This window comes from Sceloporus occidentalis, unplaced genomic scaffold, assembly GCF_023333645.1.
Source record: "Sceloporus occidentalis isolate IW3139 unplaced genomic scaffold, rSceOcc1.0.p SCAF_24, whole genome shotgun sequence".
Lineage (NCBI taxonomy): Eukaryota > Metazoa > Chordata > Lepidosauria > Squamata > Phrynosomatidae > Sceloporus > Sceloporus occidentalis.
Genome location: NW_028317004.1, coordinates 7,449,963 through 7,522,051, shown reverse-complemented (window position 1 = coordinate 7,522,051; position 72,089 = coordinate 7,449,963). Strand labels below are relative to the sequence as shown.

Genomic DNA, 72,089 nt, shown 5'->3' with positions numbered 1-72,089 from the left:
CCAAGTATGGGACGTGGGCACAGAGTGACCAGATGTCTAAATGGCAAAAAATACACACCTCACAAAGGAAAGGTGGTCTTTTACCTCCCAAATAACCCAACAAACCCATGCATGTACTCAGAAGATGTTGTGGAACACATATTGGGGTGTTGTTTGGCAGTGACATATACCTGGAGGGGTAAATTTATACCTGAAGTACAACGTGTATAAAAAATGCAAAAAAAAGATTTACTACCATAAAGTTTGACAAAGGCTGGTGGTAAAATTAAGGCATGGAAAGGGTTAAAATGCCAGCTTCTGAAATACTTTGGGGTGTCCAGTTTCCAAAAATATATGGTTTGATGGGGTAAATAGTATTTGCCGGCTTCAAAGATACCCGAAATAGGATATGTAGGAATTGCAATTCCAATTTGAAAAATGCATACCTCTGAAAAAGGGCCTTTTAGTCCCCGAACAACCTAACAAACCCATGCATGTGGGGTATCACTGCGCTCAGGAGATGTTGCTGAATACATATTGGGGTATTGTCCTGGCATATACCAGGAGCGGAGAATTTATACTTGGAGTACAACGTGTGTGAAAAAAATTTAAAATTTGTTTACTACCATAAAGTTTGACAAAGGCTGGTGGTAGAATTAGTGCATGGAAAGGGTTAAAATACCAGCATTTGAAATACCTTGGGGTGTCTAGTTGTTAAAAATATATGGGTTGATGGGGTAAATTTAATTGGCCAGGTTTAAAGGTACCCGAAATAGCACATGGCGCTGAATGACCAGCTTTGGGGAAAAAATGGTTTTGAAATAGCAAAACGCTACTGCTACTTATTGCCCCATAACGTGCAGAAAAAAGCAAAACAACATAAATACATTGGGTATTTCTAAACTCAGGACAAATAGTAGAATCTATTTAGCAGGATTTTTCATTAGTTTTTGCAGATGAGTAAAAGATTTTTTCTTAAAAAGTGAGAAAAAGTCATTTTTTAACAAAAAATCACCATATTTTATCATTTTTTAATAGTAAATTAGATTATATAAATAATAAAAATAATAAAATAAGCTAAAAATAATGGTATCTAAAGAAAGCCCTGTTTGTCCTGAAAAATAAATATATAATATGTGTGGGTGCACAAAATGAGAAAGAAGAAAATTACAGCTAAACAGCAACACTGAAAAATGTTAAAAGAGCCATTGTCCCAGAGTGTACTACGAGTAAGAAAAGGTCTTGTCATTAAGGGGTTAAGGGAACAGCAAATTTAAACTGTTATACAGGCTGTACACTCACCACTTTACATTGTAGCAGAGTGTCATTTCTTCAGTGTTGTCACATGAAAAGATATAATAAAATATTAGCAAAAATGCGAGCGGTGTACTCACTTTTGTGAGATACTGTACATATATACATATAGTATATTTGGGGTAGATGTCAGAAGTGACGCCTAAAATAACATGCCATAATGAAGGAATATAGAAGATTCTGACCCAAACTATTTTTGTTTTATTTTATATGTTTTGACCATTCTTGTATAAGTACAGTAGGACCTCAAGCTTATTAATCTAGCATTGAATTCCTTGAATCTAGCAAGGTGGCAATTGTAGGTACTGTATAGGTGTTTAAAAGTAAACTTAAATCTAATGTAAAGTACCGTATTTGATTATAAGACGACCCCCCCAAAATCTGATTATTATTTAGAAGGAAAACAAAGAAAAAGCCTGAATATAAGACGACCCTATAGGAAAAAAAGTTTTACCAGTAAATGTTAATTCATGTAAACTATGTAAACTATTTTTTTTTTTAATAAAAGCTATGATTGAGAAAAATATTTTGTTTTTATTTCCTTTTATTTTCCAACCCCGCCCCCCAGTTATGCACATCTGCCCCCAGGCTTGCCTTATACCTCTATATGCCACTCTGGCATTTAGGGGGTTAAAAGGCATATTATGGAGCAGAGTGACATATAGGGAGGTATAAGGCATTTCAGGAGGCAGAGTGGCATTAAGGGGGTTAAAAGGCATTTCATAGAGCACTCTGCCTACAGAAATGCCTTATGCCCCCCATTTAACACCCCCCTCCCCCAAACTTACCGGTGCTTCTGAATCCCCGGTGTGTTGTCCGGGCAGCGGGTAGACGTCTACACGATTCGCGTAGGCAACTTCTGCTGCAGCCGGAAGTTGGAACTCTGATCTCTGACAGCCGGGGAAGGTCTGCGTGATGGACGCAGACAACTCCCGCTGCTAACCGCACCTCCTTCCGGCTGCAGCGGAAGTTGTCTATGCAAATCGCGTAGACATCTCCACGCTGCCCAGGCTACACACCAGGGACTCAGATGCACCGGTAAGTGGGTGTCACGTTCTGCCCAGGCTGCGGGCTGCATATCTGTCTTGCTTCAGTTTCCCTGTTTTGCTTCGATCCATTCCTGGATTTCCTTTTGCTCTGTTCTGATCTTTCATTCGTTGCTTCTGCTTCAGCTCTTTGCTTCAGCTCTGTTTCCTTTATAAGGTGTGCCCCACCTGTGTGTTCTGTTTCTCTCCGTCTGCAGTCTAAGGTATGTCTCAGTGCTATGTGTTTTGATTACATGTTTGGTTTGTTTCGTACCACTGTCAGCAGGGATTAGCGTTAGGACCCACCGTCATTGGAGTACTTTGGCGTAGTGGTGGGCTAAGCATACTATGGCCATATGATGTGACGGAATCTCCAATTGTTATCATATAGTTCTAGGCTAGTTCCTGTATTCATGTTTGTTTGTCTCTTATGTACCTTTGCCCTTCTTCCTTGTATCATCTGAGGATTCTGGTTCCTCTCTCCTTTCCCTTTGTCCTAGTCAATATGGCCTATCCTTGCTTAAAGGAGAAGCGTCCGAGGATTCCGGCTCCTCACTCCTTCCCCTGTGTTCCTTGCCTTGTTCCCTGTCCTTTGTTGTGCCCTGTATCATGTATATCTTGTCTAGTAATGTTTATTCCTTGTCTGGTTCACTGTAGTGCCCTGTAACATGTATATCTTGTCTGGTTATGTTTCGTGCCTGGTCTCCCTGTCCCTTGCTTGTTATGTTTCTGCTATATCCTTTGCTTAGCTTCCATACTCCCAGCCTGCAGCATCCTGCACGTGATTCCAGTGATATGTTTCATGCCTGCTCCAGGGTGCCTACAGGATATCACTTCGTTTCATTCTGGACTTTATCCGCTGCTATATCAGGGCGCTGGTGTTTGGCTGCACAACCCTAGGTGCTCAACACCTGGGTGAGTGTGGTCGCCCTGCAACTAGGCCCTGTCTAACTCCACTACTGCACTGTGACTCCTGCACACAATCTTTGGGCGCGTTGGGTCCTTTCAGTCATCTGTTTGGACCAAGTCCATGACAGTGGGAGGGGGGCATAAGACAGGAGGAACCAGGTCCCCTGCAGCGCTGCGGGGAATCTGGATCTTAGTCTCATAGTCAGACCTATTTGAGGTCTGGTTATAAGATGACCCCGATTATAAGACGAGGGGTATTTTTCAGAGCATTTGCTCTGGGAAAAAAACCTTGTCTTATAATCGAATAAATACGGTACTTTGCATTATAAAAAAGTAACATAGAAAAGTATATGGAAAAAAGTACGTGAACTCCTAGGCTAATCACTTCAACAAAAGCTAATTAGAGTCAGGAGTTTTGGAAACTTGTCAATGTAAATGTTTGGTGTTTTAGCTGTTTTAGAGCTACTTTGACATTTTGAGTTTCCTATTCTCAATCTGCTGATTTGAACCATGCCTCACAAACATTTTTGTAGAAGACCTACAATCAAGAACTGTTAATTTGTATAAAGATGGAAAGGTAAGTAATCCCAACCTCTTTACATATTCATTAGTCCACAGTTAGACAAATTGTTTATAAATTGAGACAATTTAGTACTATACTCCTAGCAGTGGGCACCAAACCAAGATGACTCCTAGGGCACAAAGCAGAATGCTCAGTGAGGCAATAAACTAGAGTAACAGCTAAAGGCTTGAAGGTATCCTTGGTACTAATTAACATCTCTGTTCATGAGCCTACCATATGCAAAACATTGAACAAGGATGGAGTCCATGGCAGGGCACCATGGAGAAAGTTACTGCTCTCCAATTTAACATCGCTTTTCACCTGAAGGTTACTAAAGAACACCTTGACACTCCACAACGCTACTAGTGAAATGTTTTATGGACTAATGCGTCTAAGGTTAAATTATTTAGCAGGAACATGCAGCACTACATATGGAATAAAAAGGGCACCGCATACCCACATTAAAACTTAATCCCAATGGTTAAGTATGGTGGAGGGAGCATCATGATTTAAGGCTGCTTTTCTGCCTCAGGGCCTGGACAGCTTTCCATCATCAAGGCAACCATTAATCCCTAGGTTTATCAAAGATGTGGCTCAGTAGAAGTTGAGTAATGCAGCAGGACAATGACCTAAACATCAAAGTAACTATACTACATTATAACCCATTAGAGAAGCTGTGGGATGACCTCAAGAGTGCTATTAACACCAGACATCCTAGGAATATGGCTGAGCTTAAACAGTTCTATAAGGGAGAATGGTCTAAAATTCCTCCTGAATGTTGATCTGCAGCTACCAGTTATTAAATCCAAGGGTTCACTTTTCCCAAGGATTCACTTTTCCCACCAGCACTTTGAATGTTTTATGGGCGTGTTCAATAAAGACATGAAGGATTATTATTGTTAGTGCATTATTAGTTTAAATGCATTGTGTTTGTCTATACGCGTGACTTAGATGTAGATCTGATCACATTTTATGAACAATTATTGCAGAAAACCAGCTAATTCCAAAGAGTTTGATTACTTTCTCTTGCCACTGTATGTAACAATATCTCCATCTGCTTAATGAAAGCAGCACGCCTAGGTGTCATACTAGCAAGATCTGATCACTTGATTTTACCTGGTTTCATGAAAATATTTCAGTATATCAGGACTAATTGCAAAAATAAGAATTGATTTCATGTACATACTTGCAAACAATGCATTGATCACCTGGTACATTAAAAATTACAATATCAAAACAATGTTTATGCATCTGATTTTACTTTAAACATTTTATTCTTTTGATAATCACTTAAAGTATAAAACTAAAACAATTACAGAAGAAAGGAGCTGAAAAAACATGTTGTAGTCTAGGACTTTGATAACACAATAGACATTATTTATTAAGCAAATATAACCATGTATATTTGTAAATATCAAATACGCACTCAACAGCTGTTTCTTTTAATAGGTATCCATGAGCTCATCTATTCAGAAAGAAGTTATTTATTTGAATAAGATCTATTACACAAATGTTAATCTGGTGTTTAAGCACTATCTAGATAAGGGCATCCAATATCTAATACAATCTAAGGAAATAAAGAGAATACTGAACACTTGTTTAAAATACACCTGGGAATGTTTGGTGACAAACCTGGAAAGATAAAAGAGCCAACAAAGGGAACATTATGACGTAAGCTTTTATTTATACTTTGTTGTACTGGTGATGGCTGACCCAGGCATGAACTCTTTCACAAAAAACCTTTGAAAGAAGCTGGCAAATGCCTTTTAATTACTGTTTATTCCACCTTAGAACTGCACATGGTAACCAAGTACCGTCTATACTTTAAACTAATATTTGGAAGACTTTTGATACCCAGAGAAAAAAATATTGTACTTTCACATATAAAACAAATAATAAGAAAGGTAAACAGGTAATGGATAAATAACAAAGGTAATCAGTTTAAAAAAATGAAACGATTTTTCTAGATACATTTTTCTCATTTGCTGTACATTTTATCCAATGTATTTGGAAACAATTAATGTTAAAGTGATACATTTTAGGTTTCTTGTGTGTCAAATATCTATATCCCATTCTGATTCAGAAATATTTTCAAATGCATTTACAGATGGTCTGCTTGTTCAGAGAATACTGTATATAAATTAAAACACATTCCTTCATTTCCTCTTTTAACATATTATATTTTACTCATTCTATTAGCTAGAAATACTGACAAGGCCTTTTCGACAATTAGATTATATCCTAATGTAATACATTTGCATTAATGGACTTGACAAATGTGAAGATGAGCTTGAAATGGTGAAAATTGAAAGAAGTTTGATCAACATTCAAGGAGTATGATTACATCTGGAGAATGAGCCTCTTTAAAGCTTATGTGACACAATATATTACTCTGTGAATGCTTGTCCACTAAAAGGTATAAAATGCTTCTTTGGACTATTTTCTCTGGGACCAATGTAGCAAAGTCCATTTTATGTTATTAACTGATGTAGCATTTATCTTCAGCTCTTCTCTAGGCCTAACCCAGATCACCTCCGCCAACTGCCCCTCTGCAATGCTGTCCTTAACACCTTTTTAAGGGTATGCGGCACTGGGCAGAAGTAATCTATGGAGACTACGCTGACACAAGACATTCCTCCACAGCATTATTGGGCCAGTTTAGGAGATCAGTGATCTCTCTTTTAGCCAGCCCATTGAGCAGTGGTGCTACAGGTTACCTGGACATCTAATAGTACAACTACCACCCCTGGACCTGTATCCATAGGCCTATTTGGCATATGCATAAACCCTGTGAATACCAGTAAGTAAAATTAACAACTACAACAAGGGCGTATTATTTTAAGGGCTTCTGTACACTAGTTTGATGTATATGTTTCCACCAAAACTATTTAGTTGCCACTCTGGTTTATTTTAGATTTGTTATAGTTGGTACTTGCCTTCTGTACACGTCATTACATCAAAGGTTTATTTTTCTTTGTGTGTGTTACTTTTTTTTTTCTTCATACAGCCACCAAAGTGTCAAAAAACAATTATTATATAATATATATATATATATATATACTCGAGAGAACTCATAATTATGTGCCCATGCATAAAACTTGTCAGGTGTCATGCTGTATCTGATGTGTAACTTTCAGTAAAATTTTATTGCTCCAGGATTGTGTTGCTGTGGTGCTTCCTTTGGGTCTCCTAGAGAGGTGTCGTCTTTTCCACTCTTGTTGGTACAGAGGTATAATTTACGACTGATTCACAAACAAACTGGTCAATTACTCTAAACCAAATAAAGCAGACACATTTCTAAGCCCTCCATCATGCTGCTACACAATCTGTTGATCCAGTGAACAAATATATGTTGAAAGATTAGGCAGGAGTTAACTGCCTAATTTTATAAATAAAAGCTACCTTTCAGTCTAATAAATGTAACACAGATCCATTTTATGCAGACTCGTTTGTTTTAACCCTTTCACCAACAATAGACAGTGCCACTTTGCATACTGATGCCTACTTGGTTGGAGATTCCTGGCTGATGGTGCTTGGAACCTCGGGTATGGGGTTGGGCATCCAGGTATGTCCTTCCCTAAGTTTTTAAAATGTATTAATGTTATTTATTTATTTTATTTATATTATTTATTGTGTTCAGTTTTTGGTAGTCATTGCCCTGTTAACGCACCTAGTTTTGGTTTAGGTTGCGTGGCAATGGCTAGATAAATAAATAAATATATGTATCATATATTATAATGCCACATTGGCAACATTCTTAATTTAAAGTAAAAACCAAAGTAATGATAATAATATAGGTTAATTACAAATAAGACCAATTCATTGTAGCAGAGTACCCAGTATGTCAACTATATTTAACATGAAATGGAAAGATTAACTTGCTGAGCTAAAGTGAGCTATATCTCGGGGAGCGTGGTTAGCCATCGAGGAAGATTGACGCTTAAGTTGAGAGCTCCGTCGCTGACCCAGCCTTACAAGCTATCTTTCATCATTCTGCATCATGGGCAGAAATAAAAAAGCCTCAAGACAACTCTGAGACCCCTAGAGGCAAGGGAAAACATGCTTCCGCCTCATTGCGGGAATATTTTCAGACGCCAAGACATCTCACCTCACAGCCATCTGACAACCTTGAGGCCTCCTGTTAGTACAGTAAGTATGGATGACAGGAGACCAGGTGGAAGTGATAACCTCTTCACGGAGCTCCCATGCCAGGAGACTATGCAACGCTTGTTCTCCTCGGCTCCGTGGAGAGATGACTTCAGCACCCTCATCACGTAGCTCAAGCACGCGGTGAAAGAGGAGATGGTGACCCTGAGGGACGAACTATTGGGCTTAGAGAAGCGGCTTAACACTCAGGCACAAGAGTCGACCCGACTTAAACATTCTATTTCACAAGTGGCAAAACTCTCCACACAGCACACCCTATATCTGGCGGATGATCAAAGACGTCTGGAAGATCTTGATAACAGAGGGAGGAGGCACAACATCAGAGTTCGAGGCCTACCTGAAGCGCGGCTCCAGGAGGAAGAAGACATGTTTCGAGTACTTACCAAGTTATTTAATTTGCTCCTAAACAGGCCCAGGGATGCGGTAGTTTGCAGGGATCATGCTCACAGGGCTCTACAGCTACGTGGTCCCCGACGGCCTCTCCACAAAATATAATCTGCCATATAGTAGATTATCAGATGAAAGAAAACATTATGAAACAGGCAAAGAAAAGCCAGACCTTGGCCCTACGAAGACTTTTTTTATCACAATATTTCTGATTTGACCCTGCAAACACATCGGATGCTGCGCCCATTAACAAGAGAATTACAACGGAGAGAGCTGAGATATAACTGGGGTTATCCCTTCAGCCTTAATGTTTGGATCAATAATACCATTAGATTTCTGAGGTATCACCATGAGCAACTGGAGTTCTTGGAGGAACAAGGTTTTACAGATCTACACATTGCAGACTGGGGATTACTGGAGCTGTTCCAGACTGGAGATCTGGCTGATCGCCCACTGCGTTGGCGCCGCCGCGAGACATCTCGACCAAGGGGACCGCCGAGACAGATGGATTTGATTCCTGTTCTGCGCCGTGATGCTGAGCCCCGAAGAGAGAATGCAAGGGAGTAGTAGTCCCTTCGGGGACACCCCCATAGGGCATTTTCCGCATGGCATTTAGCTTTTATATCAACTTCTGTTACAGGCACAGAATTACATTCCACTGCGCTTTCAAGGCTACTCAGAACAGACATTAGACCACTCAAGACCCAAAAGACTGGGAACAGATTTTTATTCTCACTCACAAAGGTTCCCATAGCACGAAAGTACAAGAAACCTCGTATAAGCTCCATACGTGTTGGAGATGCAAAGCAGCGGTGGGAAGACTTCTACATCTGTGGTGGGAGTGCCCAAAGATAGCTCCATTCTGGAAACAAACGATACCATTTCTACCTGAAACATTTTTGCTACGCCATACTACCCAATCAATCTCGAGCTACAAGAAATCAATAATACCCCATCTACTGAATGCTGCAAAAGCTTTAATACCGCTACATTGGAAGGATCCCTCACCACCTTCATTCAGAGAGCGGATTTTAAAAGTGGAGCACATAAGAACATTGGAAGAACTAGCTATGACCTCTGAAGACCAAGATGAGAAGTACGGGAGAATATGGTTCTATTGGTTGGCTTATATTGGGAGCCCGGATATACAGTCCCTGTTACAACATTAATAATGTGAAGTGCCATGAGGGGTGTTGTGCTGAGAGATGTGCTTTTTTTCTCTTTCTTTCTTTCTTCTCTCTCTCTCTCTCTCTCTCTCCTCTTCTCTTTCTTACTACTTCCCCTACCCTGCTTGTCCTTCGATTTCTACAATGGGTGGATTTATACTTTTATACGCTCAACAGTGGTAACAGACTTGAGATATGCTCTGGTTCTAAAGCATGCGTACTCTTATATGTTTATTTATACCTTGTTGTGCCCTGTATTGGAGGATTATTGACCCGCTATAACCCGCTGCGGCGGGTTTTTCGTTTTCTTTTCTTTTGGAATTTGTATTCCCTACCCCTACCCCTTTCTTCCATCCCCGCACAGACCTTTATTTTCCTTTTGAAAATCAATAAAAATATATTTACAAAAAATAAATAGTGAGCTATATCTCAATACCTGGCTCCACCTGGATTCTTCTTTATTTAAACACTGTTCTAAAATGAATTTGCATTTGAATATAAACTCAACTTTGCAAAGAAACAAGACACATTTATGAATCAAAATCATAGGTTTGGTGCCAGGACGGAGACCCCTGTACTTAGTTTATGTGTAAAGTTTACTTGTTCTATAAAATAAACACTTCCTTGACACACTCCGTAGCTTTGGACTGACTTTGAAAGCACAGACTTAGGGCAATTAACCTTAAATAATTCCATCACATTTTTCAAACTCATGAATATAATAATAAAGAAATATGTGTTCTGCTAAGTGTAAATGTTCCTTGTAATATATAGGCCATAAAAGGTAATAATGTTGCTTTGTAGGCATAGTACACAAAGACTCTTCAAACCCAGAAATGAACAGTAAAGCTCAAAAAGAGACTAGTATATGAAATCATAGAATTGCAAAGATTATTTACTAAACTGCTGCATTCTTCTCTTCTCCTACTTAATGTTAAGCATTTCATGTGTGTTGTGTTGAGAGGCAATGTGTAACTGCAATGTGCAGTAGGTCTGGCAAATGGGGGCAAGTACTCCTGGGCCAGTGTCATATCATGGCCTACATCGACAAGGCCTAGGGTGGCAGGTTTAGGGGGCAACGAACCCTCTGCTGCATAACAGGAAGCCAGCTACTTTAATGGGTGATCAGGCTCTCTGTAGCATCACTGCTCAATGGGCCGCTTAAAAGGGAGATCACAGATCTTCCCAACCGGACCATTGACACTGTGGAGGAGTGGGCACAGATTCCATAGTTACTTCTGCCCAGAGACACACATCCTTAAAAGGCAGAGTGCTGGGATATGACATCTTATTCCTGCGCTCAGCTTTATTGACACGCGAAGGTGGGTGACTGGTGGTGCTGTCATAGCATAGATCTAGGGCAGTGATGAAGATTATTATGGAATTGCCCTGAACTGCCACGATTTGTAGATTTTGGGAAAGCATTTTCTACACCTCACCCTATCACAGTTCCTTAAAAAAGGAGTCACTGACTGTTGACGTTACAGTGAACTCCCACTGCTAACATCGTATTAAATGATGGAAGACATAAGTAGTAACTAGTGCCACCAATGTGTGTGTATTATATTTAGAAAGTTATAAAATGTTGTGCTCTTAGAATCCACCCTCTTAAAAAATGGGTGTACATGCTGTGTATTGTTTTCTATATATGCTACCCTCTTCATTATATAAATCATGTGGGGAATACATTTTCATGTAAATTAATACAGTGGTCATATCACTGGAAATGATGCCTCTTTATTATATGACTCTTAACAAGACTTAAATCTTTTAAGAACCAACCCTATTGTACACCTACAGGATCAAAGCAATTTTTATTTTGCAAAATTTTTCTTCATCCCTAATTTCCCTCATTCTTACGAGGTGTACACACACACATGATATTTTTTTTTTCAAGACAAGTAGGGCTTTACTTTGAAATCATACATATAACACAATATTTAATTTTCATAATATTACAAATTGCTATTGAAAAAAACACATTATGTAATTCCACTTTGCATGTTTAAGTGCCACTGATTTATGTTCAGCAACATCTCCAAGTAAAATCCCACATGCATAGTTTTTTAGGTTTATGAGGACTAACACAGTGCCTTACGCATTACACAATTTCTATTCATTTTTTCATATGTTATGGTTACAGGGCAGCAAAAGTAATTTCTTTATTTTAGAATTCTACTGGTGAGGTTAGAGTTGTACTGTGTAAGCCATAGAAAGAGAGAAAGTACATTTGGTAAAGCTGATACCTTTATTGGCTAACTGACGTATAATGAATTGCAAGCATTTGAGATCATCTAGGTCTCTTCTTATGCCAATAAAGGTATCATGTTTACCAAATTTACTTTTACTCTTTTTTATGAATAGTAAACAGTTAGATATGATCAGAGTCCCTTTTGGGAATTTTGTAGACCACAGAGGTCCTCAGTAAAATAGTCTCTATTAAACCAAAAATTGATCATAACAATTAACAATTAAATTTCCCAATGTATATATATAGCTAGAACATGTGTTATGTGTTTAATCAAATCACTCTGTATATCAAACTGCTTTCAGCGGTACCTTTATTTGAAAATGCATCATTAAATCCAGGCTTAATGAGCATACACAAAAAATGAACACCAATATGTAGTTTTGATTCTCATAACTTAAACAGGAAAAACATGTTTTCCTTTTGAAGAGTAGGTATTTTAGGTTTGACAGTACACAGACAATTTTGTAACTGTAATCGTAACAGAACGTTAAGCTGAACCATATGAGCTTATTGTGTTTTCATGTTTTCATTATCGTTTTGCCTGGCATGTACTTTATTATTTTTTTTACTTCTCACTAGTCATAAAATAAATCACAAGAAAAAATCTATTTATTTAGCTTAGTCTAATCTGCATGAAATAATGGCTTGATAATAGTCTGAAAAAAGCAAGCAATGCATTAACCCAAGAACTGCTTGCATCTTGCAAGTGTGAGTTGGAACTTAGTTATGTTATATGCCAACCCTTTAACATCATATAAAAAAATGGGGATACCTAATACCTTCTATTCACCAAGAAGGACTGATGATCCCCCCACGCTTAACCTTACTCATGTGCAGTGGTTTGAGGACAATAAATCAGTACCCCCTCACATTCCCATACCCTGCTCTATGGGATAGAGAAATATTCCAGGTGGAAAATGGGGGTGAGCACAGAGCTCACCCCCATTTTCCACCTGGTGAGATCATGAGATCAAAAAAAAAATCATGAAAGGCATCATACAAACCACCTATGCCCCCCCTCAACCATTGGTATGGGGATTAAAGTTCCTTATTAAGAACGTTACAAATGTGCCTTTAGAAAAGCGCAACCATTCCCCTTGGCCAAAGATGAGGACTTGAGGGAATAACTTGACAATGCTAGATTGTCCATAAAATTTATTTTTTGCCCTACAGGCTGCATTTTAGGGATGGACAGAGATTTACACTAAGGTGATGGAGGTTAGGAGGAGGCACAGGATGAGCTATGTGACCCCCTTAGGGTATATCAACTGAGCAAGAGGTGGGGGTGCAGGCAAGTATAGGTGGGCTTTATTACAGCTATAAAAACAATGCAATGAAAAGGGCATTCAAAGGGAATGGTGCTAAACCCAAACACTTTTTTTCTGCAGAAGCTAAACCTTAAATACTGGTAATTGTCAACCAAAGGAAATGTACACAAAGGAATTGAAACAAAAAAATGATTTAATCTCAATAAGCAAAAGTAAAAGGTAACAGTGCCTCAACCAATTTCATTTTTTAGTTTTTATAAATAAAAATTAATTTAGGGTAATTCTATATATCAGCTGTGAAAGCACATCTAATATACCCAACCTTCAAAATGTTTTTATATTTAAAGAGGGCAGGTGAATTCTCTCAGCTATCATCAACCCATCAACACCCTGAGGATGTATTATTAAACAACCGGGGATCTCCCCTGTCAGCAGTAGCCAGAATCTCTGGTTTCCTGTTGGCCATTCCACGCCCAAAATTCCGTTTATGCATTCTCTGCTGGAGGTGTCATTGCTGATGATGCTAAATGCAAAAGAGTTCCCAGAGCTTGTGTCCAGACCCTCCTGGTACCTCTGCTGACCCTCCAATTCAGATCACAAGGATGTTTCTAAAAATCTTTTTAAAAAGTTAAAATATAGAAAAAACAATAATTAAATGGATCCCAGTAATGTCACCAAAATATTATGAGGGGCACTGTCTGGTTCCAAGACAGATCTCTGAGCCCCTCTCAAAAGAAAAAAGTAAGAATTACAAATAAGAAATGAAAAACAATGGGTACAAAATGAGAGCCCAAACACGCTGTACCCCTAGAAATAGAAAAAAACAACTTTACCTGCTCCCCAAGCCAAATACTCAAAAATAAGAAAAAATTGTGTAATTTGAATCACAAAAACTCTGCATGCTTATTATTATTATGCATTATTATATTTCAGGAATTCTGCTGAACATAACTCAAGGTTTTTTCCTCATTAGCGGCACCTAACTTGAGGAAGAAATCACAAACACTGCCGAAATAGGGCCAAAAATTTTACAAATTGCATGGGTTCACTAAAAATAAACACATCTTTCAATCAAAATTAATATTTGAAATGTTCACTTTCCCTTCAAGTAATATATCTAATACCTTTACAATACAATTAAGAAAGAGCTCAGTTTTGCTGTGGATATTGAATATTACATGGAGAGGTCCAATGGCTTTAAGATGATATATAATGTAGCTATGTAGTAGAAACTAACAGTCTATATAGTGCCCAAGATAAATGTTTACGTGTCAGCTATCCAGCCTTTCCATACTCCATAAAATACCACCATTCTTCAGTCAATTATTCTTAATTATAATGCTATTGTTCGAAGGTAGAACTGTGAACCACCTGGTTTTCTTTCTGCCAATGTTGCTGTATGTAGGACGTGAATTATTACCCAGCAAAAAGTCCCAGAGCTTGTAAGATTTAGAATCAGCAGAATACAGGAAGAAGTTGGAATGCTGGATTTATTATGTCTTGAGAATACACTGCAGGACACTTCTTCTGTGTGTTTACGTTGCACTGACCCATGAAGCTCCAGAAGCAGTTTGTTCAGCTGTAATCTACAACCATGATTGGGATTACATTGCTTGTTTGCCTATTTTTCATTGTTTGTATACGGATTTTTACATGCCACGTACTATACATTACATTTCAACAAACATCAATGTTGGCGCTGTATTTGATTCTACAAAGAGATATGTTTTATATTTTAACATACTTAATCCAATGTTTGGGTTGAATACCTGGATTTGATGAACAATGAAAAGATTAAACAATAATGCATTTGAATCATCTATTCAGACTGTTAGAACAGTTGCAGAAGGCTACAAGTCACAAATATACTTGCATTCACCATTAATGAATAAAGCGTCTCATACATATACTTTCTGCCTTATTGCCCTAGATTTCAGTGCTAAATTTACTTTTTATGTTACTACATTTACCACTAATTTTAATTTTCACCAATACAAGTTGGTTAAATAATTAGTTTAATGGAAGGTTGTCTTTTCTCTTGTTCATGATTTCTTTTTTCTATCTTTTTCAACCACAATGGTTAATTGATAAACCCAGCATGCTGTATCAAAAAAAGAAACTTTTTCTTACAGGAAAATGTTTGGTGGTCCTGGTATCATTCATTGTAAATAAATGATCTTATCCAATAGTAATTACAGAGCAGAGAGCTTATTTTATGAGTGATTTGTGTTTTTTTGTGGAATAAGAAAGCCTTTCTGGTCCGTATGACTAAGATCTGTCCTGGAATAACATAAATCCTGAACTATTGCCCAATATGTATTTAAGCCATCACATGTAGCCTTCAAACGTGTTATAGCTGTGATGCTGATAGGAAAAAACCTCAAGGGATACATATAGGAATAATCACGTAACATGTTGGAAAGATAATATTAAAATGAATCACCAGTTTAACTTAAATAAGCTGTTCTGATAAACAAAAATGGAAATTAAAGATTTTTAAGCATACCAGCAAAATACTTCAGTTCTGTTTTAAGCCACATGCAATATTGTTGAAAGATTTTTGACACCAAGCCAAAGGTGAGAATTTTTTTTTCACGCTATATTAATAGCTACACTGGGAGGGTTAGTGTCGTGTTACTGTTATTGTACATATTTTCGAAGCCTGGAGATGCAATTTCCTTCAATCTGTGGGCAATTTCCCACCAATTTTCTTAGTAAGTTAATAGGCTGTGACAGGAGATAGAGCTTGCGAACAGCAAGCAGTCTCTGACAAAGAAAATTGCATTTCAGCTCCCTAACTGGGCAATCTAGTTCAGTCAAGTTTTGTAAAACCTACTGGGCACAGTATTGACATCAAGTTATTCATACTGACATAAAGAGCAATATCTTTAACTTATTTGATTGTTTATAAAAACAATCATATCCGTAAAACACTGCATTGAGCAATTTTAATATCTGCTCAATTAAAAATTAATAATTCAGCATATTGTATCACAAAAAACATTTGAGGCATTTAATGATAATTATTTGCTTTTATGTGAAAGCTTTTATTTTGAATGTATTTATGCACTTTTTGTTATTGTTGATATGATTTTTTTTATTATTATTTTATACCCAAACTCTGTTTCTTTGGGTCAACTGCGTGAGGAACGTCAGTGTATGCCTGGTACAGTTATGGTGAAACCAGTTCCGCATGATATAGGTTCTCCAGCTTTGATTCTTGACTATAGAACTTGGGTTCGTCATGTATGGTATTTCTCTAAATTTCTTACTTTCAGAATGACAAACCACAAAGTCAATAGACTTGAATTTGGACCTTCTCTTCTTGATTCTATATCTATCCAGCGAATTTGTTTTTCTTTGTATTAAAAGGCTTTGTGGCCAGCGTGGTGCTTCTCAAAATATGGCGCATAAGTACATTTTATACAGCTGTACCGCATTATAAAAACATAAAAATAAAAAGAAACATTTGTGAAACCCACTGATAACCAGGTAAACAACATAGTTTTGACATGAACACGTTTGTGTGTCAAAGCCAGTCCTTATGTCACAGAATTCTCATCACAATCCATGTTTTCAAACAAAACAGTGTATATATATTTAGCAAACAATGAGTGTGGTCAGAAGTGGTTCCATCTGTCCATTTAGAGGTGTAATTAGAATCATGTGTTTAAATAATTAGAAGCATCTAAGCAGAGGGTGAGTGTGGTGCATCTAGCCCTTAAAAGGGTCAGAACCTGTTTTATCTTTGGCTTTCTTGTATACATGCTTGAAATTACAATTGTTTGGGAAAACATCTGCAGTATAGAACCCATCAAAATATTGTGGTAGAAGCTGAAGCAAGCTGTCCATGCGAGGGTGTGTTCAGATGCTGAGTGATGCATTTTTCAAGGAAAAGACCAAAATGTATCAAAACCAATGGTTTACATAGGGTGTCACCAGGTGGTAAACCTAACTTTTAGTAAACCTTTTCCTGTACAAATATTGAATGTTGAATTGGTTTTGGAGAGATGCATATCAGCAAAACATCATGTGTACACACATTTGTTGAACGAAGTTGTCAAGGTTTTTTTCACTTATTATGGATTATGAGCTGATAACAAAGTAAGTGAGAAATAAGTGGTGATGTTTTTTTTTTCCTTTCAAACTTTTAACCAAAAAAATCATAAATGAAAATACATTTATTACACTAAGCTACATGCTATAAAATACAATAATAATGTGTGCCCAGCATAGGTGATTATTTTTCCTTTTGCTTTTTAGATATTAAACAAGATGAAACAAAGCATGAAGGAACATAAACGTATCATCAGAATTCTGAATAATGGACAGAGGAGATGGGTGCACTTTACACTTAATGATACCATTATTCTCCTGAAATGTATTATTTAAATTAAAATCTAAATGATTTTAAAAAAGCAACAATGCAACATTTGTGCTCTGTTGATTGAAGTAAATCTTCTTCAGTGACAGAACTCAATAAGGTTTTCATGGTTGCCACATGTGTCTGTGTACTAGAGCTTCTGAAGCGTCAGTACTTAGCAAGGCAACAAGATGTGTTGTGCCCTTTTCTTTATAGTAAGCGGCTGGATCAGGTGCAAAAGTGCCACCTATTAATCAGTGCTAGTGGCCTTACATTCCCTGTCCTTTATCTGTGATATTGAGAAATGCAATTGGATACAAAGGGAGAAAACTTCTTCCTGTCAGTAAACTAAACTCAAACTAACTGTTATGACATTACAAGACTGCCAGAAGGGTTGTATCTATATTAGCTGCCCATGAAAGAGATTAAAAAAAATAATTCATGTAGGGAACCTTGGAAATTTTCCCAATGTAGGTTAGTCTTTTTGATATACTTATACCCTATTTGATCCTTCCTAGTTAAAGCAGAATGACTGAAAAGAAGTCATTTTCTTACACTTTCAGAATTTTTGAGTGGTTATATATATTGTATGCCTTTTCCTTAGTCTGTCGTTTAATGTTAGGTACCAATACAAAGACTATTTTTATTATGGAAAATATTGTTGGACGATAAAGACATTATTAATGTTAATACTATTAAGGTTTATTGTGGAACAAGCTTCATTTAACCAGCCTCCACAAATACAACCTATACATATTATTTACTAGGATCGTTAAAGAATTCACATCTTATTCAAGGTTAGCAGTTTAGACTCCCTAGAACAAAGTTCAAGAATATGACAAGGAAGATTGTATGGTTGATACAGAAAATAAGTGAGTAACTAATGAGCTAAACTGTAAAATAATAATAGTTTATGGTATAAAAAATAAAAATAGAGGTTTGTTTCACATTCTAAAAATAGAGCATATGGAAAGAACTGAGCCTGAACAAAGGTTGTGGTTGGTGGACTGATTGATAAGCACCTTTCCCAAAAAACAAAGTGGTGCCTTGTCGACATCAAGACCAAAGAGATCAACGTCTTCTTGTGCATCCCAAAAAGAAGAAAACATATAGCCAGGACAGTTAGTTTATTGATAACACAACACTGAAAGCAAGTGGATTTTTCAAATATAAACAACACAATACTTTGCCGAACACATGGGAAACACAAACAACTCTAAAATCTCAGATATTCAGAATACTTTTTTCAGTATTCATAATGCATAATAACATACCTCTAATTATGTTTCCTATGGTGTGCATAAAGATGGCTTTTAGAAAGAAGATTCTCCAGGGCCTTGTAATTTGTTTTGTATAATTCCTGTTTTGCTGACCATTCATCAATTCCTTATTATAAGGCTTTCCTGGCCAATCTTAAAAAACTGATCTTGGGATATCTTGTCATTTCTTGTGATCTCACACTGTTCAGAAGTGTTAATATATATCCGTATGTGAATAAGCACACTCCTGCGTGCTGAGGGTGATAATAAACTCAAGCATGAAGTAATTGCAGCCATGATGTTCCTTATATCATTATAGCTCTTGTGCTTGGCCTCCGTTTAACTTAGTGACAGCTGTGTCCCAGTATGCTATTGACTGTTACTGTGTCACCAATCATTGTCTTAACTACATTATTTCAAATTTCTTGCCCTGGGCCAAGAGCACTGAAGGGACTGACAACAGATGTTAATGCTATATAAAGGCAATACACTACACCTAAGGAAAGGAAGAGAGAGTTAGTTAATTATCAAACCAAGAGAGGAAGTAAATGACACAAGGAAAATTGTACACCAAGACTTAATTACCTAACAATGTAGCAATTTAAAGTGTTTTTTTTTTCTTTATTTACCAATTACCTGTATTGTCCACATAAACTGCAAAGTTCCCACAGCTAAAGACCTGCATTACTTATGGGAAATGGAAGGAACACAGTCAGAAGATTCCTTAAGTATGAAATGCAATTACACAAAACATTCAGATACTTGTGGCAGCTCAGCTGTGATTACTCACTAATCGTATTTTCTTTGTCACTAAACAACTTGTCAGTGCCCCCAAACAGTCTGCTTGTGCCATATTTGCCCCCAAACTGCTTGCCTGTACCCTCTTTGTTTCCAAACATGTCAGTGCCCCAGACAGCTTGTCTGTACCATATTTGTTCCAAACAACTGGTCAGTGCCCCCAAACAGCTTGTCTCTGACAAACAGCTTGTCAGTGCCCAAAATAGATTGTCTAAGCCACTTTTGCCATGAAAAAGTCCCCAAACAGCTTTTCAGTGTTATTTTTGCCACCAAACAGCTTGTCAGTGCCCCCAAATGGTATGCCAGTGTCATCTTTGCCACCAAACACTTTGTCAGTGTTCCCAAACAGCCTGCCTGTGCCATCATTACCCCCAAACATTCTGCCTGTGCCTATGCCACTTATCTGCACACCACCTACCCGTACTGTGGCAGACTGATCCAACATGCAGGAAATTAATGTGATGTCATATCCTGCTTGGAGGACCAGTCAGACACAGCATGCATAGAAAGCTCTGCATCATTCGATCTCTACACTCTCTGTGCCTCTGGTTATTATCCTTGCCGTAAAGCGACAGAGAGCCTTCTAATGTGGTGCAGACCCTGACAAGTGTAATGTCAGAAGGAGTCAGTATGCCGCGTGGTCACCCGTGCAGTGGTGCTGTGCATAGTATGCAGTGTGGCTGACCATGCAGTTTAGTCTGCAGAAAGGTAGCGAGTTTGGCACTGGAACCTGTTACCCAAGGAGGTCTGGAACCAGCCTGAGAAGCCATTGGAGAAGGTCCTGCTGCGGGAGCAGCTGGGAGGTGGCAGGACCAGGACATTGCGGGACGGTGCCGAAGGTAAGTCCTTACAAAGAGCAAATAAAGGAAATTTTGTTGACTTCTTAACGCTACTTAAGTGAAAAGACAAACAATAAGAATTTGAATGTTACAATTCCAAGCTTTTGCTAAATAGTTCTCTAGTGTTTTTCAAATGAACTGCCCTTAGAAAACTCTGTTTATTCTGTGAAAAGCTAAACTTACCCCCCCCAAGATAAAATTGTTTTCCTAAAAAAGTTTTACATTCATAACTATTATGTTTTTTGTGTGATGCCTGGCTGATTATGTTGGCATGCTACCATGCATGATAGATTAGGCTTTTCATCATCACAGGTAAATCTGTCAACATCAGTGAGCCAGAGACTGAACCATCTGTGCTTCAATAAGAGTATTCTAAAAATCTGCCTAACTGGCAGAGTTTGGGATTTGACAACCATTTTTGCAGTGTATAATAATGTCACTGGTAGAAACTGTGATTTTTAATTTATTTAATACTTACCTCCTGAAGAAGCTGGGTAATCCCAGTAAAATGTGTAGAATAATTGTACATCTTTGAGAAGAGTTTTTAACTGTTTGTTGGCTGGTGTGGGGTTTTTTTTGTACATATGGCTCTGTAAGTGCCTCTTCACAATTAACAATATATGTACAGTGATATTGTGCCATTAGATGTTTTTAATATTATCTTTTCTAGAATCATGGAATTGAAGAACTGGTTTTGATGAACATGTGTGAGCTGGGATTTTTATGAGTGAATAAAGAAACATTCCATTGCTCACTTTCAAAGGTTAAATATACAACACTATTATTGTTTATTTTGTGTTTTCCCTTACATGTATCTGAACCCCTGCTTTTGAAAGTGACACTGTTGTAGGAACAAAACACTTAAAAAGCACAATCTTTATTAGGAAGGCTTTATCATAGATCCTTCCTCTACAAATTAAAACATGCATGGTAAGCACTTCCATTGATTTCAATCAGTGGGACAAAACAAGAGGCAGTGGCATTTCCAGCAAACATATTTAGGGGTGGCACATAGGGGGACAGCGACAAACGTAGGGGGCTTTTATAAATATATATACAGCATTCACCCATGCAAGTCATTGGAGCCCAGCTTACTAATCACTTACTAACAGCAAGCTTAACAATGTCAACATCAAGTTCTAATAAAATGTTTAAAAAAAAGGCTGAATATATATATATATATATAAATATATATATACATATATATATATATATATATATATAAATATTTAAATATATATATATATATATATATATATATATATATACACACATATAAACTTTATTTTTATGAGCAAGTCCTAAAATATGTCTAGTTTAAAAAAATGTAGGATTTGATGGGGTAAATCGAATTGGTCGGATTCAAAGATGTCCCATAAACAGGACATGGGTACAGACTGACCAGATGTTGAAATTCCCCAAAAATGCAAACCCTGGGGTATCTAGTTTTCAAACATATATGATTTGATGTGTCTGGATTCAAAGATGTCCCAAATAGGACATGGGGAAGTATGACCATATATGAAAAAAATGGTTTTCAGATAGCAATATGCTACTTGTACTTATTGCAAAAAAAAAAACCCATAAAAAATATTGGGTATTTCCAAACTCAGGACAAGTATTAGACTCTATTTAGGAGTTTTTTCCATTAGCTTTCGTAGCCGTGTAAATGATTTTTCAGGTAAAAGTCAGAAAAGGTCCTTTTTTTCCTAAATGTTTCACCATATTGTATACCTTTTAAAGTAAATTAAATGATAGATCAAAATAATCTATCTAAAGAAAGCCCTTGTTTTAAAAAAAACAATATATAACTTGTCTGTGTTCAGTAAATGAGAAAGAAGAAAAGTACAGCTAAACATGAGCACCTCAGAAATGTAAAAACAGCCATTGTCACAAAAGGTACAAAAAATAAAATCAGCCAGTGTAACAAAGGGGTTAAAAACATAAAACAAACCTTAGCTTCTTGTTATTTCTTTTGTAGCACTACATTTGTCAACATACAAAAATATCTGTACTATTTTGATTTCAATAACCAAGTTTGAAAATCCAGAAACAAAAATGTGTTAGAATAAAGAATTGGTTAGGAGATTACCAACAATAAGTCATTTCCAAAAGAGGCAATAAAAATATCTTGCCAAACCATAATGAGCAATTTGGCTTAATTTTGTAGATGACGCTGAGTGGTTACATCTCCAGCCAGACCAATTGAATTCTTAAAAAATGATACACATCAACCAGGCATTTCAGTGTAAACATCAAATTTACTTTTTCTGCGCTGTAAACCCAATATATGATTCAGTTACTCAGAAGGAAGATATTCCCAGGGCATATGTTTGTTTTCAACCTCATTTGAAAGAATGATTAGGAGTATTGAATAGGAAGCTACTGAAATGTTCAAGGGAAAGAAAAAAACTTCTTGGTAGTACTCCAAAAGAGCACAATGCAGTTAACTAGAAAAATATGAGTTATTAGCTTATCATAATTGTATCCAGTTTCCAAAGTAATGGAGCAGCCCTGGGTGAATTTCTACAGGGAAGTGTAACAAAGAGTGTGAAATGAACAGATGGATTTAATTCTTGATGAATTCTTGGTTTAGCATGCTAGATTCAAAACTTTGCTTTTTTTATAATGTATTTCCAAATTTGCAATTACGTTCGTGTACACTTATTTGCAGTTTCTCTTTCATCTGTTATGAAAATAATAGCAAAGTCGCACTTCACAAAGCAGAGACTTTTATTAAGATACCAAAGGTGTAGATTTAAACCAAAGCATGATGGACAGCAAGAAGACAAATGTTTTTATAAGATATATATATTACCTATCAAAATATGTTATGGTGGGGACAAGAAAGGTGATAAAAAACCCTCTATTTAAAGTTAGGAAATAAGAAAACATTGCCCAATACTAACTTACATCTACTAGGCAAGCTTAAAGACGTCTTTTCCCACAGGAATCCTATGGTACAAGGAATTCTGTGTAGATATACAGTGGGGCAAAAAAGTATTTAGTCAGCCACCAATTGTGCAAGTTCTCCCACTTTAAAAGATAAGAGAGGCCTGTAATTTTCACCATAGGTACACTTCAACTATGAGAGACAGAATGGGGGGACAGAATACAGGAAATCACATTGTAGGATTTCTAATGAATTTATTGGTAAATTCCTCGGTAAAATAAGTATTTGGTCACCTACAAACAAGCAAGATATCTGGCTCTCACAGACCTGTAACATCTTCTTTAAGAAGTCCTCCACTCGTTACCTGTATTAATGGCACCTGTTTGAACTTGTTATCAGTATAAAAGACACCTGTCCACAACCTCAAACAGTCACACTCCAAACCCCACTATGGCCAACAAAATTGTAGACCTGCACCAGGCTGGGAAGACTGAATCTGCAATAGGCAAGCAGCTTGGTGTAAAGAAATCAACTGTGGGAGCAATTATTCAAAAATGGAAGACATACAGGACCACTGATAATCTCCCTCGATCTGGGGCTCCACGCAAGATCTCACCCCGTGGTGTCAAAATGATCACAAGAACAGTGAGCAAAAATCCGAGAACCGCACGCGGGGGACCTAGTGAATGACCTGCAGAGAGCTGGGACCAAAGTAACAAAGGCTACCATCAGTAACACTACGCCGCCAGGGACTCAAATCATGCAGTGCCAGACGTGTCCTCCTGTTTAAGCCAGTACATGTCCGGGCCCATCTGAAGTTTGCTAGAGAGCATTTGGATGATCCAGAAGAGGATTGGGCGAATGTCATATGGTCAGATGAAACCAAGGTAGAACTTTTGGAAAGTCCGTGTTGCCCAGCGACAGCCCCAAAACATCACTGCTCTAGAGGAGATCTGCATGGAGGAATGGTCCAAAATACCAGCAACAGTGTCTGAAAACCTTGTGAAGACTTACAGAAAATGTTTGACCTCTGTCATTGCCAACAAAGGGTATATAACAAAGTATTGATATGAACTTTACTTATTGACCAAATACTTATTTTCCACCATAATTTGCAAATAAATTCTTTAAAAATCAGACAATGTGATTTATGGACTTTGTTGTCTCATTCTGTCTCTCAAAGTTGAAGTGTACCTATGGTGAAAATTACAGGCCTCTCTCATCTTTGTAAGTGGGAGAACTTGCACAATTGGTGGCTGACTAAATACTTTTTTGCCCCACTGTATGCCTATAGTGCACATCATCCACACATAACAAGTATAGAAATAAAAAACAAGTACACTGAAAACCTTCAGCAAGAATCAGTAGCAGCACTACCAATAGCAAGTTGTCATGTTAACATGGAGCTTGAAAGAGAAAATAATTTAAAAAGGTGGAGAAGAGAGGTTGAGGAGAGGTGAAAAAAGAATGAAAAAGTCCTCGACTGTGGAAAAGTTCAGGTTACACATCTGCTTGTAGGCCACATTTTGACGCTATGTTCTTGGGTGACATCCTTGAGTTGGTATAGGGAAAGGGGAATTTTATTTGCAATGCTGGATTACACAGTGGTTTTAAGTGAAAACCCAACATTTCCTGAAAATTTTAAAAAAATAAATTAAAAAAATATATATATATATATATCGGTATATATAATTGAGCGAGTGTGCTAAACATGGTAAAAAATGCAAAAACATTTTCGACAACATTTGTGGTACTATTCCTTTAAGGGGAACTCAACTTTAAAAATATCGGTTGTTAGCAAATTGCAAATTGAACCATCAACAACTGATAAAGATGGAACATTTGCAGTCAATTGAACCATGATCCATTGCAAATTGGATCATTTTGACAACAAACATCTGGCGATCACCATTTTTGGAAGCTTTGTAATTTTGTGCAAATGAAACAAACCGTTATTGTTTTCAAAGGCAGTGCATGCCAAAGAGGATTATGGAGTCTTTGCCAGTGAGCTGGATACTTTTCAGATTTTCATGTTTCATACTGTCTGCCATCACAGAAAAGAGTATACTTGCAGATTCTGAACTCAACCCCAGACGCCATCCAAAAGCAGTGAGATTTATCAGGCATTACAATTATGGATAGCTAATTTAAAAAGATATAGAAGCAGGGCCGGCATTAAAATTGGACCCTGGGCAAGCATTTGCCTGCCGCCCCCCCGCCCCAAACTCCCTGGCATACAATCCTTTACACCACCAAAAAAATTCACATAAAAACAGAAGTACTTGCCGCACTGACTGCAGATTAGGAGGAGTCAGAGTCATTCTGGTCTTCCCTCTTTCTGCCCCTAATGTGACTCAGAGTGATGTCTTTACACCACATGGGCAGGGGAGGAGTACAATACTATGCCAATTGCATATTAAATGAATGGTGTGGGTCCAGTAACTGACAATCAGGGTAGTAATCAGGGCCGGCCTAAGGTGTTCAGGCACCCTGTGCGGACCATCTTGTGGTGTCCCCTCCCCCGTCATCACCCCCATAGTTCCTTTTGTCCCCTCCTTCACTGTACCATGCCACTCTTTTCCTCCCTCATGTAGTTCAGGCATAGATCAAATGAACAACACATGGAAAAACATAATTGCAGGTATAGATCAACTGAATAAGACATACAAACCCTTTATTTGCAGGTATTAATAAATAACACATGAAACATAGCATTGCAGGTACAGAGCAACTAAATGACACACAAACCCAGCCTTGTGGTTATAGATCAACTGTATAAATCACAAGCAAACTCACCATTGGAGGTATAGGACAAATAAATGCATGGAAATTCTAAATTGCACACATAGGTCACAAACCCCAAAGGCTAGCCCTAGCACCTTTGCCCCCACTTACACATCCATGCTATCACACTCATTCAGAAATACTCACTCATACCGATTCAAATATGTACTTATCTCTAAAAACAAGGAGGGACTCCCAACGAAACGAAAATAAAGCAAAGAGCTCCGAATTTACGTTTTTTCCCCCCACCCATCTTAATGCACTCCCTCATGCTCTTTCACACTCTCATTCACCTTCCTGCACGCTCTAACTTAATTTCTCCTTACCTTCTTTGCCGACTGCTTCTGTCTCCTTGCCACACAGCTCCACTTTTTCTCTTGCATCTTTTGTTTTTCTGTTTTCTTTCCTTTTTCTTTGTCCGCTGCTCCATAGGCAAGTGGATATGGCATCCTGGTGAACTTCTACAAAAGGTCGGAGCCTCCCTCTCTTCCAACTGGTGGAAGGGGGGAGATGCTGTCCCTGTGGTTCTGCCCTTACATGGAAGTCCACAGAGAGGCCAGATTACAGATAGGTTTGCAAAGAAAGAGGCACAGAAATGCTTCTCTTCCTCAGCAAATCTGTCTTCATTATTCTGGCCTCCCAGTGAATATCAGCAAAGGGGCGGAGCCTCCAGACACACCCTCTCCTCTCTTGGAAGAACGGGGAAGAGGGTGTACCCGGAGCGAGAGAGAGCAGATATTTTAAGTATTTTTTGGTTTACACCAAGGAACAATTATGGCCAAGGCCCTGCTACTGTTTTTTACAGAACCATTGCAACAAATATGGGATTGGCTGACACAGGAAAAAGTGCTTAAGAAATAAAACACTGTTAAGGTAGACAAGGTCCCAGGGCCAGATACACCCAAGGGCAAAATCTCAGCTGGGCAAGTCATTCAAAATACCATATTTGCTTGATTATAAGATGACCCCCCAAAATCTGAATATTAATTTAGGAAAAAAAGAAAGCCTGAATATAAGACTAGCCTATAGGAAAATAGTTTTACTAGTAAATAGTAATTCATGTAAACTCTTCATATTTAATAAAAGCTATGATTGAGAAAAATAATTTCTTGTTTTTATTTCCTTTTATTTGCCAACCTGCCCCCCCCAGTTATGCACATCTGACCCCAGACCCTGCATAATTCCACAAGTGAAAAAGACTATGCAGAAATCTAGCTATGCATTGTAAAAGGGCCAATTAAGCATTTCCTGCAATACATAATGTATAGGGAAGACAAGAAGCTGAAAAACAACTCAAATCAATTCTTTAAGGAATAAACTCCTACTGAGCACCTTGGCCTCAAATTGCTTTACTACGCTAATTTAACAAGTTATTTCAACCCATGTCCCTTTTTCAAAGGTTCTATCAGAGGCACTAGCAGGACCATACTAATGGATTATCGGGTGTTAACTCTCACGTATGCTAGGTTATTTGCCGTTCAAGGATTGTGTTACCCTTTGAACGAACTATAGTGTATACGTTTTTACAATATATTATGTGTGTCTAAGGAAGTTACACATACCTTTTCAAAAACGTACTTTTATGGTGGTAATTTTGTTTCGGGATACTGCTGAACTGCCCAAATGGGACAGGGAAAGTTGAAGCATTTCAGTTTTTGCCCCAAAGTTTACCCAAAACACAACCGTAGATTATATTCCAGCAAATATCCTGTGTAGAGGGAAAAAATATAATCACAGCAACATTGGGAAGTGTGCATGTAAAAAGTAATTTTTCCTTTCATGAGAAGACACTAATTTGAGCTAATGTAATTTAGCTGTATGGGCATTATATGCCAACCTGTCTAACTTTATATGTAGACCATCATTTAATTTGAATCAAATATATTCATAACCATGAATATACTTGGCCTTAAAATTATACAACACATCATTGGTACAGTAACAAATTTGCAGCAAGTTATGGTTGAAAAAAGTGTATAATGGTTAAAATGCCAGTTGGACATTGGGGTACAAAAAGCTCAGGTGATCAGGGGGTCAATATACTTCACAAAGGAGGGGGCGTGGACTGAGCGGATTGCAAATGGCTGTTTAATCTGTGAGCTCTGCTGACCCACTGCATGTAAGCCTTGAAATTCGGTACAAAATCTTATTATGGGCAAGAATTCTCGACTCTCAGCTACGCCTAAACCCCATCAGGTTAAGGAGAAATCAACTCATACCTCGGTGAAGACTTCTTCCACAATCTCCAGGACACGGGTTCCCCCGAGTCTGCGTCTAGGGCCTTGCCACCTGGCAGCCCGCGTAGTGCTATTTCGGAGGATCCGTCAGAAGCCAGTCAGGATGTCAACACCCTGCGAATGCAATCACATTCACAAGCTCATCTCAACTGGCAAGACTCTCTCCAAAATTTACCGACCAAGGCGGATCTCATCGCGATCATTAATGAAACACATGCTCCGCTGCGCGCGGATCTCTCGGACATTAAACACGACCTCCAGCAGATCGGGGATCGAGTAACCGCATTGGAACAGGACAACACGAGCACCCGCTCTGGGGTTGACATTCTCTCTGACCAAGTACAACTCTAGACCGCCACTATCTCTCGCCTAATGCAGAAAATGGAGGACCTGGATAATCGGGGTAGGCAATCTAACTTACGCCTTCGCGGGCTTCCCGAATCCGTCCTCCTGACGCAGCTCACGGCCACGTTGCGCGCCATTTTCAATGGCCTACTCTCGAGACCCGCTGAATCTGACATCAAGTTGGACTGTGCGCACCGTGCGCTCTGGCCTCGACAACCTGACAACCAGCCGCCTCGTGATGTTGTCTGCTGCCTACACGATTATACGCTGAAGGAAGCCATATTGGCAGCTTATCGCAAGATGGGTGCTCTGGACTGGGACGGTCACCCTATATTGATATTCCCGGATTTGTCTCCGGTCACCCTACAATATCGTTGCACGCTGCGCCCGGTCACTACAGCCTTAAGGGAGGCCTCGATACCATATCAGTGGGGCTTTCCTTTTTCACTTACCATCAAGAAGGGCCCGGACCGCTACGTTATTAGGCGAGCTACGGATGTGCCTGCAGTCTTGGAGCAACTGGGTCTCCCTCCTATACCTGACTGGGAGTACTCTTGCACCGCGCTCCCTAAATTATCGACCCCTGGAACGGAATGGTCTTCCAGACCACAATGGAAATGCCGACCGAAGATTTCTGCACACACCTGAAGTCCGCCTGCCTGACGATACCTCCAACGCTTCCTGCTCTACCCCGCCAGTTTTCTCCTATCCATCATGGACCCTCATCTCTTCTACCTGCACTGCAGTTGATGGCGTGCTGATTTTTTACCACTCATCTCTGTCTTGTCCGGGTTTTGACACGACAAACCGAAGCAGCGCTACACTGTCTACTCGATGTCTCCATCGTCTTTCCGCAATGCTCTGCGAACTGCACTACGGCTTTGGAGATCGATTATTGATTCTCCGTTCGTTGACCACCATATGCTAGTGGCAGTGACTTCTTCTATCTGTGAGTTATCTCATGTCATATGTATTGCTCTGTAATGCCATATTCGTCCATTTTACTATATGGGCTTGCTAAACGTTCACCTGTTGGGGACTCCCTTTTTCTCAAGGGTGTTATCTCCCCTCTGTTCCTGTGGTTATCTGTTTCCAGTGCACTCACACTTTCCCTCTCCACAGGGGTAGGGGTTTTTCCTTTTACACTCATACACCACCACTCTCACTGATTCACTCTACTCTCTACCACATCACCATACCTTTGGCTTCCTAATTGCGTTTTTTATTTAGTTGCTATCTCTGCTATAAGATGGCTTTTTGTTCCTCGCCATGGTGGATAACTTGCCCTCAACATTTCACTTCCTTACATACATATCTGTACCGATATCTTTCTTTTATTTTAATACATACTAGAATATCACACCTCCATACACTTTCATGCACATACGCTTGCGGTGGGTCTCAGGCTCGGACACATGTTTGCCCTGTTTATCCCTACTCTTTACCGTATTGAGTATTTGGGGTGATTGCCATCCTTACATGTGTTCTTGCCCCCCGAGCCAGCCGCCCAGGTCCTTTGTGGCCCGGGTACTAGGCCCTTCCCGAGTTCCGGGTTTGATGGCTCTCTTGTTTCTGTGTAAACATTTACCCAGATTTGTCCTAGACATGTTGTCTAGGTGTTCTTTTGTCATTTGTTTTGATTATTTCTATGTTTTTCCGTTTGTATATCTTGACGTGTGCCGACGCGCCTCAGCTCTTCCGCTCTCTCCAGGTGTCATACAATGAGCCCACATACTATTAAACTGACTACGCTAAATGTAAGGGGTCTTAACAAACCTGAGCAGCACTCCAGACTCATGCACTTCTTACATTCTAACAAAACCAGAGTTGCTTTTTTGCAAGAAACTCATTTTAAACAAGGTAAGGAACCCAAACTTCCCTCCAAACACTTCACCAATTCGTTTTTTTCGAGTTCTGCGGAGTCCAAAACTAAGGGAGTCGCAATCCTTCTTCATAAATTGCTCCCTTTCCAATAACTTGACACCTGGAGGGATGTGGAGGGGAGATGTATTTTCCTTAAGGGGTTTATTACCACACATAAAATTACTATGGCCTGTATTTATGCCCTTAATAGAGATCAAACCACTTTTCTTGTCTCTGCTTTGCGTAAGCTCGCGGACTTTCAGGAGGGGATCACTGTTTTGGGAGGGGACTTTAATATGGTTCTAGACCCTAGAATAGACACCTCCTCCGGTTCCTCCCATATCCCCTATTCTCGAATAGCTAAAGTCAATCGTGCTCTTCATAATATACAATTGGCTGATGCGTGGCGGACGCAGCAGCCGTCGGTTAAAGATTTTACATTCTTTTCTTCTCTACACACACGCTACACTAGAATCGATTCAATATTCCTTTCCCACCACCATCTACCCATGCTACGTTCTTCTAACATTGGTCCCATGATTATTGGAGACCACTCCCCTGTTCATGTATGCCTTTTCTTTTCTAATCTACCTCCTAAGTCCTGGTAAGTCCAAATGAGTCCTTATTGTCGACACCTGGCCATGTGCAGGTCCTGAGTAAGGAACTCCGGCACTATTTCACTGAAAACATTTCCCCCCAGCTACCATTTTCCACTGTATGGGAGGCCCATAAGCCGGTAATTCGGGGCCACCTTATTAAAATGGGTTCCCAAATTAAACGGCTTCAACTGGGGGGAATTCTTCAGATTGCACAAACTCTCGCTTGCCCCACACATTTCGCCTCAACTAGCCGCCCTTAGAGACAGGTTGGCCACCCTCACGGATAGACATACTAAAAGGCACTACTTATTGACGCGGAGCAACTTTTATGAATTTGGGGATAAGGCAGGTAAACTGCTGGCCAGGGCTCTGCGAGCTAAAAGGACATTCACCTTCATCCCTAAAATCCGGGACCCCAAAGGCAAGCTACATTTTTCTACTCCCGACATACTATCCTGTTTTCATAAATATTACACGTCTTTATACAACTTTCCTCATGCCCCGGGCACCACTCCTCCTGGTGGGCCTTCACTTCAAGACTATCTTGATAAACACCTGCCCTCTCGCCTTTCCTTGGATCAGTCCTCCCTTCTCGAGGCCCCTATTAGTCTGACCGAGGTTCAGGAGGCAATTAAATCTCTGCCTAACGGCAAATGCCCTGGGCCCGATGGGTTCACCAAAGCATACTACCAGAAATTTGTCGCTATCTTAGGCCCTCATCTGGTCACCTTATTTAATGGCCTCTCCAGGGGAGATCACCTGGATCCACATACCAACACGGCACATATTACCGCTATCGCCCCATATCTCTTCTGAACACAAATGTCAAGCTACTGGTCAAAATCCTCGCCGCCCGCCTTAAACCACACATTCCCTCACTCATTCACATGGACCAGGTAGGTTTCGTTCCGGGGCGGGAGGCAAGAGACAACACCCCACATATCTTGGTTCGGTAAAATTTCAGTTGTTAAAATGAATATCTTGCCAAGATTTCTTTATTTCTTTCAGACTCTCCCCGTTTTTCTCCCCCGTGTTTATTTTAGGAGATGCCAGCGTCCCGGACCTGGAGCTCTACTACCACGCTGCTCACCTGCGCAGGGTGGTGGAGTGGTCGATTTCAGCCCCTAAACAGTGGGTGACACTAGAAGGTGCTTGCCTACCCTTCCCCATCCACTCCTACCCTTGGCTCCCTGATGTATCCAGGTGCTTTCCACTACTCAAGCATCCCTCTATCACACCGACACTAAAAGTTTTTAGGAAATACATGACTCAGGGCCGCCTGACCGCGTACCCATCTCCTCTTCTCCCTCTAGTTGGGAACCCAGCATTTCAGCCTGGCTGTATCCGGTCCAGAGCTAGGAAGCTTTCCCCTCTACCCTCCTGTATTTTACCACTTTTTCACGTCTTAACTCCCGAGGCTATTAAACCACTACAGGACTTAGTACATAGAGAAGTGCCTCTATCCCCTGACCTTTTTTATTTTTACGCCCAGTTGGTGCACTTTATCTCTACGCTCCCAAGACATGACGGGTATCGCAGACCTCTGACTGCGTTTGAATTATTGTGTACTGCTGCGAAAGAACCTGACCATCTTTTGTCTAAGCTATATGCAATTTTGATTTCCTTACGCGCTATTCCGAAACCATATTCTCTCGCCATGTGGGAGGCAGACTTACCTGCTATTTACACTGATGAGGACTGGGACAGAATTATTCAATCTATCCATAAGGGGGCCATATCTAGTAAAATACAAGAGACATCGTACAAATTGCTTATTAGATGGTACCGTGTCCCACACGATTTACATTGTTTTGTCCCTTCTGTCCCTGATTTATGCTGGAGATGCTTGGTTGGACCCCGTACGTTTCTCCATATTTGGTGGGAGTGCCCCATGATTCAGCCCTTTTGGACAGTGATTGAGCGTATCCTTAAGGTCTCGGACCCATCCTTCACTCTATCCCCTATTCTCCACCCCAGCTTCATCCCGCCACATAAATAAGAATTCGGTGACGTACCATATTCTTAAAGAGGCTAAGGCGGTTATTCCCCAATTCTGGAGGTAACCTTGTACCCCACCAATTCAGGCCTTTCTCTGTAGAATGCACCTTATTGGGCGTTGATACAGCACACGTCTCTTGTTTTGTTTACATTTTATCTGATGACATGTCGACTCCGTTATTTCCTGCACTCTGGTGTACTTGTACAATTGACAATTGTTTTTTCACGGTCATCTCTCCAAAGGTATGCTGCGTATTCTGATGGGTTCATCCTTCTCCTTACGCCTGTGCGGGTCTGCGTACCCGTGATCCTTGGTCTGATGTCTCCTACTCATTTTTGTCTACAGTGCGTGTATCTTTGTGCTTTTTACTTACCTGACTGTTCAATGCCTTTTATTGTACATGCACGTTGTACCTTTGATGTCATGATACTTTGAACTTTTAATAAACGGAGTAATGACAAAAAAAATATATACTTCACAAAATAAAAATATGTTCCAGATCTCATGTACACACTACAGGTTTGTTTGTTACTATGTAAGCAGAGAGAGGTCACATTCATAGTGATGATGTTCAATAAAAGTTTTTATTAAAAAAAAAAAACAAAAAAAAAAAAACACCATTTTAGAGTTTGAGTACCAAGAGATCAAGACAAGGTGGCTTCAACATGAAGCTTAAAGTATACCAAGGAGAAATACAAAGTTCATATCTTTATTTTAAATATAATGCTTGTTATTGTTAATCTGATGCTTACCAGAAAGACCAAATCTCGTAAACACCTAAATTACATGTACAAACAGCTTACTGGTCACATTTAGCCAATATAAGAAAAGAAAAGAAGTTGTCGGAATGAGAAGGCATAACATTGAAAAATCCCACCGCAAGATGTGGTCGCCAACACTGCTACATTTTCTTCTCTTTTATAATCCTTGGTAGAGAAATAGTTTCTGGGGAACTACTGAGACTTATAAATAGGGCTCCCTCTGTCATTGTACCAAGTGGAGTTTAAACCAAGTTAATGTATTTTAGAGAAATTTAAAGCCAAAAATCTATTGAGATTCTACAAGCACACTGAAAGAGTAGTTTCTTTTTGTATAGGTATTCTCTTAGTTAGAGTCAGGACAGCTCCACCAAAGTGAAGAAACTTAACAGCCATTATTTAAAGACACAGTAATGGTTCAATATAAGTCCAGCTTACGAAAGTTCACACAGAGTAGTAAATATTAATCTATGTAAGAGTACGATAAGTTTTATTGCTACATAGTACATTGCCCTTAGTTCTTCTCATCTGTTCTTTTTCTGGTCAGCGACAATTTCAAACATAGCTGTGCTACATGTTGACCCAAAAAACGAAAAGATCCTAGAACCCGAACAAAAAGGGATTAAATGTTTGTCTCTCTGCCGCTAATAAAATAGATTTTTGTAAAATGCAGGACTTTGTGCAGCAATAAAAGGCAAGTCTCAATTTTATATAACTATTTAAACTTTTTCAGTGTGTTATTTTATTATCCGTTTAAAACCATTACTGGACACTTGCCATTATACTCTAATTATGGCATTATGGACCTGATGATATCACAGTGTCGCAAAACAGGAGTTCAACATCACCACCTTAGTAACCAATATAATTACAAATCCTATGTACACAATGAGAAACCATTTACATATTGACAGTTAGAAAACAAAAATGTCTTGTTGGTACTAAAACCTTTACTGTAGCAAACCAAATATATTTACATTTTATACAAACACTTAACCTCCAACAAAATAGAAAAAAAAACATTTAAACCAATAAATGTTGGACTTCGAAGAACAGGAAAACGCAATTACCCATAAATTCAGGATACTTTTAATTTTTCCAAAAGTCACTTAAAATAATTATAATAAAAAAAAAACAACATTCTTCAGCAGACTTGTTAAGGCATCATTTGATGTCCTTTGTCCCTCTTACATTCTATTTGTTCCAGGCAGTTGATTTTTGTGTACAGAGCTCTGCTAGTCCCTTTGCATCTTTGTACACATGTTTAAAGTAAGAAAAGAAAATTAAATCCAAGAAAAAAGTCAGTTCCCTTCTTTCCTTTAAGAATGCAGTCTTCCTACTTCTACACACAAGTTTATTTTGGCCCAGATTATCCTTTGTTTTAAACGCAGTTATTTTCAGTAGATAACTTCATAAACTGTAGCCTTCTTGTCGCCAGATCCTGTGACAATGTATTTGTCATCTACGGAGATGTCGCAGCTCAGCACAGACGAGGATTCTTTGGACTAGAAAAACAGAGAAAGAAGAATAAAATTAGACACCAACAGTAGTAAATCAGTACAAATAATAAGCTATTCAAGAATGGCATTGGCCAGCTTACCTGGAATATACTGGCTCCGTATGGGGTTCTCCAAGCATTGAGAAGATTATCTTTTCCAGTACTCACAAACCACTTGCCTAAAAATACATTAAAACAAACATTTACTAATCAACGTAAATCTGGACTGTTAATTATAGGACAGTTGAACGCTGCAATTAGGTGCTGCTCCCAGCGACTTCAATGAGAGCTTGGCTCTAATTGACCAACACATTCACTAAAAGTGCGCACACATATATGCTTGCCTGCTTTTAGTAGTCAGATGGGGGGGGTGTTTGGACTAAAGCCCACTTGCTAAACAAACCAATCTGCATGCAGGAAAATGTAGACTATGAATAGATATACAGTGTAATACTTCGATATGAGTGAATTGTACCTTTAACTGGCCAAAGCAGCTCAGGTTTAATTTTACGAGTGTATGTACTCTGCTGTCACAATCACTAAAATATTTTAAGAGACTCAAATATGCATTAAAACTGGGAGGAAAGACATCCAATGAAATTGATCAAAGGTGCACTTTTCTGGCTGTTGGAGGATTGGGATAATGCAAAGCTCTGAAGAGGGCCAGCTCTATGTATTTTAAAATGCGTGAATGGAAATGCTAAATACACAACCATACTTAAGGACTACTACTCACCGCAATAGGCAAACTTTAATGAAAGCACACAGCTCTCATGTAGGTGCAGCTGATACTTGTCTGGTTTATTTACATGTAATACTTCGACATTACTACTCTCCATTCCGACTGCTAACCATTCACCAGTCGGACAGTATCCAAGAGAGAAGATCTGAAAGCACAGAGAAACGCATGTACATTTAACGTACAGTGTACAAAAGATTAAATGATTAACAACTTTCTATCCATCCCCGTGACACCAAATGTTCCATGCAGCAATAAAAAGATGAATGCCTCGTTAATCCAGTCACCTCTCAGAAGTAATTCTCCTTCAATGAAGTAGAATTTTGGCTTATTCATATTCTATTTTGTCATATGACAACACAAGTACTGATAAAAAACCGTGGTGATTTCCTGTGATTAATAACTGAATGCCGTTGCACTCGGAGGGAAAACAGCCAAAGGTATATGCAAAAAGTATTTCAGATTTATTCCCACAGCATTAATCTTATAATGCTTGAGATACTTTATGCCTTAAAGTTGGGGATTTTATTAGCGTTTTCTGCTAATTTGCCACTTATGCATGTATTAGGTACCAGCTGTATGATCATTAAAAAAATGAAAGTGTTTGCATATACTTGTTTTTTCCCCCCTTTTTCAGTGCAACTCCATTCCATTATTTGTCTTTATTCTATCTACCTGGTGGGCACAGGTAGGAGTATTTGCACCTTTACTTAAATATTAATGTGTATTTTCATTAAATACTTTTGGGGTGCCACTCTTCCCTTGTTATATTGTTTTCGTGTGAGTAAACCTGGGGAATAACCGAACACATTAAATAATGTTTTGTCTAAGCGGAAGAGCGCCTTTAACCTGAATATATGGTAAGGTTATGGACCAATGCATTTGTCTTACTGGGAACTTTAACACAGCATGCCTTTCACAATAGGCAGGCTAGAGCAGGCTTTATATTGGTTTATGTTCTTGGGTGACTTACAACAACCTAAATCTCTCCCCCAACCAGCTCTATTCATCCAGAGCAGTGATAAGTTACAGCATTACTATAAACACCCATTAAGGATCTTTATTTTTTTTTTTTTTTTTAAATGCATCACTTTCGCTCGAATGGCACATTGACAGAATGTATATAGCTCTACAGGACTAGAGATAAGGATGTACTGCATATAGCAATATTTGTCTCGTCCATCAGCAGCTTAACGGCTGTCACTAACATTACTTTGACGAAATGTGTCTCAGTGGACTATATATAGATATTGCCTACTGACTCTCCACTTGTAGCATCCTTAGCCAGATTAAGCCTACAAGGGTTTGTGTTTTAACACTTTATATATTTTAATACTTACTAATCATCCCTTCTCTGCTATTCTGTAAGCATTTTAAAAAAGAAGGTTTACCTCTATTCTACAGGGCAAAAAAAAGACTTGCAATATACAACATAACATGTTAAACATGTAGCATCGAAGCATGTTTTATGCTTTGATTTAAACAACTTGAAAAGCAAAACACGGTAGCGTAAATAAAATCTCCTGAGATCAAAAGTACAAGTCTGCGTGTTTACCTGAGATGTGAAGTCATGCTGCTGGAGTTGCCGTCCTTCGCGTAGATCCCAGGATCGTACGGTGTTGTCCAAACCTCCGGTCCAGAGTTTGGTGCCATCATTAGAAATGTCAATACAGCTGGCTCCATCTGTGTGGCCCTGGAATTGCCTGATAAGACAAACAAGATTGAATAACGATTTCCTGCCAGGACTCAAGGTAAACACTGCTAGCTGTTAGCTTTGGACTCTCTACATGTGTCATCTCTTGTAAGTCTAGTGAAACGGAAACACTCCTCCAGCTCCCTCCAGAGTTACACGAAATGCACCCACAACTTAAATACAGGTGTTAATGTTTCTATTGGAAAAGTAAATTCAGTCATAACTGAATTACATTGCATGCGTTGACAGGCACCTTCAGGTTTATTCTTGTAGATTTTTGCTTTCGATGCTAAATGAGTTAAAGCTATATAACAAAGGTGGCCATTATGTGTTTGAAGAAACGGTTACAAATATTATCTTGATTTAATATACAGATTGGTCATTCATTTCTATTACTAAGCAAGCGTTGAAACTGAAGTTCAACTCTACATCTTGATGTACAAAGATTTTTGAGTCAGTGCAGCAATGACACAACCAATAAGAACTATACTTTTTTTGATAAACCCTTGGAACAAGGATTATTATTTTTTTTTTAAAGTTTAATAAAGAGAAAAGAAATAAGTGTCTTATGTATAACTGGCTAAACATTTGTTATCCCTTACTAGCTGATTTCACGTGGGACAAAGAACCCTTCAATGATTCCAGAGTCTAAATACATTATGTTAAAAAACAAACAAAAAAAAAAAAAACTCCAAAATCTTTAAAACTTACATTTGGAATCCAAACTGCAATTAGAAAAAAATGTATTGTAGATTGTATTGATATAGCTAATAAGTTTGATAAAATATGGCAATTCAACCCAAAGAGACATAAAAATCTCCATATAAAGCGCTTTCCACTTCTTCGAAGCAAAGCATTTATGTAGGGCTACGTGCAAGAAAATATCACGTAAAACACTTTAGCAGATTCATAGCACTTTAAAGGAATCAAAACAATTGTGGTGATGTTTTGCCAAGAGAACACTGGCTGCGCTTGTTTAAAATTTCATCTGAAGGTAGGGAGGAGAGTTATCGGAGTCCCAAATCTGTCATGTGCCTGCCAAACAGCCTGTAAAGCCCTGTGGATTTACTCCAGACAGAATAGTTTTCTGGCCTTCCACGCAAGCAGGGTTGCCAACCTAATAGGATTTGAAAGATGTGCGCTACATACAACCTAGTTCTAAGAGCAATTAAATAAAAATCCGTGCTAAGCCTTGTTTAACCCCCTTGGCATTCACTGATGGTTTTAAGATATACCAACTGCCAGGGTTATAGAGCATAAAAAAAACCCAAAAGGTCAGTGCTCAAGGACTAGGTGTAAAATTCTGCTTGTGTTAATCAATATTTTAGGTTAACTAAGAGTATGACTATCTAATAAGAGAAAAAAATTACGTATGTATGGACCCAGCTTGTATCCCATAACAAGTGCAATTAGGGTACATGGATAAAATTCATAATACGGAGCAGCATTAGACTGCTACAGTGATTGCTGCTCATTTACATTGTGTGGTAGAATAGCTATCGTCTTTCTGGTCCACAAGACGCACAACAACCTGCGCATAGACATTTCACACTTACAAAATAAATAAATGTACAACATGCACAACATATATGCCTTAAAAAAAAAAAAAAAATCTACCGACATTGATATCAAGGAGTAGATTTTTTCCATATGCACTGAACATATCCTTCAGTAATTTACTTCAATGATGTATAAGGTTACACCAACAATTTTGGCTTACCTTACGAGAGTCTGGTTGTGTAAATCCCACACTGCAATGTTTCCATCACTACAACAGGAGAAGCAGACCTTGGAATCGGGGCTGATAGCCAGGGCATAGCAGGCAGGAGCAGATGATGTCAGCTCTGCTTTTATCCGTGGGGTAGGAGCTGCCAGGTCCCAAATGGATAAGGTGCTGGCTTCTCCTCCGACGATAAGTGTGCATCCGTCAGGCAGTAATTTACATGATCTGATGTAGTTATCTCTATTCTATAATAAAAAAAATTTAAAAAAAAGTTTATAGCAGAAATAGATTACAAAATTAGCTTCGTTTGCCCTAGTAAAAGCTCCAAACTGCCAAAATGTGCTCTTACATTACTATATTCCGAGTTATTTCCAGAACAATGAAAGCTAAACGGAGAAAATTTACACTCTGAACACTCAGAAGGTACTTCCTCGCACAAATATCTTTATCTATATCTATCTAATCTATCTATCTATCTATCTATATCTGCCTAGAAGGCAGATACCTAATCATTCAACAATGGAAACAAACTACCAAATAAGAACATTACCTACTATAGTGAGAAAATCAACTAGGAAACCCGCTGGTTCAAAATTAAAGGGAGAGCATACACAAAATAATTACCTTTAAGAACATAGCCCCCTCTGTAATTATACGTGTACAAGTATAGTTTGGGATTTACTAGCACATCAACCTTAACATTCGCAACTTTTGTGCATTTTTTGTGCAATGCTCCCATAATGTGCTGCATAAACGCTGTTAATGCTGTAAATTTGCAGTAATCTCCGTGTATTAGTCTCAAGGACGTATAAATATCACACCCCCAAAATGCGGATTTTTTTACGCATACACACACACACACTTTAGGATGATTACAAAATAGGAGGAAAAAGGTGCTGTGTGTTTACCATCTTACATGTATTTATATTTTAGAAACAATATTTGTACAGGTACATTCCTTCAGATTAAGGAGACACACAACCTGTATGTGCACAGCTAAAGAAGTCTGTGTCAACATACATCATGGCAACGCTAAATCCAGCGATTATGTTTCATAACCGTCAACTAACAATTTTTAACAACCTACTTGGCAAACAAAGAGTAAACACACTTTGGATACCGAGGAGACCTTCCCAGGACAAACAAAAAAAACACAAGACACAAATGAAAGAAAAAAAAAAAAAAGTCAGATTGATTTATGACAAGTAAATCAAAGCCCAAGAAGAGGTCAACAATGACACAGCGTATGTCAGCTACAACTCTAAACAAATCTGACATCTAAAAACATGGTTGCATTGCTGCCAAAAAGAAGCTAAAAAGGAAAAATCCTTTAGGTATCCATAAAATAAAAATTCTAGCCCACCTGTCCCAAAAACACCTACTACAATAATCTTAACACAGACATCATTGGCCTAACTCTGGAAAGAGGACTTCAGTGGTTTCCTTGACATGAAAAGCCATTTATTGAGATTCTCCAAGGAGGAATTACCCTTGTGACTCTAGTTCCTGTTCACTTACCAAGCAGTCCAGCTGAGAGACGGGGCTTTTGTTGCCTGGTTGGCTAATGTCCCAGACTTTGACGCATCCTTTACCGCCAGTGTACACGTGCCTCGTGGGGTTACTGATGGTAACCGCGCACACAACTTCACCATGATTTAGAGTGTTTATCTGCCGTGCGTGCCGAGGGATTCCTGGACCAATCAGAGCATCAGGAGGGAAAGGGACCGGCTGCATTTGACCATCTGCTGTGACATGAAATGAATAGGCCCTGGGTGGGAAACAAATAAAAATGTGATACAACGGCCATAATTTATGAAAGAAAACAAACACAAATTTACATGATTAATGTGAATCTATTGTTTGATTGGGCACCAACTATACATCCTATTTTACATGTACAAACTGATAAATAGTTATAGGGTACTCACTTCACTCATGGCTGATAAGGGTTATGGCAGATTGCTTACATGAAATGCTTTTGCTTTAGAGAAAAATATTTTTCAAATACTAATACAATGACCACACTTCCAAGAAAAGGACGATAAAAAGAAATGATCTCTGTGCTTATGTTACTTTGCAAGGAATAAAATCACTTCACTTGCGAACATCGTTATGGAGGGCCCTTGTGATTAAAAGGGAAACCATCAGTGTCTAGCAGGAGAAATGGCCAACTCTGCTGGGCAGTTACTTACGGTTTTCCACCTGGGATTCCTGCCAGGTTTGGGGGCATTCCTGGCACTCTCATATGTGGAGGGGGATCAAACCCAACCTATAAAAAAAAAAATTAAAAAAAAAAATTATTGATTCACCGCATTCCATCTTTACAAATAGACAATTAAACTTAATCTGAATTTATACAATACATACATTTAAAAAAGTGTTAAGCAATATACAACGTATCAATATTAACCTTCCTTGTAGTATTAATGTCTCCGCTTACCATTGGAGATCTTCCATAAGCTACCACTGCAGCAGCAGCTGCAGCAGCACTCATTTGCGGGGACATGTTATGTAGGCTAGCATACGCAGCTCCGGGGCTTGTCAGCTCTCCATTCATGCCTGCATGAGGTACCATACCAAAAGGCGATCCATAGGGACCAGGAACTGCCAATGGAGTCCGCAGACCTGCAGCAGCTTTCAGAAAAAGAGAAATGGAATGCCAGTCATGAGTCACGACAGACACGTCAACAAGATGTTATTTGTGCGAGACAGACAATGGGTGCTTCAAAAAAGCTATACAACTTACAAGGTACTCAACAGAGGCCGACTTTAGAGCCAATAAAACGCCAGCATCTCTGATTTATCCAATTTCAACTCAAAAGGTAACCTCCAAAAATGGTTCTTGAGAATTGTTTGCCACCAAACTCACATGTGATGGATTGTATTTTCGCAGGAAAAATGCCTAATCCTAATTACTTGTAAAAAAAAGAACCCTGGCCTGATCATAGACAGACAGTTAATTTACAATGTAATTAGGTGATTTGTTCGCAGCTCATTTGGCTCACCATGCATCACGCATGATAATTTCCAAGTAAATGTACCCACAAAAGGCACATCTATCTATGTACACAGAAACGTTGAAGTTGCAGCACACACTAGCTTTGAAAGCAGTTATCTTTTTACAGCACAGAGAATTTGTTTCGTAGCTGAATTCCTCAGCCCATTCACCGCAAACTTTTCCTCATGTTACATGGTCTGTTCTTTGTTTACAATTTAGTTGCCTGTGCCAAAACCAAAGATAAAGGTTGAGAGATCTGGAATTAATCTTATCGTAGGCCAGACTTCTGAATTTTTAATAGGCCCTTCAAAAGGGGGGGGGGGATGGATTTCTTCAATGGTTTACATGAAAGGACTCTGCTGTGAATGTAAACATCAATGCATTTCATTGGCCATCTGCATACAGAAATGGGAATTATAATGGTTTGAGGACAGCATTACATTGAGAATACAGAGGTAGACACGTTCTACATGCCTTTGTGAAAAGTGGAGTATTTGGAATTAAAATAAAGTCAAGTGTAAACAGTTTGAAAGTGGGGCAAGCTGTTGATAATGGAGAACAAACATCTGTTATCCATCAAGTCTCCCTGACGGGAGCAAAAGCGTGCAAAAACATATTTAAGATTCATTGGATATTATGTAAGCAACGTATGCAGTATATAAATAGCACAGACTAAAGGGAGTTCTCACCAGCTTGGTTAATGAGCGGGTCCATGGATGGAGGCTTGCCAAGACCTGGACGCAGACCTGATGTAGCACTTGTGCCGGGAGTCGGTACATCACTTCGCGGAGTTGGCGTGCTTGATTTTAGAACAGGCGTGCTGGCTTTTTCATGCTAGTATCATTAAACAAATTAAATGAGTATTATTTTTAATCCGGGCCATATTACACAATTTATCACAACAGCAGCTGGGATATTGGGCACCCACTACCCATTCCTTGAGCCAATTTTCATAAATCCACACAAAGTTGACAGCGTTAACGTTTGAGAAAGAAATGTTTGACCTTTAATTCTTCTGCCAAAAATGAAAACTCAGATCTTCAGAAAGCGTTACGCATTTTGCTAGCTACAGCAGTATAAAAGACTGTTTCTAACTAAGTTCTAAGCCTGCATATAATTTCCTCAATGTGGTCTTTTCACGGAGCTTGACAAATTAAGGACTATCTGGCACAAAATAACATTCTACATCCCGTGCACTTACAATTGGCCTACTAAGCTAAATGGAAAATAAAGGTCTCATGAATTTGCCATCACTTAATTCAGGGATCAGTGCCAAGATAGCTTCATGTTTGGTGTGGTTATTTTCTTTCCAGTGCAAGGCGTTCAGATTACTAATAGCTCTTGTAAGAACACATGGCTGATTTCTGCAACAGCGCTGCGCGTAATAAACAAATAGAATAAAAATCAAGGCCGCTAATCATGTGCCGTCACCAAAGAGATTGATGTGACAGACATAAAACAGCAGATGAATGGTGTATGGTGTTAGTATGCCTGTTTTGCAAGGGACATGTATATGATTTATTCATGGTGATAATTGCTCATATGTTCGCTACGCTCCCAATCGTGAACTTATATGCATCCTTCAGTAGCTGTTGCAAGGTATGAAAGAAAAAATATATACTATTCCATGGCACACAAAAGTGGGAATCTTTCAGAGTTAGATGGCCAATATAACAATTATAAAATTAGTTCTAAAATCAAGTTATCACTCAATTCATTTGAAAGTAAGTTTCAAAATGTAAAAAAAAAAAAAAAAAAAAAAAATGAACACAAAAAACACCTAAAATATATATATTTATAAAAAAAAAATCTAATTTCTTACCATGCTCATTTCCTTTGATTTCAATGACGTAGAGCTTCCTGAAGATGCAGTAGAGGCCGGACTGCTAGACACATCCTTTTTCATTAAACGACTTTTGTCAATGCCATTTTCTCTTGGTGAATGAGCCGGACTTGCTCTTGGGGATGAAGGGTCCTACAAGAACAGCCAACATTTTGTAGAAATAAAATAGGTATGCCATGTTTCTAACAAAAAATAAAGTTAGCCTGTTATAGCTAGAGTCTTGCACGCGGACTGCATTAATGGGTCAAAGGCGAGATTAAAACGGAAATGATCCTATCCAGGTTAATATATTAAGAGCATGTGATCTCTGCATGTGCAATTCTTGCCCAAACGCTATTTGGATGTCAGTAAGGAGAAAGAATTCTGAAACATTACCTCATTTGATACATCCACTACCAGATTGTCATCACTTTTGTCACCATCACTATCCTGTTAAAAATAAAAATTAAAGTAGAGTAGTTTGCAATAAAAACGGAGTTTGTCAATTACGTATTCAGTTAGTTACACACCAAGGAAAAACAGATTTTAATTTTTTTTTTTTTTTTAAGCCTACTTTGTGTGTTGGGGGAAATAAAATGTTTGCATGCAAATTTACACAGAATTTTTTTTATTTTAGGTGAAAGGATGGTTCATTAAATACATTAAATGCCAACCATGTGCAACAAGTGGGAACTGAATCTAAAAGGAACACGTGCAAATTTTATTTTCATTATAAAGGGTGAACACAGAAGAAAGAACAGAGACAACATGGTAATCCCCAGGGATCTATGACACAGATCAATGTTGTGTTTGATGATATTTCTGATATAAGAAGACTAACCCCTGCTATTTCTGAATACGATGTTATCTGGGTTTCTGAAACCCTTGATACTCTGCCTTTGAAATAGAGAAATATGTATTATTCAAATTAGTGGGTAGAGTTTTAGTTTGACGGCGATCTAGAGCGAGGCGGAGTGAATTTTAAAAAAATTAAAAAATCGGGTACTTATTATTCACCTTATATTTATTTAACATATTAGATAGCACCACCATATTCCTCAGTGCTGTACAATGAGATTTATAAACAACTGAACGTCTATTTCCCTTTCTTTTTACAGGATGTAAGGGTGAGATGCCACTACAGAATAATTAAACTGCCTGGCAAACAAAAGCACAGGATATAGTTCCTATACAATTAACCTACTTCTGTTAGATGCCGTGTTGAAAAGGGTAACTTACTAAACACTATGCACATTTTCTTTTTTAAATAAAATAATTCTTTTTTTTCTATTCTTGTCTCTAATACCTACTGAAGTCAAATGAACTCAATTACGCCATTGTGGATTTAGAGAGGTGTTTAATATATCCTTGAACACTGGCAACCAATGACAAACGACTAAAATATTTGACAAAAATTCTATATATATTATCTTATAGTACTTACATAATGGCTGGAATCTTTATCCTCCACTTTTCTCTTTTTGATGTCATTGGAATAATCAGGTCCATTCCGTCGTTTATCATTGCCGCGCAGGCTATCAGAGACCAACAGGGAATTGCTCTGTCAAAATAAAAAAAAAAAAAAGGAAAAAGGGTTTATCAGACATTCTTTTCAAAGTCTGAGTTTTTCTAAAAAGTGTATTGACTAAAATTACTTTATAAATTTTATTTATAAATGTCATCGTATTTGCGGCAAATCTACCAATTCTCTGTGGGGTTTTGCTTCTTGGACATACATGTACGCATTACCAGAGGTAATAAAATCTGAATAAGTACTACACACATCTCCCATAGGGAAATAAGAACTGGTGCTAGGAAATACATTTTATATCAATATTGCCTACATTATAGTGGGAGGAGGCTTGCATCATCTTGGAATGGAAGACCATTCTAACTTGGTCAGAAAGACTAATATGAGCAATAGAGAAAGACAAACAGCTAGTATGCATCTTATTATAATTTGGCATAAGTAGTATTCTGTACTAAGGGAATACTAGATTTCAGTTTGAAGACTGGCAACAAACCAGAATATTGACGGTAAACAAATGGGCAATATAATGCTAGAGTAGCTGAAGAGCAATGTATATAACCTGGCATCCTACTGACAACTCAAAGCGACGGCCGAGTACAACTAGCAATCTTTTGTCAATTCACTGAAACAAGCATAGGTTTTTAGGTATGCTGTCCACAGGTTACCGAAACACAAACTTGGGAGATCATTCTACCGTCTCACGATGGGTTAAACATGGCTGGCAACTTAAAATTATACTTCGCACTACCGCAATAGGCCCTACCTTTCTCATATTATAAAGACTTAAAGGTCCTACAGCCGCTTAAAAAATTGTAAGCGGCAGCCATTAGCAAGCAGGGCATATTATGGCAATTAGAGAAGCGAGCTAGCAGCACTCTTGGGCATTCCTCGGCCTCCACCTGGTAGCAATTAAGATATTTTGTGTCATAATTTCTTCCTACATTAGCTTGCGCAGAGCAGGGAAGATGATGAATGCTGCCATTAGAACAGCCGACGACCCCCAAGCAGCACACACACCTGGTTTTATGTACACACTTAACGCAAATAAGGTTATGTTAAAACACATATAGAGCCAACAGACCTTTTGGCGCTCGACAACCGTAACATTAAGCATATGCTAAACACATTAACTTTTTAAGCTTTTCCTACAATTTGTGTAAAACAACGAGGACAGGATCGGTTCAGTGACAATTCATTTGTGCACGTTGGACCTTAATCTTTTGTAAATTCATCATTATAGAGTAGAAAAAAAATACAAAATAATTCTATTATTTCTCAACTCTTAAACTGAGTTATGTGTAAGAAGCACCTTTTTAGCTGTATATAATAAAAAAATAAAAAAAATTACAGTTAAGTAGCATAGGTGATAAATCAAAGAACCTTTCGTATTTTGGCAAATCTAGGGAACGTAATAACATGAAAGGCTTTTCGCCTGAGAAGGCCCATGAGCACAGAGCATGCTGGGAAAGTGATTAATTTGCTTTCATGAGGACTACAGCGATTATTAGAATATAGTTATATATATATATATATATATATATATATATATATATATATATATATATATATGTATGAAGGTTACGCATTAATTACTAGGGTCACTGCACCAACTCCTAATGCAAGAGAAGATGCGGGGAAGATAACTGCATGCGTGAAAAGGTATTAATGGACAACTGCTGTGAGAAAGAAGATAAGTTTCGCCAAATTCCTTAAACGCTAAACACAATTGCAGGGTATACGTTAACGTAAGGGTGTAGAACATACATTTTTCAGCTCCCACGCTCCACATATAGCATGCTAGGCACATCACTATTGCATAAAATATAAATTTTATATCCTTTCATTAAAGTTTTACTGTAGTTATGTTATTCGTGTTTAAGAGATTTAAAGAAACGTGTTTTTCTCACTACAGTTGTCCTTTAAGCTCGGCTCCCTCTAGTGATCAAACTGGGGAGGGGAGGATACCGACGGCTTGCATCATCAGTACAAATAAACGTATGACGGGTGTAAAGAAAGGGAATTTTCAATAATAATGCTTGTTTTAAAGAGAGGGCCCCGCCTCTTCGATATACCTACACTCATTGACACATTTTCATTTCAGAGCCTCAAAGAATAATAAGTAAACCATGTGGTTCAACCCCAAATGTCTTTTATAAAACCAAACTGTTCACATCAGATTTTATTGCTCAGGTCGCTCCCATCCTCTTCAGCCCCAGGAATGTTTTTTTTTCTCTTTTGCCCCCCAGGGGAAAAAAGGTCAACCTTTATGTGATTGTTACTGGGAAGTCCAGACAATGGCGTGACTAAGCGTGTGCAGTTCTGTACACTAGTCCATTGAAGAGCCGAATAATTAAATAGAAAGTGTAACAACGGGGTATTGATCCTAACTTGCTTACAGGGCAATAAAGGGACAGTGAATTTACATTTCTAAACAACCTAACAGTGATGTCAAGGCAGTAAATTCAGAGGTGGGAGGGAAAAATGATAAATGGCACTTAGGTGGTGCAGACAGATGCTGCAATAATACCCTGCAGGGGGAAAAAAAAAAGGCCAAACCTACACATAAAGAAAGGGGGTTATAGGATTTTCTCCTGCTCGGTGCAGCTATTCAAAAGGAACCTTTAAATAGATGAAGACTGAATATTTTTCTTATTGTTTTACAAGTTCTTTAAAAGTTTGGTGGAAACTCAAACTACCCCAAAGTAAACTATATCAGAGGTTGTATTTAAATTGCCTTGGCTTAAAATCATTATAAAGCCAGATGAAACTGTACAATGTCTTTCCCCCCCCTTTCACCTCAATGATAATAGACCCTCTTTGTTCCCCCAACCACACATGTTTTACCCCCCAGTTTACTGAACCTTAAGCTTGTGTCAGGATCAAAAGAAAATGACTTTAATGGCATTAATGTTTATAAAGGAAAACATGAAATTGAAAAGGATCGTTAAAATAGAGCTCTAACTAAAGAAACACTAAGAAAGCTGTTAGGGTGTTGTAGGGACCGAGCCTGCAATTGTAATTTCAGAAACATTACGGATGTAATTTTAAATGCAACTTTGCATGATGCAGTGAATAACCCCAAAATAATGTGAATAGCAGATCTCAGCTCCTCCTGAGAATGGGAAGACTGTTCATCTGGTTTGTTGCCATTTAAGTAGTTTTACGCTTTAATTAGGTATCCATCAGTGCAGAGGATTTGCAAAAGGTGCAGAAAACAAAACAAAAAAAAAAACATTGAAATAGGATCACAAGTCTGATTACTTACTGTTCCCGGCTCTCTGTCTGCCCTCGAAGAAACCCAGAAATGCACAGACATGTCCGTTCAGACACATAGGCAAGAACAGAAAAAAAAAAGGAGGAAAAATTAGAACACAAGTCAATTTTTTTCAAATTGATTTTATTTTTAATGGAGTCATTTCACATTCCTAATACAACAAAAACTGTTTACAGGAAGGTGTATGAAATACTAACATTAAACAGAAACGTCTATTCATTTACCAGAATAATTTAGACGCCAAGTGCAAGCGTGCCCCTTCTAAAACAACGCAGATGCGGCTCAGCATTAATTTAAATACCGCTGTGTGGGTTTCTCTGCATCACATTGATACTAGACAGTAAAACTGCAAAGCAGTGTGCTCCTTGCCCTTCCTCTGGCAGTGATGGGGACACCAGACAGAAGATTAAAAACCACAAGCTGAAGTGGGTTTCTTACTTAGTTTTTACTAAGAATCAGCTATGGTCTACCACATCCTTTAAAAAAGAAAAAAAAGTGTACAGGACAGAAAAACATTTGTTTCCGTTCTTTGTTGCTACATACGCTTTAAAAATGGAACGGTGGTTCAGTTGCAACGTCTTCAAGCAACAAGATATATAGATACAGTTATAAGCAAATCCATGCCTTTGGTTGAAGGCGAGTTCAAAATTCACAAACAACGTTATTGCCCCTTCCGCCCCCCCCCCCAAAAAAGTTTCGTTCTTAGGCACCCGCAAATCGTGAATTTCGCAAACACAGTTGTCTCCTCCAAAAATGAGGAATAAGTAGATACAAATCACTCAAAAAGTAGTGGGAGGTGGCACCCCCTCCCAAATGAGTTGATGAAGAAATCCTACTTGGGCTCGCCCTATCTCTCACCTCTGTGGTGGTCTGAATCGTGATGTTTCTTGTCCTCTTTCATGGACAGATGCGATTGTCCACCAAGTGCACTAGAAAGGGCAAGGAGGCCAGCACTGCTTCCAAGGGGTGGAATCCCAGGGCCCTGAAGGCCTGATGGATGAGGTGTTAGAGGCACTGGCGGTCCATGGCTATGAGACAAATGCTGGGCTTGCAATTGCTGCTGCTGTGGCGATGGTGGACGACAGTCACCCCACGCAAGAGGTTTGGAAGTATGGCAAGGAAGCGAGAAAAAGGAAGAGAAGAAGAGAAAATTCATTAGACAAGAAAAAAAAAAACCCAAAAAAACCCAAACCTTTACAGATTACTCAATTAAAATGCATATTGAACTGAAAACAAGGAAACTTAGGTTTTCTGTTTTAATGAAGGTTTGGACACAGTTGTATTCTTAACAAAAGGGGTAGAGAGTAACATTAAGAGCTATTAAATATTGTGTGGGGGGGGGGGATTTATAGAACACTCCATGTATTATATGGAACAACTTTAACTACCATTAACACCAGAATTATTCTTTATATCTTGTGGAGCACAAGGGATGTTTGAAAATTTCAAATGCTAAAAATTAGTTTAAGACAAATTAACGATCATAATTCTCCAAGCTAGCCAACAGCACACACAGGGGTAGGTGGCCCATTTCTAGTAGGTAGATTTATGGACTATTACTTGATCCAACAAGAAGGGATGGGGCACTATTATATATAGAACCAGGTAAGGTTATTAACCTTCAAGTGTCCAACTGACATTGCACCCTTCAATGGGATGTTTGTTCTAACAGTAAGCTGTGTTTTGAGCTCTTGGCAAACTTCAAATCACAATGTCTAAGTTTCAACAAGAAATGCTTCAACACACACGCATTGGGGACTTATCAGTATGTGTGTGTATAATTATATATATATATAATTATATATCACACACACATACATATATATATATATATATATATATATATACACACACACTGATAACATCGGAGGATAGGATGTTAAGACATTTGAAATTCTGTTTACACAATACACAATAACTAGACTATATGAATGCTATTGAACTGTTCAGTAAATTTAGATGCTGATTTGTGTGCATGTTACAAAAGACAAAATAAATTGCAGGACGGTTGTGTTTTAGCTCCTTGACTTTACAATACATTATACAGTTCCAGCTCATAAGCTTCTGCTGCAGGAAAAGCTTGGCTGGTCCTGTATAATATACAACTAAATCAATGAGATTTCAATCAAAAAAACACATAGAGACAGCTAAGTCCTTCCAGTTGGAGAAACTTGCCAGTATCAGTCTTTCATAATGCATGGGGAAAGAGCATGAAAACCACAACCATCCTACTATCTCTCCCTACAGCGCATAAACTCCGCTGTTAAAAGTAAAAAGTTAACTTTAGCTACAGAGGGAACTTCTCCCTCTTATATTAGACTGCTATTGCCATTATAAGGGCAAGAGGTTGCTTCATTCACAGTCTTAAAACATTTGCAATTATGTTCGGTGTAAAACCAAAAAAAACACCCTTAATAAAATGATACGTTTTCCATTATTCCTACTGCCTTAAGAAACAGCCTTTCACTCAGTGCAACGAGATTCTAGGAAGGGGTCTTTATTTGCAATAACATTTAAAAAAAAAAAAAATTCAGTTTACACGTATGCCTATAAATTAGAATATAACATTCTACCAACAACAAAGAGCGCACGCTTCATCAAACACATTAACGCCTCGAAGATGAGAAAACGGATACTCGATCGCTGGAAATTATAGTATTGGTGCCCAAAATCATTCTGTGAGGGCAGCAGCATGACATCTAAATACAAGAGAATATCGAGAACGTACGCAACAAAATCTGCAGCATAAAATTCAATCTTGCATTCCTGGAAAAAACCCCACAATGCAAGCACATCCTATTTTAGAGTTCGCTACAGTAAATACAGCTTTAGAATATACATTATCTGCTCAAAGACTGTTAATCCATCACATTCTGCAGGGAGGAAAAAAAAAATCCCTATAACCGATAAAGGGGGATTTGTGCCCACTGCACCGGGATTAGACATGGCTTTCAGGAACCTCAATAAGAAAAACTCCTTGAAGGAGGCTCTGTTGTCGTGAAAAATTCATACCAATAATAGTGTGTGCGGGGGAGGGGGGGATTGCAAATTGTATGAAGTCATCCAATGTTTTTAGAATTTTTATTTGATGACACTATATACAGCCCTAGTTATTTATAGGCTTGCAAGGGATTAACTAGATACGCGCACAAATAAACCCTCAAGAGGTTAACCTCATCCTCTTAAGCCTCACACACTACAATCCGAGATCTAGCTGGCAACCACAGCCAAGGAGCGAAATAAACCAGCATCTCGCTAATCCTTTAGCCAATCACTTCATGCAAAGCGAGCCCGTTAGGAGGCAGACAACTCAATCCGCGGATGCTGGCTCACAGCAAACGCACAGACCTTTGACAGAATGCTAAACCATCATAAAACATTATGAAAGAATAGAAGACGGCATGCGGAATCGGCGCCAAGAAGCACGCCGAGTTAAAAAGGTTCTGAAAGGGATCTTCAGATAACAGGTTAGGCTGCCAGTCAGGCAAGAGCAGCGTCTTAAGGGCAACTGCTCCCCTACTGTAAGCGCCAGCGCTGGCTAGGGGTATTTAGCAACCCGCTATTTAACTACAATGGCTACGACTCAACAATCCTCTGACAAGGGGAGATGTTCAAACAGTTGGATGTCTGCCCTGGTTTCCTCACTACACACTGCTGGGGTAATGTCTGAAGATGCCGTACTGCAATACGCTCCTGCTTGCGCAGGGAATACCCATGAAGGCACATGCATCGAAATGTGCCCACTTGTGCAACAGAGCCGTCGGGAAACTGAAATTAAATATTTGCTTGGCTGGCTCGTTTGTTTAAGCCTTTGCGAAAATATTTAGGCTGCCACCAAACACAAAAATTTGGAGTTCCTGGGAAACTCAAACCACACACGGGATGGAGGACTTAAGTCTGGCTTATTTGCATTAGAAAACTCATGATCTTTCACACTCATAATAGCTGTCTAAACCGTTAAATTACTATTTCTTTTCTCGGTGTGAAAGACGCTGCTCCTTAGGAGCACGGCCCCCCTCCATTGTTCTGTCTACTAAGTCTGCCTGCTCAACAATACTGACAGCTGCTATCAAACTAAGCTGCGCATACTTCCAATGCAGCTGCTGCTTGTACTAACAGACAGGCTGCTGAAGCCCCCCTCCCCCCTCGGGGAGACAGGTTGACACACTGCATGTTCAATGAAGAGGAGCAAAGGGGGCCACTGAATTGTCAACCCAATTTTCTGCTCCTCTGCTTTTCCAGGATCCACCAAGCATATGCCAGGAGCAGGCAAGCTTCTGCATAACCGCGGACCATAACACTGCCCCCGACGTGTATTAATACACAAGAACGAGGGTTCAAATACCGGACGTACTGTGGAAAGTTTGTGTCCGGCGTGGAAACGTATGACCGTTGTGTTTATTGCGCTAGTAAAGGATTAAGTACATACTGGTTTTAATCCTGGTACAAGAGCGGTTCATACATAAAATGAGGATACCACCAAGGTCGTAACTGAGGGGTTTTTTTTTTTTGTTTTTTTTTTAGGATGGGGGGGATAAGATTTTAAAGGGTGGCGGGATCCAGGAGTGAAAAAAGGCTGGGGAGGAGGGGTGGGAGTGGATGTTTATGCAAGGCTAAGCTGTCAAGTGTAATAAAGCAGACCGGATAAACCGTAAGCTGAAAATCCACTGAAGCTCCCCATTTCGGGGGAGAAAAAAAAATAAAAAAAAAATAAAAGCTATTAAAAAGGAAATGAAGGTCACCGTCCCAGTTTATTTCACCTAATTGACTGCCAATGGCTTACCACAGGCAAACCAACTGCAGATCTGCAATTGAGAAACTGATGAAAGGAGCGTTTTCAAGCTGAGACTCATTCTTTCATAAGCACTAATCCTCCTGCACTCTTATGTGTGTTTTTTCTCTCTTCTCCATCTCCAGTTGGGATGTAATTTTAAACACAGATGGATTAACTGGTCCCATTGTCTGCAGACGTCATTTGACTATGGCACTGTTAATCCATACAGCAGCATGTCTAATTATCATTACAAAGTGTCTGAGGGAGTCATAAAGACCAGCAGGGCATCTTCTCACAAGCAATTAACATAAATTGATAAATGAGTAATTTGAATCAGCTCAAGCCGCTCACATGAATAAAATCAGAAAGGACAGCTCCTTGTTTCGGCTACTTCTTTAGCTCGCGCTGGAAGGGCAGAAAGACCGCAGAAACACTGTAGACTTTATGTGGCGGGAATAATTGAATTCACACAGAGGGAGGAATGCATGGCTCAGTGCAATCGTTCGAGCGGAACAAATCGCTTGTGATTGACAGCCAGTAGGAGGCACCATTAACCAATCAACATCATTTATCACAAAGACGAAACATGCCAAAACCCCTAAACATTAGGCTGTATATGTTCTATTAAAGTGCAGAGGCAAGCTCCTGTGTCAAAATGTTAATTAAAAAAAACAACAAAATCACAAGCCCTTAATGAAATACAAAAAATTCATCAAATTCCAAAAAAGTGAGCTTTTATAACAAACGGTTCAGTCCATGGTATGAAGCAACATACAGAGTTCAATACAAGCTCAATACAAATCGGATTATAAGAAATGTCCACTTCTTGAACTTTGAACTGCCACCATTTAATACAGAGGGGCAGGCAACAGCAATGGTCATCAAATAACATTAACAGCTACTGTTGCCCAGAAGGTCACGTCAGCCATCTGTTGAACTGCTACTCCCAGGATGCTCATCGGTCATCCTAAAAGAAATGTTGTTTTAACTGCTAGCAGGGCATTGTGGGATCTTTAGGCCACTGCTACCCCAATCCATTAAAATAAATAAATCAGAACATTGTACAGCTTTATCTTGTGCGTTTAAATGAATAATGTCAGAGTTAAGCTATAGATTTCATATTGTGTTGATATTTGTCACACACAAACCTTATGAGTCTCCATTTCCATAACAGGTGATTTTTGGAGAGCGATATTTATATTAAATCCTAAAGAATAAACTAGATGTACACACACAGCTATACATTATATATACATGTGTGTGTACATATATACACACACACACACACACAAATTAATCAGCACTTGAAAAGCAGATGTGTTAATGAGATCATGTTCCAAGCCAAAGGATTATCTCGTGGTAATCCAAAGCATAAACATGAGGGAGGGGAGCAATGATTACTGGGCACAAAACAATGCATACATTTACAACAAAACAAATAAGTAAAGAAAGGTGGTTATACACACTGTAGGAGGTAGACCTGGAAGGCCACGTACCCCGATGATGGCATTCAGCTCTGCCATTGTCACCTGCTTGGCACGCTCTACGGCCTGAGCCACCTGTTGTTGATGCTGCAAAGAAAACATAAAAAGGACCATTTTACAAGAGAATAATAAAAAAAAAAACCCACCAAGACATGGTGATAAATAAAACTGGATGTGAAAAACATTAAGAGTAGCTAAATAATTAACTTTCACTGGAAGCATAAACTGTTCAAATAGAGTGAACACATATGCATGATGGGTATAGTAATTCCTCCATGATAAAATAAACTACAGGAACTCGAGAATCTCCCCCTCCCCCACATTATCCAGTAAGTGTCCATGAGTATGTATCTGCAGTGGATGAGATAGCTGGAACAGATGTTCCTCAGATAAAGTTAACATTGTAAAGTCAACTCATTTATAGAGAAGAGTTGTAATTCCACTTTAGAAGCCTTGCATTTTACTTACTTCCTGAGAAAGAAATGGAATGACTTGTGCACAAATTGTGTTCAATCTCTTGGCAATTTCTGTCTGCAATAAAAAAAAAAAAAAAAAAAACGATAGATGTTAGCATACAAAAACATTAAAAAAAAAAACTAAATTAAGGAAAAATATACAGTGTTCACACAATGAATGAATAAATGTCTTTATTCCCAGCAGAAACAAACTCGTTTGTTACAAAAGTTAAATGGTACACAAAGTAATCTAGAATAGGACAAAACGATTTATTTGTGTTTCTCATTCACAATCACATGTTCCAGGGGCTAACCTCACTCCAAGCCAACACAAGGTGGACCACATGCAGCAACCAGGTTTCTTTGGTTGGTTTAAGACAGTTTATACAGTTAGTGTAAATTAAATTTAATAACCAATTACCATAAGTCACATATATAGTAACCAGATATGTCATTTTATTTATGTAATCCAGGTTCTAACCTCAGCCAATCAGCTACAGACAGCGATCATCATCTTAGCCATATAACATGACATGTCCACAAACTGCTTCCAACTATATGTTGTGACCAATGGCATCCACCTTCAACCAAGATGTGTGATTTGTATTTATAGTTAAGCTTTTAAGATCACGTGACTTTTACAGCTCATCTGTCTTCACTTGGCACATGAGGAGGACATTTTCAGCAAATTAATTCTCCATTTCCCATGACCTCTTAAGGAAAATTGCATTGGGATTCTACTGCCTGTTTAAATGAGAAGCTGGAACATTCCCAGGGGGGGTCTATTTGCAACTTAAGAGGGAAAAAAGTTTTATCATGTATCTGCACATAAGGATTAGGATAAATGGAGTTTGGCAGATCAATAAATTACAATTATGCATATTAATATAAGCCGTTATTAACTGGCTGCCCTGACTTTTCAGGTTTTGAAACCAAGGAAGGAGAAAAAAAAATTAGCTAATCATAGGAGGCAGATTTCCCTTCAGGTTCTGAATGCCACAACATACATGGAATAACAATGTACAGATGTAGTCCAATCATGGAATATAAGGCAGCCATATCCAAAACAAAAAACCATGATCGCAACAGTCATGGCCGGATAGCATAGCAATAATTGTCCGGGATTTTTTTTTTTTTTTTTTGGCAATACAAACTACAGCGTACCATCTCAGGAAAAGCCTCTCGTATCTGTATGGCAGCTCTCAAAGCATCTCAAGAGCCCTTAATTGTTTATGTTCTTAATGCCGAGTCTCTCGAGTGCGTTCATTTTTAATAGCAGGCTCAAGTACTGAGCCTATGAAAGGGCGGCAAAGCATCTGCAGTCATTGGTTCTCGCTACTTGAAAGACGGTCTGGGTTTATTTGCAAATGACAAGCTTGTGCAGTGCCCTCCACTCAAGAGCTGCCATCCTATGTGAAGCATCATTAAAATTAACAGGAACAAACATTGGTGCATTCTGTAAAGCCAAGCACAGAGCAGGAAGCAAGTCTGTATGGGCGTTTTTGGCTGATGTTCTTGACAAACAATGGCTCAAATGTTTGACAGCTTGTGTGTGCAAATTTGAATTTATGTCAACAAGGCATTTGGACTACAACAACAACGCAAGAGTTTTTGACATCCAGCAGTTCACGCTACTGAGAGATTTAAGGTCGCTCACTTCCAAGATTTAAGGCTTGTGGCCGATAACACACATGAGATCACCTGCTGTAAGGACCCCTGAGACCTGTGGTCAGTCACCGAGTGCCCACTGACACTCAGTTCGCCCAATGGCCAGATCACTACCCGTTCAATGGCCTACCTGGCTCATGGAAGATCACCAGGACTGCACACAACAGAAAGAATAGCTGTGACAGAAGTCTCAGGGCTCTCCCTGAAAAACATACTTTCTTGTAACTAATCCCTAAAATGGAAAAGCTTAGTTTTAGAGGAAGTATTTTCTTCTCCGAGTTATGTAGGTTAGGGCCTCAAAAACCTAGGTTTTCTTCTCTGATGGTTTATAACCTCCCTTTATCTGCAGACCTGGTGGTTGCCATTGTTGTCAGTTGTGATATTCTAGATGACTTCCCCTTCTCAAACACCACATTCAGCCGATTCTTTATGGCAGTGCTAATGAGGTCCTGCTTGTATAATGAAATCCTCTCAGAGTGTCAGGCTGTGTGATTAAAACAGGGCTATTTTATTGTTTACCATAAGGCAGTATGACAACAAGTCATGGTGCTTGTCTAATAGACCGGGATAATATACCAGAGCTAGAACACGTAAAACAACCAATATACAGCTGTCTGAAAATATTGTTCAAAGCTTGTTTTGAAAATACAGCATCATTGTTCAAAACATTTTTAATCTGACACTAGTAATAAGTTACTGTCGGGGTAGTTTTACTTTCTTGCTATTCAGGAGTAACGGTCAAGTACCTCTCCAGTCCTTGGAATGCTGAACATATGGGAGCATGGAGAGGAACAGTTCTCTGTATATATGTTACCAATAATGTCCTGCAACTGCCTGCTGAACATATGAACCGCATGAAAGGACTTTGATTTATATTTATATTATATGTGCGTTATATGCAAGTTACACAATAGTAAAATCCACATGTATTAGACTCCCATGTGCATGTTTTGTTCCTTTAATAGACAGCTCAATAATGCAAATTTCCTAGAAAAAAAAAATGGACTTTCTGCCATCTATACTATTACATTGGAAACCACAAAGGAATAAAAAGGTCAATGTTGCACTTTTCGTCATTACTGAATCATTTGAGATAATCTGTGTGGCGGATGTGGGGGAGAAAAAAAAAAAACCCCAGAACAAAAAACAAAAAACACTAAATCGAAGACAGTGAGAATGCTGCAAATGGCTTATTGACCTTAGAGCAATTTTCATCTCCATGTGATAATTGTTAACCTTGTTTGCATGTGCCTACCCAGAATCCCTTGTGGTTGTGAAAGCACCATGAGATATCTGAGGGAAAAGCAAGCCTTCTGGCTTGTCTGGTGTGTGTAGATGAGTGTTTAACAATACTTCTACATCTCCATCTGTCTAACAGCAGACATATGGGGAGGGGGAGGGGGCTTAAAAAAAGAAGAAAGGGGGATGCCGGTCAGAATATTGAGCAATCCTGCTTTTAAAATCCACAGTGCTCATCTTAAATGTCTGGCACTCATTATGTAAACCAGGAATCCATTAATTGATTGGTTAAAGAGAGTAACCACAATAATAAATATTCAAAAGGCTTCCCATCAATTAACACAATATTTCCATAGAGCTAAATACACACACATTACATGCATCCGAGGTAGTGGGAAATATACGGAGACAGAGCTAATTAAGGCAAAGTGACAGGCTGTTTTCATATTTACAGCACTTACACTAAGGCTTCCTATTACCAATTGCTTAACCTTAATTGAACAAAACAAACAAACAAAAAAAAAAAAATACACGGCAAGTTTTTAAAACTGAAATCCGGAATACAAAATAGGATATCATCTTGAAATAAAGACGCAAGAGCAAACTGGAGAAGAACAATGCATTAAAAATAAAAGGTGATTGATTTAGAAACCAAGGTCTCTGCAGTATATCAATGTCAGACAGCGTGTCAAGCGAAGAATCAATTCAGGTATATGCCACTGCCAAATTTCTCTGCTCCCAGATGAGCTTTAGAATTATTTTATTGCTCAAAATTAAATTTGTTCCAAACCGTGTCTCCATGACAACGTTGGCTAACCCTGCAAATCATTTGGGTAATTGGATATCTTATCTCTCTATTGCTCTCAAATCGAATGATTCTGCTAGAATTGTAGCAGCCAATCAAATTTACAGGCCTCCCGAGTAAAAGGCTTAGAAAAGTAGGCACATTCATCTCCTCTTTAGTGCCATATTAACCAGGATATGACAAACTGCAGAGGATGGCTTTCAAAGAGCGTTTGGGATTAGGAACCCGTTATCTTCTTAAATTAAGCCTTCTCTACATACCATTTGTTTCTCCTTTTGTGAACTCTGATAGATTTTGGCTGGAATATAGTGGAATCTATGTGCTCAATACTTCCTGCAAGAGGTCTGGAGGATTTAAAACCGGTCCATGTTACAAATATTTTAAACTTCGGTTTAATGCATGAAAACCTTGCGGCATTTGGAGATAGTGTCTTGAAAACTAATACCCATCTAAACCACTCAACCCAATAGTCCCAATGAACAAATATGTCCTTCATGCTCACCAAGAAAGGAAAGGTGTCCACATCTACTGAAACCTGAAATGACTCTGGCTAGATTCATGTACTGGTCCCTTTTAATTAAATATTGCGGAACATACCGGCGTATCATTTTCATGTAAGAAAAAAAAATACATTATTTTTTCCCCGTTATTTTAGGCTACTCCAAGCTCAAGCAAACACTTGAGAAATGTCATTTACTTTGGGAAAACTAAGTTCATGGCAAGAACGAGAAAAGGAAACGTTAAGAAATTCAGCACTTGGATCATAACCAACTTAGAAAAGTTAATTGGCTCAACGTTTTATCATTTTAATTCCAAAGTTTCTCAAACACACATTGAAACAGCTTGCAGACGCTTATTGAGCAGAGACCGTAAATAGCTGTCGGGTTCACTCGCCGCTGTAAATGGTGCTGACACAAAGCCAATTGGCAGGTATAATGCTCTTGTCAGGGTCTTAAGAGCTTTTGGGCTTGTACATCTTTAGCATGTCAGAACTTTCAACTATGGTTTGAAAGTTGATAACCCTTGAGTGTCTGCTGAGCCTGTGAAACATCAAAAGTACACAGACAAGAGAACTCGAACAGTCTATTACATTTTATTTCACTGTACTACAAATCTCATTTAGCTGTGCAGTGTTTCGGGATACGGTGGTGCTTTATAAATGCTATTAACACAGAAGACGTGATTTAGCCAGTATTTAACCGGAAACAGCCCTGCACAGTAAACTGCACATTCTAGCACTTAATGTGGGGTAAACGAGGTCAAGTTGGTGGCCGTCATGTATTATGTTAGTAAATCCAAAGTTTTATTTATAACATATATGCGATTTCCCCTTCTGCCACATGTCTACAGGATTTATTTCAGTATCCCTGCAGGCAAATATATGGGTTACATCTATAGCAGAATAATATTAAAGGTTAAATGTATACAACTGTGCTGGCAAAGGGAGCTCTAAAAACCGCGTGGAAAAAATAAATCTCAGCGGTTGGTCATGTTTTAAGATGGCTTTATGGAGTATTGGTCAACAAAAAGGTATCCAGATAGCCAAACCTGTACTCAATGTCATCAGCTGGATAATTAGCGATAACTTTGCACCGGTTTGGAGCGTTGACAGCTTCACATATTTATACTGTAAACCTTTTAGCCTACATGTCAAGACAAAGTGCCTATCTGAAGGACCTGTCTGTAGACAGATATGAACAATAGAGCCCAACATGCCTTTTAAATAGGACATGTGAAGTATGGAACAAATTGCAAACTATTCCCTGAAGAAGGAATGAGCTAGACCTGCATAATGTATAGTTCACGGGAACGTCACAAATGATCCCACCACTACTTGTAAAATGTTTCCAGCGACAAGGCTTTGGTCTAAGAGAAACTAGATCTATTGTTGGGACAATTATAAAGCACCTTTCCCATACATTTGCAAAAGTCATTCTTCACTACGATAAGATCATCGGTGTCTGCTTAATAAATCAAGCTGTCAATCCATTTAACAACTTTTTTTACATCAAATTGTAAAAGATAGAATGGACATTTTATGTAATAGGGAGAATCATCACCATTTTAAAGGTAATTTAGTTATTCCATAATACAGACTTACAGTTTCCCTAAGTCAAAGAACAGGGTCATCTTGCAGTACTTTCCTTCAAGTGCTTATTTTTCCACACATGTTCAATTGAACAGACACGCAATGATTATTTCATCCAGGAATAATTCCCAATGTATTCCTAGAATTCTTCTCACATGTTTTATCTCCCAAATCCCACCTATGGCGACATGTTGTTTGGACAATGAGAGCAAATAAAAACCCACCAAAAAAAAAAAAGCTTCTAAGACTTGAGGGTAACTAAAGACAAACTTCTACAGAGAATAGCAATGTGCAGAATACTAATGGTTTGGAACAAATCCAGGCTGAAGTGGCGAAGTTATCAATGAAAAACTTTGTTGGGCATCGGTTTCATCTAATGAATTAATGGGCCTAGAAATCTTCTAAACATTACTGTCATGTCATGTACTCAAGGGTGGTCTGTACGAGGGAAACAAACCAATTTTACTAATCGAATCACAAAATATAAAAAATTTGGTAGCATTAAGAAGAAAAAAAAACAACTCCATTGGCTGCACAACTTTCAATAATGTTCTTCCTATGTTATATTTACTATTATGTGATTTAAATATCTAAGCCCAAGAATTGTCTGCTTTACTAAATGAATTCCAATGTTTCCTTTAGAAGATACTGGATCAATGAAAACTAAAATCTCAGGTTAGCAGTTTAAAGTGAGTGGTTTCTTTAAAAAGGAGTCCAGCAGTCACAAACAAGAGCTGTTTTGTTAATTTTCCTGTGAAATAGAAGAACATTCCCTCTGTTCTAATTCAAAAATCCATACAGGCAATGCCCTTGCAAACTGCTAAACAAGCAGTATTGGCAACCCATTCCTGTTATTTAATCTATTTACTGAAAAACTCAATGGCGGCCTGCCTAATGCATTTTCCCCTATCACACCGGTGCTTGTCAATACGCTGGCTATCTGCCTTTTGAACTGACTTTATCTTAATCTTTTCCCCTCTAGCAACAGCCCGTCACCCTCAACTGCACCAAAAGGCTACTCAACATCAAGGGATAAAGAATACGTTGCCTCGTAGCCTTAAATCTATATAGTCCTACGCTGTGAATGCCCGTGTTATACTGGGGAGGAACAACCACACAACGTAGTTTATAGTGTTTGAATTTCATGTTCATCAAATACAATTCCTATGTTAAACAAAAAAAAAAAAGCCTCTGATTGAACAACTGCAATGACATACAAATATGCCAACTATGTACGACCACGCTTTCCCACCACCTAAACGCTCCAAAAGAAAGATAAATACATTCTATGTTATTAGCTCCACTTGCTTGGCTATCAAAATAAACCAGTTTGATGCAAAATGAAAGTTTGAGGAAAACGAAGACCTTTCTGAAATGTAGAGATCTGTACTTAAAGTATAACGGAAACAAGAGCATGATCTAAGCTCAAGTTTAGCGTGAAATATATTTACATACATACAGTATACTTCGAGACCAAAAATGTCTCAACAATGAGGTGGGCTGGTGGTTTACAGCTACTATACAAGACTTTCTCCTACAGACATTTCAAAGAGTAGTTAAAAGAAATCCGAAGTCTAGAGGTGAAAGGAAAAACCCACGGTTGTAAAGTGAAAACATGTTTTTTTTCACCCCATTTCCAGCGTGTAAAACATTTTAAATGAGGGGGAAAAAAAAAAAAAAAAAAAAAAAAAAAAAAGGGTGGAAAATGTTCTCAGAACACCCATATAACAGACAGGCCCTAAAATTATTAACGTTGCCTGTACGGAAATCACCCCTGCCCCCTCCGCCTATCTTCCGGTAACAAAGACGTTGTCAGAAATGACATTTTTTGTGTCCCCAGATGATGCCTTGCCGCTATTTGGTTATAAGCCATAAAGCACAAATAATTTCAGCCTGTCAAGAGTCGAGCTAATGCCCAGTTTTCCCCCAGAGAGAATTCCTGTCAAACATAATGAGAGCTCCAAAGGCCCTTTCTACAACATAATGAGCACTTAGGCCATGCTGGTGATCAGTCAGCAAAAAGCATCAATTTGAGCCTGCCTGCACCCCGGGGTCAAACGTCACCAGTTTTTATTAAGAAATATGATTACCAGCATCAAAATGCTTTCTTCGAATTATTAATAGCTAAAACCAGAGTAATATTCTGGTTGGGTATTTAAAGAAAAAAAAAGTGAACAAATTTATATTTGAACAGAATACAAAAATAAAAAAAAAAGCCTACTATGCAAAAGATGTATTTCACGTAAAGCACACAATTTTGCATATATATAAAAAATAAATAAGTATAGTTACATTTCTATAACGAAAAAAGGGTTGCATACAAGACGAGTCACTGATTGCACAACACTACAGGGCGAAGAAAGAAGGGGGGGAAAAAAAAAAGAAAAAAAAAAAGTGACCCTAGTGATCTCCAGCAACACAAAGTGCCTTTCATGAGAACATTTGCAATCACCGATGTGAATGTTAATGCCTGTACTAAAGCCACACATAAGCATAGAAAATCCCCAAAGAAATGCAGCTCCTCACACAATCGCTTGCTAAAGGTCTTTGATTATACCCCGGTCCCGAAGCCTGAACTAATCAATTTCTTCGCTGCGCCCTGGCCGGTCAGCCATGCTCTTTAATTTAACGAAACAAGAATTTTAGCTGGAATAGCAGATATACATCAAGCAAAAAGTGTATCGTTGCACTTTGAAATGTGTCCAACTGTGCAACTTTATCTAATGATAATCTTTTTTAAGAGGCAATCGATTTCTTAAAGACTTATTGTTCCGTCATCTTGATGAAAAAGTGAGCGTCAGCATATCTGCTGAATACTTACACCCTGCCATTAATGTTTTCTTTGGCAGACAATGCATGCTCAATTGAGGGTCCTTTGGGTTGAACAATCATTTAGCTGTTCTCCTCTCATGAGGCCCTCAGTGCCTCTTTCCAGTTCAATGAACTTTATTCACCATTATAGCAAGTGTAAGTGAGAATTTTATAGGATTGTGCAAAGCCCACAATCTCGCTTCAAGTTGAGGAAAACCATAGTACCTACATAGTACACAGCAAAACCCAGAATAGAGATAAAGAACTATAGTGTTTTTGGTACATATGTGGAACAGTGTCGCTGCAGAAGTGGTAAAGCCTAATATAGTAAAGAAATTAAAACATGCACGGGCTGAATCTACTACAAGACCAAGGACTTATTTAGGATCAGTCTTTACAGCGGGAACAGTCCCTATCTGCCATCAAATTCTATGTTTCCATGAAAACAATTCATCTGGTACTTGGCATAAGACATTTCTGAAGGTACCTTTCCAAGAAGGACCAACTTTAAATGTGATTTGCAAGCACCAATGTTTAAAATTACAAAATGACCCAGCATAGAGGATATAGCAGACAAAACGTAAGATCAACATCTAGCCAGCAGTCACCTTAACAAGTTACATTCTCTATTAGTGGCTTAACTCCAACATATACCAAAATCAGAGCAAACTTATCACGCCTGAACTATTGAATAAGAAAGAATCTTCAAAGTTGCATTACACATACCTGTTTGTGCATTTCAATATTCAGCCCATAGGACATCTCATAATACTGCAAAAGAAAAAAACAGGTTTATGGTTAACCTGTGTACACCCCACATGGCAAAAACAAAAACAAAAACGTGACAGACACGGGCAATAACCATACGTACCATGACATAGTGCCTTTGCATCTCCGTCTTTTCGCTTGCCAATTTTTCACATTCCAATTTAAGGCTGAAAAAAAACAAAAGCCAAGAGACGCTTTGTGACGAGCCGATCGCTTTGCTTGTTTGATAACTCTTAAACACACAATTAGGAAGGACAACAAAAGTCTCAGCTGAAGGTTAGACCTGCAATCTAGGATGTACTTTGTAGACGAAGCAAACAAGGGCTCTTAAATTAGGTCTCTTATGCCCATTATCGCTGATAAGGTACACAAGAGCCCAAACCAGAAAGACAGCATAAGTACACAATCTCATTGTTGACATGTGGTGTAGACAGAAGGGGAGGGGCCTGGAGGAAGGGAGGAGAAGTGAAGCTCTTACCCATCACAGTATATAAATGACAAAGACTTATGCACAGAGGGACAACGTCTGTATACACCTTTACTGTTTAATAAGCCGTTTACTCTGAGTATTTACATTGAGCACAATTATTTAGACCATTAAAGACAAATGCCTATTATGCAAGTCATGTGAGCCTATTTAGTTTTACTATATTAAGCAGGGCTTGTGAAACTTCTAGAGTTTCAGCTGGGAAACCTAGGTGGGGATCTACTTAATGCATGGTTTATATGTTTAGCTGAATATGGTGACCTTACAGCAAATCTTAGAACTTCAAGAGGGGAAGCCATGACCCTTCCTAATGACTGATGCTTTACGCCACCACATTGGCTTCAATAATTACAGCCTGCATCTGTGTCAGGCGGTTTCACAAACAGTAACTAATTTACTATTTAAACAAAGTCTTATTACTGCAAAGCAGGCTCCTGTGGGCAAACAGCTTTGACTCATCTGGTGTTTTCAACTCAAGATTTTGTTACAAAATGAAGAGTAAATATTGACAGTTCTCAGGCAGGCTGAAAACAAATACAAGGGAAGAAGGAAAAAAATAGTTCATTTGAATGGGGGCAAACTATCCTTGAAACACCATACAAAAAGGGGTGGACAACTAAACTGACTGGCAACACCACCCACTGGAGACACGCAGTATTACAGCCGCCAATTTAAACCAACCCATAGAGCCGGAAAAATTGACCGTAAATCAGCAACAGTGGGCAGGCTGAGCATTTTTACGGAAATCAGAATATATATTTCTTTGGGGAAAAAGAAACCATTTCTATCAGACTAATATAGGAGACGCTCACTAGGTTACCTCTGAGGCCTTAACTTTTAGACTTATTTATTACCATTGCGGTCATAAAAGGTCCAGCACTGACAAGTACTGCCGCAGAATAATCTATGCAAAGTACTACCGGTGTCCTTGGGAATCAATATACAAAGACCACCACAATACACAATACTTACAATAGAAGAGCGCAACGAACAATGTTGGCTCAGTGCTCGGGTCAGACAGTAATACAGAGGAAAGCAGAACCACACTTATGCTACTTTGATAAACCATCAAAGGGTTTCATAAAAAAAGAGATATTCAACCTGATCTAACATTAGAGTTGGTTATAAAAGGGAAAGGAAGGCTGTGTAATGCTCAAGGACCAAGCAGAGGGTAGATCTAATATACCCAAACCGTTAATCTATGAGCACTTCAAACCTAGAGAAAATTAAAGCTTAAAGTACATATACCCCAACAAATCGCAAGAGGAGTAATTATGTGCAATTATTTGGCTAAGAATATGTAAACGGAACGGGAATAGCCTTCAGATGCCAAAAAAGTCCACCGCTCCTCCATGTACCAAAGTAGCAGCCAATACGCTCAAGCTTCCTACATTCAGCTTTCACCATAAAAAGGGGCATCTTTCCCAAGAACTAGATGAAGGAATTATTTACCAACACTCACCTGTGATACTGAGCTTGCAGAAACTGAAATTCCTCTTTGATCCGGTCCAAGGACTCCGGGATGGTAAATTTAAATTGTTGGCCTGCGGCCTGATGCGGCGTCTGAAGGACCAAAAATAAATAAAATAAAAAAACTCAATACAGCATCAACGACATAAGGCAATAGAGACATAATACCCTGAAGACTTATGCCCACATTGGGTTAATTGAAGCCAATTAAGATATGTTTCCATTTGACTAGCCAAGCAAAACAGGGCTGCTGATTAACACATTAGGTCCCATAAAAAAAGGGGGGGGGGACACGACTGCTCTCTTTAAATTATGGGGCAGGAACAGGTGTGACATGTATTGTTTTCACTTCAAGTAAGCTTAAACATCACCGACACAGGCACATAATGAGGCCTTCCAAGAACAATAACTAACCCTTGCTTTAAAAAAAAAAAAAAAAACACACCCCCGCAGATCTCACTTGTAACGCTATAAATAGACCTCGCAGTCCAATAAACATTACATCACATCAATGCTGTGTGACACGTCTCACTTCTGGAACTGCAAAAGTAATTATGTGTAGCAAGGATCATAAATTAACCATGTGACACACACACACATATATATATATATATATATATATATCACATTATCTAGTAATTATATATTATTAATCTTAAGTATATATATATATATATATATATATATATATATATATATATATATATATATATATATATATATATATATATATATATATCCACCACAAAGCAATCTTTGAAGCTTTTATAACGGATATATCCCACTGAAAGGGTATGATATGTAGCCGACAAATGTCATTTCCCTGGTAACCATTAAGGAAGTGACTAACTGGAATTTAACCTAAACGTAAAATACCACACTGTACGTTAAACTACAAAAAGCGAAACTAATGAGGCTTGCGTGCGGCCGGAAGCCTTGTGACACGGCTTTAGACCTCGCGTAACAGGTTACCACTCAAACGGAGGCCTGGCGCGGTTTCTAATGATGGATAAAGCGCGCCCACTGGTAATTGCCGTAAAGTGTATGTAATGGTGCCGGGCCTTATGGGATTAGACAATTAGTCTGTGCCTTATGAGAAAGTTCAAGATTTATTTCTTAAGGAGGCAGTAGGCCAGGCATCTTTTAGTATCCGTGTGAAAGCGCTTCCTAGGGGCAGCACGCAGACATGGGGCTATGAACTCCCCACGTGTGGTCCTGGCCTAGTCATTGCACACACTGAAGACAGCTAAGGGGGAAACATGCAAATAATACAAGTTATCCGTGTTTACTTAACAAAACATACTAAACACATAGAAAGCACATGGAGGCCCCACGTTAGTCGATGGGAAACCAGACGCCAAGTAACAAAAGGTGTTAAGACTTTAAAGGGTTCCCTCCTCTCCACAACTTTAGAAGACATAACAGATGGCAGACATGTGGGCATGAGATTTATGTGAGCCACTGGCTGGGGCAAAATGGCTCACATACCCCTCATCCGGGCCTCTTGTGCACAAAGAGGACCCCCCCGCATATCTATCAGATGCGCCTATAGAGATCATATACAGTCTCTGTATACATCCCAAGGCCAGTCTGTTAGCAATACGTACTAGGAGGCTGCGGCGTCATACATGTACATGAAATGAATGTTCTTAGCATGCAGAAGTCAGTAACTCACCGGGTGTCTGCTCTGGGGGAACATGGCTCTCCCAGCCGCCGCTTTGCCCCTTTGCAGCTCAATTCTCGAAGACTTCCAGAGACCCCCCAATGACAGGGAAGGAGGGGGTATTACAGTATGGATGTATAGATTTATATCCCACTCGGCGGGGGGTATAAGTAACCAGACACACTACGCAGAGCCGCCCAGCATCCTGCCACTGCCTCCTCCTTTCTTCTTCAGCTTCCTTTGTCTACTGAGAACAAGAGGCTGCTTCACAGTACCATGGGGGTTTGTGGCTTCCTCCCCCCGGTCGTATAGCACTGTACCGACTCCTTTTTCTTTCACCCCGTAAAAGGCTGACTTTTCAGCAAACTTTTGCTTTTTCCTGGTAAGTTGCGGCAGGTGGGAGGGATTCTGATCCAGAAAGCTGCGATGCACACAGAAGGCAGATCCGAAACGTTAACACAAGGGACATGCAGAAGATGAGGGTACCGAACCTCCTTATGCAAGTAGAGAGGGGGTAGGTTTGATCAACAGCCCGTGGGGCTCATGGTCGGCTGGGGTGGAAGTTGATCACACAGGATGAAAGGGAGGGAGGGGCAAACTGAGCAGGGTGCAGCCCCGGGGTAGGGTTAGAAGTGATCCGTAAACATCCAGATGGAGGGGAGGCTATGGGAAACCAGAGATCCTGAGCTGCCACTGGGAAGCAAACACAATAACAGCCCTTAGTTCCGATGGCTAATTAGCAGCTCCTGCTCCTCCCCCACCTTCCCCGGGAGAGGGACAGGAACAAAGTGCTGGGAAGATCAATGGAGCCAAGAGGGGGGTGTGAAAGATCGCCAATCAACCCCTCGAAATAAAAGGAGTAAAGTTCCTTAAATCACAAGAAGCCCCCCCACCATAATATATATAATAAGAAGCACCACTGGAGGGCCAGCTGATCTCTGATGTATAGTCAAGACCGGGAGACGACAGCGGGACGAGCTGCTCAGAAGAGAGGTCCTCAGTCGCAAGGAGGGACGGCGTAGAACCCACAGCCGAAGAAGAAAGTAGAACGCACGGTATCCACTCCGAGGAAGCGCACGGTGCGAAGCGGCTGGAACAGGGACACGGGACGTAGCGTCTCAGGCCGCCCTCGCCTCTCCACAACTGGTTACATTAACACGCGGTTTCACACTCCTCCAGCTAACCAGAACTCGGCCCCTCCCAGAGAACGCAAGGGCTAGACGCGTTGCAGCCAATGGGCGTCTCGAGGACCCAACGTGGGGTTGTGACGTTTACAACCTGACTCTAGCCAATGGTATCTTCCCCCATGTCGTTCCTGGGTGAAGCTTGCAACCCTGGTTTCGGAGCACTACGGCGAACCAATGAACTGAAAGAAGAGGTGGGGCTGTGTGGGAAGGGCGGTGGCGTGGAGAAGTAGCTGCTCGGCTGTCAATCAAAGTAACGTGGAGGCAAAGAGCGTCAAGCAGCGTGTGTGTTTATAATGCTGAAATATTCGCGCGTGGATTTATGAGAGTATTTATGTGGATAGCACGGTACGTGCTTATAAATAGATGAAGATGATACCTCTATTGGCTAACTGAAATGTAATAGATTGCAAGCTTTCCAGTCTATTCTTTGTGCTTATTATTTATAAATAAATGAGAAGGGAGTTTTGTGTACCCCATACCACATAACTTGCGTGTTAACTGAAGTAGTTGCTGCAAAAAAAAGTAAATAATATTTAAAATATGTCATCTTATTTTTTTTTCCCTTGTAATTTCCTTTTTTGTGCGTTTATATCACACGGCGGAACGGTCTTATTTTGTACCGTCTCATCCATCTGTGGGTCCACGTGATAAATAGCTTGAGGAGCTGTTTAAAGCCCATTCAAGCAAATAGACTGCCGTGGAATCCTGTGCTAAATGGTGATGTAGATTTGTGCAAGATATATACATCTGGCAATTATTCTAACGATCTGAGATGAAATGTGGCGTGCAAGATGTAGTTAGTGTGCTTTTAAATCACTAGTGAGGAAGGCCTTTGAACAAAGCGCATTTATTTAGAATAATACACGCATGCATGCATGTTTGAGATGTATGTGTGTGTATATATATATGTATATATATATATATAATTACACGTGCTACAGCCAGGCCCGAACACTCAAGGTCTAAATGTTTTAGTATCCTGAATACCAAATGTAACAATGTTAGATATGATGTTAACAATATATATATATATCACACACGCTCATGGTAGCCAAGCTCATATTTTGGTACAGGTATATATGTACACCCCAAATTTGGAGCACATTCATTTAGTACCCAATTACATATTTATGTGTGTTATATATAATATTTTAGAACCATGGATACGCAAATTCAATTTTTTTGTGCTCAGGAGTCTGACACTGGTACAAATATGTGTATCCCACTTTTACAATTATATATAAATACTGTGTGTGTGTGTATATATATATTAATGTTCAAAGTTTGGGGTCACTAGCTGTGTAACATAATTGAAAAGGGTTTCCAAATGATCAATTAGCCTTTTGAATTTAAACTTGGATTAGCGAACACAACCTGCCATTGGAACACACGAGTGATGGCTGCTGATAAAAGGCCTCTGTACCCCTATGAAGTTATTCCATTACAAAACAACCGCTTCCAGCTAAAATAGTCATTTACAGCGGACAAAATTTGCCTCCCCCAAAAAAAACAAGGACACTCCTAAGTGACCCCGAGCTTGTGCAATATATATATATATATATATATATATTCCATACACTATAGCAAGGCCAAGACAGCTCAAACCTCTTCCCACATCTACACCCCAACCCCCATTCGAGGGCCTAAATATTTTAGAAGCCTGGAAACACAAATTCTTCCTGACAGCATTTGAGGGGGTTAATTATGACTGAAATCCGGCATGAGCAAAGCATAATACTAAAGAGTTAAATTTTAATTAAAACATATTTATCTTCTAATGGTACTAATCCCCCCTAGAACCAGGAATAATATAGTGATTAATGAGCGTGCTGGCTTTAGAGGCCTTCTGTTAGTCTTAAGGCCTTCAGTGCCTACAGCCAGAGCGTTCTTAATTGTTCACAGGAACCTAGGGCCACTAGACATAACAAGGAAAATAATAAGCACGCTCTTTGTGCCTTGATTATTTGCAATATGTAAAGTTGGTGCCCTGTGTTTATAGCTAGCCATTTTCCTGAACAGCCTTTCCTATCATCGCAACAACATGTGACATTGGCAAGGTTTTAGTGTGTGCTAAAAGACTGTGTAAACAAACAGCACAAAGAGTCTTTGCACCCCGTAGACCAGTTGCTTTATCAAATAGGTTAAA

The 72,089-nt window shown here is 39.0% G+C and overlaps 1 protein-coding gene across 8 annotated transcripts; it reads right to left on the bottom strand.

Moving 5' to 3' along the window:
* Positions 1 to 35,162: 35,162 nt before the first annotated feature.
* LOC149300573 (transducin-like enhancer protein 1) lies at positions 35,163 to 68,792 on the bottom strand. Of its 8 annotated transcripts, XM_089485169.1 has the most exons (21): positions 68,765 to 68,792; positions 67,944 to 67,954; positions 67,086 to 67,186; positions 65,240 to 65,303; positions 65,095 to 65,139; positions 55,770 to 55,832; positions 55,284 to 55,388; positions 49,902 to 50,106; positions 49,035 to 49,051; positions 45,683 to 45,799; positions 44,635 to 44,688; positions 44,239 to 44,391; positions 43,106 to 43,250; positions 41,859 to 42,052; positions 41,611 to 41,687; positions 40,937 to 41,186; positions 39,416 to 39,663; positions 37,558 to 37,705; positions 36,000 to 36,150; positions 35,366 to 35,442; positions 35,163 to 35,270 (listed from the first exon to the last, which is right to left on the bottom strand). In XM_089485169.1, exons 4-21 carry the CDS (start codon positions 65,258 to 65,260, stop codon positions 35,163 to 35,165), a joined length of 2,178 nt encoding a protein of 725 aa, XP_089341295.1. In that variant the 5' UTR covers positions 65,261 to 65,303; positions 67,086 to 67,186; positions 67,944 to 67,954; positions 68,765 to 68,792. The 8 variants fall into 8 exon arrangements, with proteins under 8 accessions (XP_089341295.1, XP_089341296.1, XP_089341294.1 ...); XM_089485170.1 differs by lacking the exon at positions 67,944 to 67,954 and having other exon boundaries at positions 68,769 to 68,792; XM_089485168.1 differs by lacking the exon at positions 67,944 to 67,954 and having other exon boundaries at positions 40,937 to 41,222; positions 41,614 to 41,687; positions 68,769 to 68,792.
* Positions 68,793 to 72,089: the final 3,297 nt, after the last annotated feature.

Excerpts from the sequence above, each read along its gene's own strand:
- LOC149300573 (XM_089485168.1), bottom strand. The coding sequence starts at position 68,792 with ATGTTCCCCCAGAGCAGACACCCG. Across the intron at positions 43,251-44,238 it reads AATCAAAGGAAATGAGCATG|CATGAAAAAGCCAGCACGCC; the intron begins GTAAGAAATTAG and ends TAATGATACTAG. Across the intron at positions 42,053-43,105 it reads CCCGCTCATTAACCAAGCTG|CTGCTGCAGGTCTGCGGACT; the intron begins GTGAGAACTCCC and ends TTTTTCTGAAAG.